A 72089-nucleotide genomic window follows, 5' to 3' on the forward strand; every position below is an offset into this window, starting at 1 on the left:
ATAGCAACGTGACAACAATCCTATTACAGAGGTCAATGGAAACCTGGGGACTGCCATGTACTCCTTCCTGCTTGTCTGCACTGTTTAAATACACTCTTCAGAAAATAAACTATGCCATTGCTGGCCAGCACACTCCCAAGTTCATGTTATTATTTGCCAATCCAGCACCCAAGACCAGAGGTGGAGCCCTTACTGCAGCTGGACTGCAGCAAATAGTGCCATGTCTTGGATCTGCTCTGAACATCTTGTCAGTATAATTCAAGGAGGGACACTCTTGCTGTAGAGCCCCAACCCAAGGTATCACTAACCGTTAGTTGGAAGATGGAATGGGGAACTCACTGAGTTCAGAACATAGGCATTTATCATAGCTACTGCACTGTTTGCTAAAAAGTAAGGATATACCTTACACCCATGGACAAACTGAAATTTTTATAAAGACAGTTGTCCAATTTAATCCTTGGTTTACTGAGCATGGAAATTTCAATCCTGATAGCTGGAAGCAGATAGGAGAAAATATAAAAAGAGCTCTCGAAAGAGGGGAAAATATTCCTATGCATTTTTTTGGCATGTGGTCCTCTATTCATTATTGCTTGGGACTTCTAGCAGACCCTTCTAAAGAGGCTCATAAAGTCTTCTGAAGTACAATAAGGAAGACAATAAGAAGGATAATAAAAAGGACAATAAGGAGGAGGACAAACCTCCCCTACAAAAACATGTAAAATTTCAGTTTTCCTCTATGGAGGATTCTACACCACCTTATACTGGCCTTTACCCATCATTGGCACCATCTCATGTTGATCCTCAGACCAGTGCCATACCTAAGGCAAGAATAAAACAGAGAGAAAAAAATGAATAAGTTTCTCTAGAAACAATTTTTAGGCAATTCTTATTAGAGGATGGGAATAATGACCCTTCTCTTCTGCCTTTGGCTCTTTTATCTTCAGAGGACCCTCTACCCCTTCCAGTCATCCTGCGGCCCCAAAGACAATGATGGCATGAGCCCATTTCTCTTGAGATACTTAGAAGATTTAGAGATTCAATCAGGAGAATGGGGCTAATAGTCCCTACCCTATTTCTTTATTGGAAAATCTGAGTTGAGAAATTTGTACACCATGGGGCTACAAGCAATTATCCAGAGCTTGTCTTAGCCCTGGTGATTTCCTTATATGGAAAGCAAAATATTATGATGAATGTGACAAACAGGCACAAAGATATAGGGATGTGTGGGTGCCTTTAACTGAGGACCAATTGCAGGAGGTTGGCCTATTAGCTGATGCCCTTCAACAGATGCAAGGCATGCTCCAGTGTTTTTATCAAATAAAACTTGTGCCCTATCAGCTGAATTGGAGAAACCCATGTATCTGATCACAGAATATCATCTTTGTTAGAAGCAGGAGTATGTTGTCAGTTGTTTCCCAGTGAAAACTGAGTTAGTATATGAAAGGAGTACTCCCTATCTGTCACCATTCTAGGGTGTGAGTAACATCCACTTTATGGAAAGTACCTGAATTAAATTGACTTAAGAAACACATATACCTCATGGAAGAATAACATCTATGTTAGAGACATGAATGTGTTGACATGTTTTCCCTATGAGAAGTGAGTTATATTGTGAAAGTGACACTCCTATCTTTGAGTGTTTGCAAGTGGGAGAAATATCCACTTCATGGAAAAGAGCCCAATTCTGCTAAACTTGAGAGACAAGTGTATCTCCTGGAAGGATAACACCTATGTTAGAAACAGGAGTGCCTCCCTTGCACATTGTTTCCTTCTGAAGATATATTTAGCATACAAAAGGAATACTGCATATCTCTCAGCTTTTTCTAGTGGTCAAAACATTCACTTCATGGAAAATAACCTTATTCGGTTGAATTGAAGAAACATGTGTATCTTCTGGAACAATATCATCTATGTTAGAAACAAGAGTGTTTTCCCCATTGTTTCCCCATGACAATTGTGTTAGCTTGTCAAAGGAATATTCCCTATCTTTCAGCTTTTTCAAGTGGGAGAAAATTTCATTTTATGAAAAGCCCTATTCATCTAAAATGGAGAAGCACCTGTACTCACTAGAAGATTGCCATCTATGATAGACGAAAGAATGTTTTGCCCATGTTTTCCATATGAGTACTGAGTTACATGTAACAAGAATACTTCCTATCTTTCAGTGTTTCAAATATCAAAAAAATTCACTTCATAGAAAATAACCCTATTCAGCTGAATTAGAGAATCACGTGTATCTCCTGAAAGCATACCATCCATTTTAGAATTGGGAATGTCTTGCCCATTGTTTCACTATGTGAACTGAGTTATCGTGTGAAGAAGTACTCCTTATCTGTCAGTGTTTTCATGTGGTAGAAACATTCAGTTCATGGAAAATAACCCAAATCAGCTGAATTGGGGAAACCCTTGTATCTCCTGAAAAATACGATGTATATTAGGAGCATGAGATTCTTTCCCATGTTTTATCAATGAGAATTGAGTGACCCCGTGATCCAAATATTCCCTGTCTCTCAGTGTTTTCAAATGGAAGAAATATTCCCTTTAAGGAAAATATACCTATTCCCTACATTGAAGAAACTCTAGTATCCACTGGATGAATATCATGCATGTTACAAGCTGGAGTGTCTTGCCCATTGCTTTGCTATAAGAAATAAATTACAATGTGAAAAGAGTACTCACTATCTCTCAGCATTTTCAAGTTGGAAAAACATTCACTGTACTTGGAATATTCCTGTTCAGCTGAATTGGAGTAACATGTGAATCTTGGGGAGAATATCATCTATGTTAGAAGCAAGACTGTCTGGTCCTTGATTCCCCTATGAGAATTTACATGGCATGTGAAAGAAATTCCCCATTTCTCTGAACATTTTCAAGTGGGAAAATCTTTTACTTAATTTGAAATAACCCTGTTCAGCTGAATTGGAGTAACACGTGTATCTTGGGAAGAATACCATCTATGTTAGAAGCAACAGTGCCTTGACCATGATTTCACTGTCAGAATTTAATTAGCATGTGACAGAAATTCTCCCTATCTCTGAGCATTTTCAAATGGCAGATATTTTCACTTCATGGAAAATTGCCCTACTGAGATGAATTGGAGAAACCCATATATCTGCTGGAAGAATACCATCTATGTTACAAGTAGCAGTTAGCTGCCCATTGTTTTACTATGAAAACTGAGGTAGACTATGAAAGGAGTACTCCCTATCTGTCAGCATTCTAAAGTGTAAGAAAGATTCACTCTATGGAAAATAGCCATATTCAGCTGAATTGGAGATACTGTATATGTCCTGGAACAATACCATCTATGTTAGAGGCAAGAGTCTCTAGACATGTTTTCCTTATGAGAAGTGGGTTAGCTTCTGAAAGAAATATGCCCTGTCAGACTTTTCTAGTGGGAGAAACATCCACTTCATGGATAATAGCCCTAATCATCTGAATTGCAGAAAGTAGTGTATCTCCTGGAGAATAAAACCTATGTTAGAAAGAGGAGTGCCTTACCCATTGTTTCCTTATGGGAATTGAGTAAACTTGTAAATGGAATACTCCCTATTTGTAAGCATTTTCAAATGGCAGAAACATTCACTTCATGGAAAATAGCCCTATTCAACTGAATTGGGCAAACATGTAACTACAGGAAGAATACCATATGTATTATAAGCAGGAGTGTCTTGCCCATTGCTTTGCTATGAGTACTGAGTTAGCTTGTGACAGGAATACTACCTATCTGTCAGGTTTTTCAAGAGGAAGAAACATTCACATTATGGAAAATAAGCCTATTTAGCTGAATTGAAGAAACACGTGTATTCCCTAGAATGACACCTTCTATGTTACAAGCAGAGTGTCTTGCCCATTGTATCCCTTTGAGAACTAGGTTTCTCCTGGAAGAAAATCATCTATTTTTTCCTGTGAGAATTGATTTAGCCTGTAACAGAAATAATCCCTATTTGTCAGTGTTTTCATGTGGAAGAAACATTCACTTCATGGAAAATAGGCCTATTCAGCTGAATTGAGGAAACGTGTATCTCCTAGAAGAATATTATCTATATTAGAAGTCAGAGTGTATTGCCCATTGTTTCACTATTTGAACTGAGTTAGCATGTAAAAGGGATACTCTCTATCTGTCAGTATTCTCAAGTGGGAGAAAATTTCACTTCATGTACAATAACACTATTTAACTGAATAAGGAAAATACATATATCTCTGGAAAGAGTACCATCTAAGTTAGAAGCAGGAGTGTCTTCCCCATTGTTTCACTATGAGAAGTATGTTAACATGTGAATGGAATACTCTGTATCTCTCAGGGTTTTCAAGTGGGAAACACATTCACTTTATTTAAAATAGCCCTGGACGTTTTAATTGGAATAACTCACGTACCTCAAGAAAAATGCCATCTATGTGAGAAGCAGCAGTGTTTTGCCCATGATTTCCCTATGAGAATTGAGTTAGCAAGTGACTCAATTCTCCTTATCTTTTAGCACGTTCCAGTGGTAGAAACATTCACTTGATGGAAAGCAGCCCTATTAAGCTGATTTGGAGAAACACGTGTACCTATGGGAGTAATACCATCTATGCTAGAAGCAGGAGTGTGATGCCCATTCTTTCCCTATGAGAACTGATTTAGCATATGAAAGAAATACTCCCTAATTGTCTGTATTTTCAAGTGGTAAAAATATCCACTTTGTGACATATAGCCCTATATAGTGAATATGGAAAACAAGTGTATCTCCTACAAGAATGCAATGTATGTTAGAAGAAGGGGTGTCTTGTCCATTGTTTCCCTAGGAGAACTGAGTTAGCAGGTGACAGAAATAATTCCTCTCCTTAGCATTTTCAATTAGGAGAAATACGCACTTCATAGGAAATAGCCTTATTCAACTGCATAGAAGAAACCCGTGTATCTACAGGTAGAATACAATCTATGTTAGAAACAGGAGTGTCTTGCCCATTGTTTCCCCATGACAATTGTGTTAGCTTGTGAAAGGAATTCTCCCTACTTTTCCACATTTTCATGTGGGAGACAATTTCACTTTATGTAGAAGGCCTATTCATTAAAAATGGAGAAACATGTGTATCCACTAGAATAATGCCATCTATGTTAGAAGAAGGTGTGCTTGTACCATGTTTTGCTATGAGAACTGAGTTACCATTGGAAGGAGTAATCCTTATCTGTCAATGTTTTCAGCTGGCAGAAAAATTCAATTCAAGGAAAATTAACCTACTCAGCTGAATCAGAGAAACCCATGTATTTCCTGGAAAAATACCATCTATGATAGAAGCAGGAGTGTCTTCCCATGTTTCCTCAAAGAGAATAAATTTACCCTGTGACTAGAATACTCCCCATTTTCCACCATTTGCAAGTCTGAGAAATATTTCCTTTATGGAAAATATACCTCTTCATCTACATTGAAGAAACGTGTATCTACTGTAAGAATACCATGCATGATAGAAGCAGAAGTGCCTTACTCATTGTTTTGCTATGAGAAGTACATTACCATGTGAAAGAATTACTCCCTATCTCTCAGATTTTTTTAAGTGGAAAAAACATTCATTTTATTTGAATTAGCCCTGATCATCTGAATTGGAGTAACACATGCATTGTGGGAAGAACACCATCTATGTTAGAAGCAGCAGTGTCTTGACCATGATTTCATTGTGAGAATTGAATTAGCATGTGACAGAAATTCTCTCTATCACTCATCATTTTCAAATGGCAGAAACATTCACTTCTTGGAAACTAGCCCTTTTCAGATGAATGGGAGAAACATTTATAACTCCTGGAAGAATAACATCTGTATTATAGGTAGGAGTGTCTGCCCATTGTTTTACTATGAAAACTAACTTACCATGTTACAAGTATACTCCCTCTTTCAGCGGTTGCAAATGGGAGAAACATCCACTTCTTGGAAAATAGCCCAATTCTGCTAAATTTGAGAAACAAGTATATCTTCTGAAAGGATACCAACAATGTTAGAAACAGGAGTGCCTCCCTTGAACATTGTTTCCTTTTGAGAAAATATTTAGCATATAAAAGGAATACTCCATATCTCTCAGCTTTTTCTTGTGGTCAAAATATTCACTTCATGGAAAATAGTCCTACTTGGCGAATTGGAGAAAAACGTATACTTCCTGGAATAATACCATCTATGTTAGAAACAGGAGTGTCTTCCCCATTAGTTCCCCATGACAATTGTGATAACTTGACAAAGAAATACTCCTTATCTTTCAGTGTTTTCAAGTGGGAGAAAATTTGGCTTTATGTAAAAGTCCTACTCATCCACTAGAAGAATGTCATCTATGTTAGAAGAGAAGAGTTTTGCCATTGTTCTCCATATGAGAACTGAGTTACATGCGACAAAAATACTTCCTGTCAGCATTTCAAATAGCAAAAAAATTCACTTCACAGAAAAGAACCCTATTCAGCTGAATTAGAGAATCATTTGTATCTCGTGGAAGCATACCATCCACTTTAGAATTAGGAATGTCTTGCCCATTGTTTCGCTATGAGAACTGCATTACCTTTTGAAGGAGTCCTTATCTGTCATGATTTTCATGAGATAGTAACCTTCAGTTCACGGAATACATCCCAAATCAGCTGAATTGGGGAAACCCGTGTATCTCTTGGAAGAATACCATCTTTGAAAGAAGCAGGCGTGTCTTGCTCATGTTTTCTCAATGAGAACTGATATACCCTGTTATCGGAACACTCACTATCTGTCAGCATTTTCAAGTGGGAAAAATATTCCCTTTATGGAAAATAGCCCTATTCATGTACATTGAAGAAACATGTGTATCTATTGGAAGAATACCATGCATGTTAGAAGCTGAAGTGTCTTGCTCATTGTTTTGCTATTAGAAGTGTGTGAGCATATGAAAGGAATACTGCCTATCTCTCAACATTTGCAAGTTGAAAAATCATTCACTTTATTTGAAATATTCCTAATCAGCTGAATTGGAGTAACATACGTATCTCGGGAAGAATACCTTCTCTGTTAGAAGCAACAGTGTCTTGATCATGATTTCACTGTGAGAATTTAGTTAGCATGTGACAGAAATTACCCTATCTCTCAGCATTTTCAAATGGCAGAAACATCCCATTCATGGAAAATAGCCCAATTCTGCTAAATTTGAGAAACAAGTGTATCTCTGGGAAGGATACCACCTATATTAGAAACAAGAATGCCTTGCACATTGTTTCCCTTTGAGGACATATTTAGCATATAAAAGAAATACTCTGTATCTCTCAGCTTTTTCTAGTGGTTGAAATATTCAGTTCATGTAAAATAACCTTATTCAGTTGAATTGGAGAAACACATATATCTCCTGGAAGAATACCATCTATATTAAAAACAGGAGGGTTTTCTCCATTGTCTCCCTTTGACAATTGTGTGAGCTTGTCAAAGGAATACTCCCTATCTTTCAGTGTTTTTAAGTGGGAGTAAATTTGACTATATGAAAAATCCCTAGTCATCTAAAATGAAGAAACACCTGTATCCACTAAAAGAATGCTATCTATTTTGGAAGAAGGAGTGTTTTTCCCATGTTTACCATATTTTAACTGAGTTATATTTGACAAGAATACTTCCTATCTGTCAGCATTTTAAAGAGCAAAAAAAAATCACTTCATGGAAAACAACCATATTCAGCTGAATTGGATAATCACATGTATCTCCTGGAAGCATACCATCCATTTTAGAATCAGGAATGTCTTGCTCATTGTTTTGCTGTGAGAACTGATGTACCTTGTGATAACAATACTCCCCTCTTGTCACCATTTTCAACTGAGAGAAATATTTCCTTTATGAAAATATCCCTCTTCATCTACGTTGAAAAAATACGTGTATCTACTGGAAAAATACCTTGTATGATACAAGCAGGAGAGTCTTACCCATTGTTTTACTATGAAAAGTACGGTAGCATGTGAAAGGAGTACTCCCTATCTCTCTGCATTTTCAAGTGGAAAAGACATTTATTTAACTTGAAATAGCCCTGATCAGCTGAATTGGAGTAACGTGTATCTTGGGGAAAATACCATCTATGTTAGAAGCAACAGTGTCTTGATCATGATTTCACTGTGAGAATTTAATCAGCATGTGACAGAAATTCTCCCTATCTCTCAGCATTTTCAAATGGCAGAATCATTCACTTCATGGAAAGGAACCTTATTGAGCTGAATTGGAGAAACACATGTATCTCCTGGAAGCATATGATCTACTTTACAGTCATGAGTGCCTTACCCATTGTTTTGCTATGAGAACTGAGTTACCATGTGAAGGAACTCTCCTTATCTGTCATGGTTTTCACTGATAGAGACAATCACTTCATGGAAAATATCAATATTCACCAGATTCAGAGAAACCCGTGTATACATTGGAAGAATACCACCTGTTAGGAGTGGGAGTGTCTTGCACATGTTTTCTCAATGAGAACTGAGAGATTCTGTGGACAGAATACTCCATAGCAGTCAGCATTTTCAAGTGTGAGAAATATGCCCTTTATTGAAAATAGCCCTATTCAGTTGAATTGCAGAAATATATATATATATATATTTCCTTTAAGAATACCATCTATATTAAGAGCAGATGTGCCTTGCACATTGTTTCCCTATAAGAACTTATTAGGATATGGAAGGAATACACCCTAAAAGTCAGCATTTTCAAATGGGGAAAATGTTCACTTCATAGAATATAACCCTATTGGAGAAACACGTGTATCCCATGGAAAGGCAGCATATATGTTACAGGCAGAGTGTCTTGTCCATTGTTTCCCTAGGAGAACTGGGTTTCTTCTGAAGGAGAACCATCAATTTTTAGCTATAAGAATTTAGTTAGCATGTGGCAAAAATACTACCTATTTGTCATTGTTTTCAAGTGATAGACACATTCACTTCATGGAAAATAGGCCTATTCAGCTGAACTGAAGAGGCACGTGTATCTCCCAGAAGTATAACTTCTATGTTAGAAGTCAGAGTGTATTACACATTGTTTCAATATTTGAACTGAGTTAGCATGTGAAAGGGATATGGCCTATCTGTCAGCATTCTCAAGTGGGAGAATAAATCACTTTATGGACAATAAACCTATTTAACTTCATAAGAGAAATGCATGTATCTCTGGGAAGAATACCTTCTCTGTTAGAAGCAGGAGTGTCTTCTCCATTGTTTCACTATGAGGAGTAAGTTAGCATGTGAAAGGAATTCTCCCTATCTCTCACCATTTTCAAGTGGGAAAAGCATTCACTTTATTTAACATAGCCTTGGTCACTTGAATTGGAATAACACGTGTATCTCAAGAATACCATCTATGTTAGAAGCAGGATTGTCTTGCCCATGATTCCTTATGGGAATTGAGTTAGCATGTGACAGAAATTCTCCCTATCTGTCAGCATTTTCCAGTGGGAGAAACATTCACTTGATGGAAAGTAGCCCTATTAAGCTTATTTGGAGAAACCCATGTATCTATGGGAGGCATACCATCTATGTTAGAGGTAGGAGTGTGATGCCCATTCTTTCCCTATGAGAACTGATTTAGCATATGAAAGAAATACTCGTTAATTGTCTGCATTTTCAAGTGGAAAAAATATCCACTTCATGGCGTATAGCCCTATTTACTGAAAATGGAAAACATGTGTATCTCCTACTAGAATGCTATGTATATTAGAAGCATGAGTGTCTGGCCCATTGTTTCCCTAGGAGAACTGAGTTAGCATGTGACAGAAGTAATCTCTCTGTGTTAGCATTTTCAAGTAGGAGAAACATTTAATTCATTTGAAATAGCTTCACAGAAGAAACTTATGTATTTGCAGGAAGAATACAATCTATGTTAGAAACAGGAGTGTCTTGCCCATTGTTTCCCCATGAAAATTGTGTTAGCTTCTGAAAGGGATACTCCCTATTTTTCAGCATTTTCAAGCAGGAGACAATTTCATTTGATGTCAAAGGCCTATTAATCTAAAGCAGAGAAACGCCTGTATCAACTAGAAGAATGCCATCTGTTTAGATGAAGGATTGTTTTGCCCATTGTTTCTATATAAGAACTGAGTTACCATTTGAATTAGTACTCCTTATCTGTCTTTAGGTCCCTGGAATTCTTGGGGTGGGTGGAAGGACCTGAGACTAACACCAAAACCAGACCCCCTGATTTATTACTGCTTGTTTCTTCCTGCCTGATTGTTTCTCAGCTTGCAAAACAACTCAGGATCTTCCAGTTACTCCACTAGCCAGGTATGTTGACCTGTTCCATCTGGTGATCACAGATAATTGGAGACCAGAGACTCTCTCTCTCCCTCCTATGGCTTGGCCCCTCCTATAAAGCTCACCACCCATTTTGAGCCAAGCCGCCTCACTCTGAACTCAAAAGAGTGATGGCCCTGCAGTCTGGTTCCACTAAACCTTTCCTTTCCACATGTGGCATGGTCTTTATTCGGTAGTACCTTACATCTGATGCTGAAACTCGGGAAGGGTTAACAGGATGCTCCAGCCTAGGTCTGTTCCCTTGGCCTTCATGTCCTGCCCTCTCCCAAACCCAGACTGCTGAATTGACCCCATGTACCTCTGGAATGTGGATTTTAGACTTTGCTGCCTTGCTGGCTTTCCCATCCATCATTAGCCTCTCTCTTCCACTGCTCTCCACCTGACCTACTCCTCAGGCTCAGTAAGTGTCACCCTCCTGCTGGGACTACCTGCTCTGCCTGGTCCTGAAGTCATAGATATGCCAAGTATGCCTCTCCTGCCCACTAGGGCACCCACAGCTTAGCACAGGGACATCTGGCTAACTGGTTGGAACATTTCATGCTGGACAGCAACCCAGGCCAGGGATGCCTGCCCTTGGGAACACATCTGGGTGACTCTCCCACTCTCACTTCCTCTCTCCTTCTATCTCTGTTTTCCTTTCCTCTGCCTAGGGTGAGAGCTCTACAGCCCCTCCAGCTTACTTTGACCAAATGGCAACTGGAGGATTCTGCTCTTCTTGCTTGAATCATGTAAGAGAGGCTAGATCTTAACCTAGATCTATATTGGCCTGAAGGGTAAACTCACCAAGGCACCTGCTTTGCTCTCACTCTCTCCCTCTCTTCTTTTTATTTCTATATTATGAGTACCTCCCACTCTCCATTAGACTCATCCACCAGTATGCCTTCTCTGCTCCCTCCCCCTTGGTCTCCAAGATGATATATAACCTAAGTGACTGTCACACATTCCTAGATCTTAACAATTTCTGCTTTTGAAATGGCAAGTGATCCAAAATTCCATTTGTCCAAGCTTTCCATTCTCTCTGCTTTTGACCTTCCCTGCTCCAATCTTGTAACACCGTTAAAATCCTTCTTGCCAGTGATAAACTCTCCTCAAATTCTGTGTCTCTCCCTCTCACTGAACTTTCTTACTTGTAACCTCACAGGTTCTGTCTGCACACCTGCCAACTCCTCCCACCAGTACTCTACTTAAATCTCTTCAATTAACCCATCTTCCCATGACTCAGACTCTCCTTCTTTGACCCCTGCTGGCTCTTCCAAACATTTGTCACCCTATTCCCCTTGTACGGTAGTCACTATTGACCCTGAGCCACCAACTCCTCAGAAACCAACACTGCCAGCCTTGCCCTCAGTTCCTGCTGCACCCTCATCTTTCTCCTCCCCACCTGCATCCCATACCCACTCCCATACCTCCTCCTATACACACCCAGCCCATCTCTACCCACTCAGGGAGGTGGCTGGAGCTGACAGCATTATCAGAGTTCATGTGCCCTTTTTCATGACTGATCCCTCTCTCTCAAATTGAAAAGAGACTAAACTCCTTCTCTAATGACTCAAACTCCTATGTTAAAATAATTTAAATACCTAACCCAAGTATATGATATGACTTAGGATGAGATCTATCAACCAAGGATGTAATAATTATTCTCTACTCTCATTTTATTGCCCAGTCCCTCCCTGATATTCAAAGAAAACTTAAACAGGCAGAGGATGGCCCTTAAAACCCCCAGGGAGATCTTGTGAAAACGTCATGTAAGGTATTTAATAACTGACATGACGTTTGAGACCAGTGAAAGGACCAGCTCTTGATGGCTGCCCTGAGGCTACCTCCTCCAACTTCGAGATGGGCTGGATAATGCACACCTCCAGGGGCATGCTTCAAGTGCAACCAGACAAGACATTGGGCAAAAAACTGCCCTTCACCTCACCAGCTGCCAGGACCCTGTCCACAATGTGGCCAGAATGGACACTGGAAGGGTGATTGCCCTCTTTCTCTCTGCAAGGTAAGTCAGTCTCCCACCCCCACTCTCAACAGAGTGAAGGCCTCACAGACCCTTTGGGCCTGGTGGCAGAAGACTTATGTGGCCCTGGGACCTCAGCCCCCTTCAAGATAACCTCAGAGGAGCCCAGAGTAACCATCCAAGTAGCAGGTAGGCCTCAATCACCTACTTGGTGCTACCTGACTTTTCAGATAAGCTTTATCCTTTGCAGAGCTCTGTGATGGGAGTGGATGGTCTCATCCACCAGCCAAAAAGGAAAGACAGTTTTATTTAAATTTAAAACTCTTATAAAAGTTAGTTTTAAAACACAAGTTACAAAGTAACCAACTGGGAAGGATATATATATATATATATATATATGTGCTGAATGTATTTTTGAGAAGTTGAAGGAAAAAGGAATGGTTTTTTGGATGAGAAAGGATTTTGTCCTAAAGATTGTTTCAAATATGAAGAGGAGGGATAAGAACAAACCATCAAAGGGTTTATTATGTTGTCTGAGTAAGTTTTAAAAGTGTGTAATAAAAGCTACACTGTGTGATAAAGTAAAAGTTGACTATCATCTAAGAGTTGCCTAAGAGATTTTTAAGGTCATGTCAAACTAAAATCTAATTATCTATGTCCATAAAATAATAAGGCTATATTAATATTATTCTGCACTGAGTAACATCTACAAAAAAACTCTTATAGGGCTTGTGTTTTCTGTTGATCCTGCTAAGCTTTAAGTACTACTAAATCAGAGTTCATTTAAACATCTGCTCATGTGTCTTAAATGACCACCTTATAACAGTGTGGTGTCTACTCATTACCTAAATATGGTACAAACATTTACCAAATTTAAAATGTAAATTTATATAAAATTATGAGCTAAATCTCTATTTCATCCAAAAATGCTACATTTAACCTGCATCCTGACAGTCAGCCTCTATTTGCCTTTAAAGTTCCCACAAATGCTTCATAGCAACTAACCTGGTCAGTTTTGCCCCAAAAGTTTAAAGACAGCCCTCATCCTCTTTGGACTGACCCCAACCAGAGACATATCAGATTGGCATTAGCCAGAGGCCATCCTTCTTCATTGTAGAGCCACAGTGCCCCTCATATGCAGGGCAACTCAGTGCTTTTTAAAACTTTCTGGCCTCCTGGGGATACAAAGTCTCTAAAGAAAATGTTCAATTATGTCTCCCTCAGGTCACCTACATAGGTGTGGTCTTAACGCGACAGACTCACTCCCTGAGTCATGAGTAAATCAACCCAATCCTCTGTTGCCCACTCCCCCATACTACAAAAGCAGCTTAGAGCTTTCTTGGGGTTACAGGATTTTACAAAATCTGGATCCCTAAATATGCAGCCTTTAATAGACACCTTTCTATGCTCCTCTTAATATTCCTAATTGGGTCTTAAATAATTTATTGCTGCCCGTTTCTCTTAAAAAAACTTGCCTCCAACAGACTCTGCTTCTCTAGCTGAGTATCTGCCTTATCTTAACCTCCTCTGGGGAACTTCTCAGAGAACATGCAGACCAAATCCTGTCTCACCCCATAACAATTTCTGTTAAACCAGGGGATCTTGTTCTCCTCAAGGATCTTTGACCCTCTCCATTGGGACCTCAGTGGACCTGCCTTCATCTAGTCATCCTTACAATGCACACTGCTGTCAAAGTTCAATGGGACGCCCCAATGGCAGCACCTTTTAAGGAGAAAAACATTGTCTACCAACTTCAGGCTCTTCCACTACAGCAAAGGATGAGTACTCTTGTGTACCACTGGGCCCCACTTGGCAATTTGCCTCTCCTGCAAATGCTATCCCTCTTCCACTCCTGCTTAAGCTCTTAGTCCTCATCTGGCTGTCGATCTGCTTTCCCTTCGTAGCCCAGAAACCCTCCTCCTGTGACCCATGCATGAGCATTGCATGGGCAGGACGTATTGTTACTAAGACTTTACTGTTCCACACTTACTATTCCTGTGCAGGCTCTGTTATTGGGTTGTGCCCTCACAATCACACTATCAAGTGTGCTTCCATGATAAACAATTTAGCTATTTCAACCCCACTTATCGCCCTGTGGAGCAATGGTTAAAACTCACAGGAGTGGCCAACTCACTTCACCTAAATACAGTCAAGGCAACTGTAACCCTGTAAATTTTACTGTACTTAAGCCATCTGATTGGACACAGGGACAGATAATTAGCATAAGGATACATGGCCTAGGCTTTAACCCCATGAGTCTACTAAACTTCAACTTAACAACTGTTACCCATGAGAGTTCCTCATACCAGGTCTTCCACTCCTTTTATGAGGAAATGCCAGAAAATTACCCATTTCTGTTACAACTAAAATCTTGTTCCTCACACTGGCCGAATCTACAGCCCAGACACTAAATGTCACTTCATGCAATGTGTGTGGGTGAGCCAACATGGGAGACCACTGGCCCTGGGAGGGAAGGGAGTTAGACCCACGAGTGCCTTTCAATAAATGTGCCTTCCCACCACACAGGACAGGTGCCTGGCTTCTTAAAACGTCCATTATTGGGAATTTCTGTATATCCTGCCATGGAAAATAATTCTCCACCCTAGTGGGGGATCTAACTTGTCTAGGACAAAAGATTTACAATAACACAGCCCAAGAGACTCAGTGGTGGGGTACCCCAAACTATACAGAACCCCAGCATCATCCACTGGCCAACTTTTCTAACCTAAAAATAGCATGCATAATACTTCCACACTTCCTTCCCTTGGTTATATGATCTATTAGGTCCATTATAGAAGCTACTATAGAAAGAAAAAGCTGCACATGTAATGATGCTATGGAAATACAGACCCTTAAACCAGGAAAATGCTCTTCAACCCTAAATGCCTCCAGGATCACCTAGGGGAACTCAGCAGACAGACTTCCCACCAGATGCTACTACAAACTTCTCCAAACAACTGGCCTTGTCTACAAATGAAGCCTGGGAAGACCATCAGCCACCACTCCAGGTGACCTCAGAAATTTCCAAATTAAGCCAAACCCCCAATAATTATGCCCCCACCCATCACAAGCATCTAGATCAATAGGTGTCCACAATATCAACAAAAGGCTGGAATGTTATCTCCCTGGCATTCTTGGGGTGTACAGAAGGACCTAAGACTAACACTGAAACCAGACCACCTCATTTATGACAGCTTGTTTCTCCCTTCCTGATTGTTTCTCAGCTTGCAAAACAACTCAGGATCTTCAAGTTACTCAACTAGCCAGACATGTTGACCTGTTCCATCTGGTGATCACAGATAATCAGATATCAGAGATCTCTCTCTATCCCCCATGGCTTGCCCCATCCTATAAACCCCTCTACCCATTTTCAGCCAAGCCACCTCACTCTGAACCCGAAAAGAGTGATGGCCCTGTGGTCTGGTTCCTCTAAACCTTTCCTTTCCACACGTGGTTTGGTCTTTATTCCTCAGTACCTTACAATGTCAATGTTTTCAACTGGCAGAAAAATTCACTTCAAGAAAAATAAACCTACTCAGCTGAATTGGACAAACCCATGCATCTCCTGGAAAATACCATCTATGATAGAAGCAGATGTGTCTTCACCATGTTTTCTCAATGAGAACTGACTGGCCCTGTGACCAGAATACTCCATATTTGTCACCGTTTTAAGTGGGAGAAATATTCTCTTTATGGAATATATCCCTCTTCATCTACATTGAAGAAACACGGGTATTTACTGGAAGAAAACCATGCATGATAGAAGTAGGAGTGTCTTACTCATTGTTTTGTTAGGAGATGTATGTTAGAATGTGAAAGGACTAATCCCTATATCTTGGAATTTTCAAGTGGAAAAAATATTCAGTTTATTTGAAATAGCCCTGATCAGCTGAATTGGAGTAGCACATGTACCTTGGGAAGAACACCATCTATGTTAGAGCAGCAGTGTCTTGACCATGATTTAACTGTGAAAATTTAGTTAGCATGTGACAGAAATTCTCTCTATATCTCAGCATTTTCAAATAACAGAAACATTCACTTCATGGAAAGCAGCTCTTTTCAACTGAACTGGAGAAGCATGTATATTTCCTGGAAGAGTACCATCAATAATAGGCAGGAATGTATGCAGATTGTTTCACTATGAAAAAATCAGTTAGCATGTTACAAGTATACTCCCTCTCTCTCAGCATTTGCAAGTGGGAGAAACATCCACTTCATGGAAAATAGCCCAATTCTGCTACACTTGAGAAACAAGTGTATCTACTGAAAGGATACCAGCTATGTTAAAAATAGGAGTGCCTTTCACATTGTTTCCCTTTGAGGACATATTTAGCATGTAAAAGGAATACTCCATATCTTGAACCATTCACTTCATGAAAAATAACCCTATTCAGTTTAATTTGAGAAACATGTATATCTACTGGAAGAATACCATCTATGTGAAAACCAGGAGTGTCTTCCCCATTGTTTTCCCATGACAATTGTGTTAGTGTGTCAAAGGAATGCTTCTAATCTTTCAGATTTTTCAAGGAGGAGAAAATTTGACTTTATGTAAAAGCCCTATTCATCTAAAATGCAGAATTACCTATATCCACTAGAAGAATGCCATCTATTTAGAAAAAGGAGTGTTTTGCCCATGTTTTCCATATGAGAACTGAGTTACATGTAACAAGAATACTTCCTATCTGTCAGAGTTTAAAATATCAAAACATTTCACTTCATGGAATATAACCCTATCCAGCTGAATTGGACAATCACATATATCTCCAAAAATCATATCATCCATTTTAGAATCAGGAATGTCTTGCCCATTGTTTTGTTATGAGAATTGAGTTACCATGTGAAGGACTAGTACATATCTGTCAGCATTTTCATGTGGTACAAACATTCACTTCATGGATAATAGGTGTATTCAGCTAAACTGAAGAAACATGTGTATCTCCTAGAAACATATGATCTATGTTAGAAGTCAGAGTGTATTGCCCATTGCTTCACTATTTGAACTGAGTTAGCATGTGAAGGGGATACTCCCTATCTGTCAGCATTCTCAATTAGGAGAAAATTTCACTTTATGTACAATGGCACTATTTAACTGAAAATGAGGAAATACGTGTATCTCTGTGAAGAATAAAACCTATGTTAGAAGGAGGAGGGTCTTCCCCATTATTTCACTATGAGAAGTAAGTTAGCATGTGGAAGCAATACTCCTTATCTTTCAGCATTTCAAGTGGGAAGGGCATTCACTTCATTTAAAATAACCCAGGGAGTCACTGCCTCCAGGCTCTGCTGCAGTGCTCTAGCTGTAACCTTTTCTTTCTCCCTTATAAAGCTTACTATATACTGGCTTTGGCTCATCATTCAATGCCTCACAAGCCAGTTCTCTGGTCTGTGAAGTCAAGGACCCTTGACGCCATCCTGCAACACTTCCACACCAGCACATAACATTTTCATGACCATGAAAGGACCTCATCTCTTGTGAACCAAGGTCAGTATAGGTTGTGCTAAACTGGGAATGGCTGGCTAGGAACATGACCATGATTTCTCCAGTACTCTGTTGGAATGTATTTTCCAAGAGAGCACCCCCACCACAACCTAGCTATGGTCAACCTCTCAGACTGACCCTCTCTTTCTCTCTCTCTCTCTCTCTCTCTCTCTCTCTCTCTCTCTCTGTCTGGTTAAGGAAGGGTTCTCCCTTGTGAAACTGAGTAAAAGCTCTGAGCCCATTACAGCTGTAAGACAGGCAATCTGAAAGAACTCAGATGCCAGCTGGGGGTTTATTCCAGACTGCCAATGCTGTGTGGGTTGAGCAAAACTTCAGTGCACTGAGGCTTTCTGTCCTCTCCTTAAATTCTCTATCTCTTTCAAGATCTGACCTGCTTAGGAGGAGGTCTGAAAACAGCTTGTAGAAAAGAAATTTTCTCCTCAAGGTTTAAAAGGTGCTCAGGCCCAGCCCTTGTAAGCTAGTGGTTATCTCAAGGTTATACTCCCAGAGACAGCAAAATGGGTATTACTATAGTCTCTAAGCCTCTCACTTAAAATTTCCTATACTTTTAGCCTCAGCATAAAAACTTTTTCCCTCCAAATATTAACACTAGTTGTCCCTTATGGTACTGTGATTGCTCTGGGACACCATCTTAATGCTAAATGTCCTTCTCTAACTTTAGAGAGGATTTATTCCTTTGTTTAAAAGATAGGCTTTATTAGAGAGGCTGCTTGCTGTTAGCTAGAAGGCAGCATCTTAGAGCTTTTCTCACTGTATTGGTCAGGTGACCTAACCAAACCAGTTTACTCTCCTCAATCCTGGTCATGGATGTGGGGAATGTCACGAGAGAGGGACAACTGGTTTTATTAACAAAGTCATTCCCAGTCAAGAAGCTGACAAAAAAGGGAATTGACACAGTTCCTTGCTGTTGTTGTCTTTCTAGATGGGACCCGCCCCTTCCAGTCTTCCAACCTCAGTATCCAAGCTATTTTCATTGCCTGTCTGCTGAAACATTGGAAGGATGTTGACCCTAACCTCAAAAAAAGAACTGTCATCTTTCTTTGTACTGAGCCTTGTTCTTATTATCCCTTAGAAGGTGAGAAGTGGCCTTCACAGGGTTCCTTAAATTACAATAACACACTCCAATTAGACCTTTTCTGTAAATGGGAAAAAAAAGTGAATTGAGGTACCCTACATACAACTCTTCCTTCATCTCTGAGACCACCCAGAATGGCTCCATAATTGCTATCTAGATACTCAAATGCTGGCAATTCTTTGTACATCACAAGATAAACATGGGGAAGGAGAACCAAAAAAGCTCCTTACTAATGACAAGTCCCCCTCTCCTACAGCTGCACCTTCTGCCCTACCTCCAAAGCCCTCCCAATATTCCGAACCTCCTACCAGGTGCCTTGTCATTCAACAGGCAATGGCAGGGAGAGGGCAAGTATATGTCCCCTTGCAGGTATCAGATATAAGGGGAATTTAAAAAGATATGGATATGTATACTGATGCACCAGATTACTACATCTAAGCATTTATCTCTGTGATCCAAATTTTTTAATTGCCATGGAAGGATATTATGTTTCTACTAGACCAAATTCTTTCCTCATTAGAAAAAGAACAGGTTCTGGCCCAGGCCACTCAGGTTGGAAATGATTACCATTTACAATGGGACCCAATACCTGTGGTCCTGGAAATGAGGAGATAAATGTGCCCATACCCAAAGGGGCACAAGCAGTACCCTTGGCAGATCCACATTGGAATCAAAATGATGACAAAGATGAATGACATCAATGCCACTTCATCCATCTTATAGTGGAAGGGCTAAAAAAAGCCAAAGTCAAACCAATAAATTATTCCCAGGTGATGGTAGTACAACAAGGCCCTGAAGAAAAGCCCCTTACCTTTCTACAGCATTTTAAAGATGCTAACAGAAAGCATACCACAGTGTACCCAGAATCACAGGTGGGAGAGGTTCTCCTAAAAGATAAATTTCTAACACAGTCAGCCCCAGATATTCATAGAAAACTCCAAAAATCTGTGGCTGAAGGACAACCACAGATTGTTGGACCAATTAATGGAGCTACCCATGTCTGTGTACTATAACCAGGATGTTACTAAAAGAAGAGAAAAAGACAAAAGCACTATGACCTCATTGTAGCTCTCAAAGAGGGCCCCACCCAACTGGAGCCTACATCTTGAATTTGCTGCCATTATGGACAGGAGGGACACTTCTGCAGAGAATGCAAGAAAGGGGAAAAGTCCGGGAGACAGCCCCACTACCCTCCACAACCCTGCCCTCTCTGCAAGGGTAACCACTGGAGGTCTAAGTGCCCCCATCTCCAGATGAAAGGCAGGGTGCCACCTTCTATGGATGGATGGGTCCCAGGGCCTACTGTCCAGGCTCCACTTCTTAACATGGATATTGAGGAGCCTTGAGTAACCATAATGGCAGAGAAGCAAAAGGTCATTTTCCTGCTAGAAAGTGGAGCCTGTTTCTCTGTCTTACCTTTCTCTCCTGGTCCCCAGTCCAATAACAAGGCTATCATTTGAGGTATATCTAGAAGGCCCCTAGAACGCTATTTTATCTGATTTCTGGTCTGCTCTTGGGGAGACCTCCCCTTCTGTCATTTTTTTTTCATAATTCATGAAATTTCCAATGCTTCTGCTGGAACAAGATTTACTTTCTCAACTAAAAGCTCAAATTTTTCTCCTCCAACGTGACAATATCTACTGCTCCCTCCTTCAAGAACAAATAGATCCCACAATGTGGACTGATGGGATGACTGTAAGACTACCTAAAATGGCCCTCCTTATTTAAATAAAACTCAAAGATCCCTCATGGTTTCCACACCAGAAACAATATCCCTTCAAGTCTGAGGGAAGACAAGGCCTCTTACCTATCATAAACTCCTTAAAAAACAAGGGCTGCTAATTAGTTGCTCCAGTCTCTATAATACTCCTCTTCTTGCTGTCCACAAGGGGCCAAACGAATGGAGATTTGTTCAAGACCTCTGGCTCCTTAATGAAGTAGTCATTCCCCTTCATCTAGTTATTCCCAATCCCTATACTCTATAGGCTCAAATAGCCTCAAAAGTCCAACATTACTCTGTACTAGATTTAAAGGATGCTTTCTTTTGCATTCCTCTGCATCCTGACAGTCAGCCTCTGTTTGCTTTCTAAGATACCACAAACACTTCACATCAACTGACTTGGACAGTTTTGACACAGGGTTTAGGGAAAGCCCCCATTCCTTTGGATAGGCCCTAACCAGAGACTTATTAGCTTGGCAGTACCCAGAGGCCACCCTTCTTCAATATGTTGATGACCTACTTCTGTGCAGAGTCACAGAGACCCTCATCTGCAGTGCAACTGAGTCCCTTTTCAACATTCTGGCCTCCTAGGGATAAAAAGTGCCTAAAGAAAAGGCTCAGTTATGCCTCCCACAGGTCACTTACCTAGGTGTCCTCTTAAAGGGACAGACTCACTCCCTGTATTGTGAGCAAATTGACCCAATCCTCCATTTTCCACTTCCCTGGACAATAAAACAGATTAGCACCTTCTTGGGAGTTACAGGATTTTGCAGGATCTGGATCCCTAAATATGCAGCCCTTGCCAGGCCCCCATACCAGCTCCTAAAACATGCTCAGAGAGGCTCTCAATTCCTCTTAAAATGGGACCCTGAAATCACAAATGCTTTTCAGGTCCTTAAACTGTCACTGCAAACTGTCCTGGCATTGAACTTTCTTACCAGAGAACATTTTCAACTATGTGTCTATGAAAAAGGGGGGACAGCCCTAGGAGTACTGACCCAACTCTGAGGGCTAACTCCACAGCCAGTGGGATAGCTAAGCAAAGAACTATACAGTGTGTAGTTAGGCTTGGGTGCCTAAGGGCCTAGTAGCAACCTGCCTCTTGATTCCAGAGCCCCCCAAATTAATTCTTGGATGGCCGTTAACCATATATACTCTACATGATCTAGGAGGATTCTAACAGCTAAAGGAGGACTATGGTTTTCAGACAACAAGTTACTTAAGTATAAGACCCAATTGTTAGAAAGTCCAGATGTGAGCCTTCAGGTGTACTCTGCCCTAAATCTGGTATCACTCCTCCCAACTGAGGGGGAGCCACTCATGCATTCCTTTGAGGAAGTCCTAGCTGAATGTTATTCAGCTAGGTCTGACCTCCTTGACCAGCCACTACAGGATGCAGACTTCCTTCTTTTCATGGATGGAAGCTTATTCATTCAGAAGGAAATTAGACAAGCAGGGGTGGCTGTGGTCTCTCTCACTGAACCTCTGCCTCCTTCCACTAGTGCCCAACTGGCTGAGGTGATTGCTCTCACTAAGGCATTACAATTACCTGAAGTAAAAACTGCCAGTATCTATACAGACTCTAAATGTACTTTCCTGGTCCTGCATGCCCATGTGGCCCTTTGGAAAAAGTAAGGATTGTTAACTACTGAATTATCTCCTATCAAACTTCCAAGGAAATCTTAAACCCCTTAAAAGCAGTTTTACTTCCAAAACAAATAGCAGTAACTCACCACCCCAGACAGCAAAGGTCAAAGGATCAGTTTGCTAAGGGAAACCAGAGAGCTGATATGGCAACAAAGGAGGCTGCGATAAAACCTTATGTTCAGGACCTGATCTTGTGGGAACAATCCCTCCTCCCTTTGGGTTGCCCCCTCTATTCACCTACTAAGTACTTACAGGCTTCAGAGAGAGGTTATTGTTTATATCATAGAGTATGGTGGATAACTGCTGAGGGAAAATTATTCCTCTCACAGAGTAGCCAATGGAGGGTCCTGAAGACCTACATCAGACCTACCACTTAGGGGTCCATAAGACACTCGCTTTGGCAGGGTGACTATTTGAGGGGATAAAACAACCTCCACAACACTGTCCTGCCCATCGCTGGAACTCAGAGGTGGGGAACATGTCCAGGGGAGGACTGGCAGCTTGACTTTACCCAACTACCAGGGGGCCCAATTTCAGGATTGCTCCTGGTTCTGGTAGGTACCTTTACTGGATAGGTTGAAGCGTACCCCTGCTCCTCTGAAAAGGCCTAAGAAGTAATTAAGGTGCTAATTAACAAGATTATCCCCAGATTAGGACTCCCTCAGACTCTCCAAAATGACAATGGGCTGGCCTTTTGAGCTGAAGTCACTCAGGGAGTCTCTAAGTCTTTGGGAATAAAATATCATCTCCACTGTGCCTGGAGGCCCCAATACTAAGGCAAGGTTGAGTGAGCCAATGGATTACTCAAGAGACACCTGTCTAAATTGGTTCAGGAAACTCACTTCCCCTGGGAAAAATTACTACCTCTAGCCTTAATCGAACTCAGAAACATCCCACATAAAATAAGCCTTACTCCATTTGAAGCCTTGTATGGGAGACCCTTTCTCTAAAAATACTTAATTTTGGATGTTGAAGTAACAAACCTGATCTCTCATATCACACAATTAGCCAAGTTTCAACAGGTCCTCTATGAAGTAGGGAGGGAGGAGTCCCAAGGTCTTTCTCCAGTTGCCTTTTGTCCTGGAGATTTAGTCCTTATCAAACTCCTCCATAACTCCCAAGGTCTCTCTGAACCCCCTGGGGAATGGCCATACCCAATCTTGTTATCTACCACCACAGGAATTAAGGTTTCTTGGATTAACTCCAGGATTCACATCTCCCGAGCCAAACGGTGGATACCAGAACCTGACACACCCACCCTGGAGCCACATCTTGCTCCATCAGCCTACTCCTGTGAGCCAGTGGAAGACCTCAAATATCTTTTCAAAAGGAACACCTCTAACATGTAACCTATGCCTTCACTTCATTCCTTTTTGTGGGCTGTTTTTGATCTCACCTCCTTTCTTGTAAGTGTTGACTTCTGGGCAATTTCTCCCCCTGAGTGGGAATGGCCCCAACAAGTAGACTTGAGTGGTGGGTTCTCATGCAGTGTACCCTGCTCTTTGAGCTGTCCTTCCTCTTATAGTCTGTGCTCTGGCTGCAGGTTCCCTTCCCTGCCCTGTAGTAATTGATTCCAGTTACTACAATGCTGCACCTTGTTGTTCCTACACCAAACTTTGCTGTTTAAAAGATGGACAACTATATGGCAAGGCATTAGGCGTAGGCTTTTTTGGCATGTATGGTCCCTCCCAATGTCTAGGAAGAGAAGGCCAATGGATCTGTTGACCACAAGAGGGAAACAAAACTCAAAATACTTACTGACATGTCACAAGAGAATCATGTAAACTATGTATGGCAGCAACTCCCACTTCCCACTCCCCTCCTGGTAAAAAATTACAGCTCCCACAGTCTCAGCCACCCATGGATCTAAATACCCATCTGTTCAAGTTACTAAACTCTGCCCATCACCATTTAAACTCTACACACCCCACTTTGGCTTGGGATTGCTGGCTTTGTCTCTCTTCAAACCTTCCACAGGTATTGGCAACCCCCATGGACTCACTTGAGTTCTCACCAGATAATAAATTAAACTCTCCCTTAAAAAAACCTAATATTGACAATATAAAACTAACCTATCCTGCTCCCCAATGTCTCCAAAGCTTACAGGGGTCAATTCCACAGGGGGAAATTTCCAAAAACATTTGCATCGCTATCAAACAGTCAACAAATAATGCTCAGTGTTTATTTTCTCCTGGAACTTATTTTGTTTGTGGAGCTGCTGCCTACACTTGCCTACCTCCTTGCTGGAAGACAACCTGTACTAAGATTGATATTGTCCCTGGTAATCAATCCCTTCCTATTCCTCTAGAGTCATGCATTTGGTCAAAAAGAGAGATCCAAATCATTCCCCTACTGATAACTATGGGGATCATGACTGGAATAGGTACTGGAATTGGGGGCATTTCTTCAACAATTTATACTTATCAAAAGCTTTCAGCAGAATTTAATAATGACATAAAACAGGTCACTCAGTCCATAGAGGCTTTACAAGACCAGGTAGATTCACTCGCATCAGTAGTGCTCCAAAATAGGTGTGCACTTGACCTATTAATTACTGAAAAGGCTGGAACATGCCTTTTCCTAAATGAAGAATGTTGGTTTTATGCTAATAAATCTGGGGTGATCAGAGACATGGCCCAACAGTTAAAAGAAAGTGTTACAAAAAGGAGGCAAGAACTAGCAAATTCGTGGTCCTTCTGGGACAACTTATGGGGCTAGGGTCCTTGGGTGCTACCTCTGGCTAACCCACTATTTATACTCCTTCTTATACTCCTATTTGGGCCTTGTATAATCAACATCCTCTCCAGATTCATATCTCAACAGGTCCAGCAGATCAAACTCCAGCCTTTAGTCAAGGAATACTCCCCTCTGCCTAAGCATGAGCCCTCCACCCCATTCTATCTGTGGCCCCTAGAGACTACACAGGTCAACCCCTAAGACAACTATGACCATCCCTACCCCCTGTCATCTCATTGTCAGCAGGAATAATTTACATGAGTCATCACCCCTCTCCCCAACAACAGTTGGGTACTTGAGTCAGAAGGGAGAATTTGGGGCTGGTTACCTAAGGCGGATGAATAAGTAGCCCATCCCCCATGGAAAGCTCCATGAGCCCTGCACCCTGAGAAATAGTTATAAATCTACATCCCTGCATCCTGAGAGGGAGTTGTAAACCTGCATTCTGTACCCTGAGGAAGAGTTATAGGGTCTCACAAATCTGCCAAGAGATACAGAGTCCCAGAAATCTGCCACATAACTGATAAAATTCTCTCAGTGTTGTTTTTCCCCCCAATAAGGAGCAAACAGACCAATTCATTTAAATGGGCCCACATGCAAATACATGCCCAATAAGAGAAACCCACCTAACTGATACCCTAATCCAGAGTTAAAGCATCCTTAAAAAGCCCAAGACTTCACCTGAGCAGGGAGTCACTGGCTTCCGGGCTCCACTGCAATGCTCTAGCAATATCCTTTCATTTCTCTCTAATAAATCTACTTTATGTACTGGCTTTGGCTCATCAATCAGCTGCTTCACAAGCCAGTTACCTGGCCTGTGAAGTCAAGGACACTTGACACCATCCTGCAACACCTTAACACCAGCATGTAACAGTTTCAAGTGGGAGAAATGTTCACTTATAAAAATTTCCCCTGTTCAGCTGATTTGGGGAAGCCCATGTATCTCTTGGAAGAATACCATCTATGTTAGAAGCAGGAGTGTCTTGCCCATTGTTTCATTAGCAGAAATGAGTTTGCCTGTGACAGGAATACTAACTGTCTATCAGTGTTTTCCAGTGGGCGAAACATTCACTTTATGAAAAATAGCTCTATTAGGGTGAATTGGCTGAAAACGTGTATCTCTTAGAAGAAAACCATCTATATAAGAAGCAGGAGTGTCTTTCACACTACTTTCCTATAGGATCTGAGTTAGTTTGTGACAGGAATCCTCTCAATCTGTCAGCATTTTCAAGTGGGAGCAAGATTCACTTCATGAAAAATAGCCATTTTCAGCTGAATTGAAGAAACACATGTATCTCTGGGAACAATATCATCTGTGTTAGAAGCATGAATGCCTTTCACATTGTTTCTCTATGAGAATTAAGTTAGTTCATGAGAGGAATACTCCTTCTAAGTCTGCATTTTAAAGTGGGAGAAACACTTACTTTAAGGAAATAGCCCTACTCAACTGAATTGAAGATACACGTATAACTCTTGGAAAAATTCCGTCTGTTAGAAGCAAGAGTGTCTTGCACATTTTTCCCTATGAGAATTGAGTTAGCTTGTGAAAGGAGTGATCCCTATCTGTCAGCATTTTTGAGTGGGAGAAACATTCATTTTTTAAAAAATAGCCCTATTCAGCAGAATTGGAGAAACATCTCTATCACCTGGAAGAAAACAATCAATATAATAAGGAATATTGTCTTACCAATGTTTTCCCTATGAGAACTGGGTTAGCATGTGAAAGGAATATTCCATATCTCTCTACATTTTCATTTGGGAAAAACATTCACTTTTTAAAAAATACCCATATTCATCTGAGTTAGAGAAACACTTGTGTCTCTTGGAAGAACACAATCTATGTGAGAAGTAGTATTTTCTTAACAATGTTTTCCCCATGGATGAGTTAACATGGGAAAGGATACTCCATATCTGTAAGCATTTCTAAGTGTAAGAAACAATCACTTTATGGAAAATAGCCCTATTCAGAAGAATTAGAGGAATATCTGTATCTCTTGGAACAATACCTTCTGTGTTAGAAGCAGGAGTGTATTCCACATTGTTTTCCTATGAGAACTGAGTTAGCTTGTGAAAAGAATGCTCCCTATATGTCAGTGTTTTCAAGTAGGAGACACATTCACTTTATGAAAAATAGCCCTATTCAAGTGAATTAGAGAAACATGTGTATCTCTTTGAAGAAAACCATCCATGTTAGAAGCAGGAGTGCATGCCACATAGCATCCTTACAAGAATTGAGTTAGCTTGTGACAGGAATACTCCCTATCTGTCAGTGTTTTGAAATGGGAGAAAAATTCGTTTTTGATAACAGACCTTTTCAACGAAATTGAAAAAAACACATGTATCTCCAGGAAAAGTACCATCTATGTTAGAAACAGTAGTAACTTACCAATTGTTTCCTTATGAGAACTGAGTTTGCTGATGAAAGGAACAGTACCTGACAGCATTATCAACTGTGAGAACATTTACTTTTATAAAAATTGCCCTATTCAGCTGTATTGGAGATATACTTGCATCTTGGAAGAAAACAATCTATATGAGAGACAGTACTGTATTAACAATGAATTCCTTATGAGAATTGACTTAGCATGTGAAGGGGATAATACCTATCTGTAAACATTTTCAAATGGGAGAAAATTTTTGCTTTGTGCAAAATAGCCTATTCAGGTAAATTGAAGAAAATGTGGATCTTTTGGAAAATACTATCTGTGTTAGAAGCAGGGGTGTTTTCACAATGCTTCCCTATGCAAATTGAGATAAGTTTTGAAAGGTATACTGCCTACCTCTCAGGGTTTTCAAGTGGGAGACACATACACTTTCTTAAAAATAGCACTATTCACCTGAATTGAAGAAACACGTGAATATCATGGAAGAAAAAGCTCTATGTAACAGCAGGAGTGTCCACCATACTATTTCCCAGGGAGACTTGTGTTAGCTTGTGAAAGGAATACTTGCTATCTGTCAGCATTTTCAACTGGGAGAAAGATTCACTTTAAGAAAACTACCCTCTTCAGATAAAATGGGGAACATATGAAGATTTTGGAACTTATAATCTGTTTTAGAGGCAGGAGTGTCTTGCACATTGCTTCACTATGAAAATTAGACTTAACTTTTGAAAGGAATAATACCTACATCTCAGGGTTCTCAGTGGGAGAAACATTCACTTTCTGGTGAATTGAAGAAACACTGCAGCTCTTGGAAGAAAACCATCTATGTTGGAAGCAGTAGTGCCTAGTATATTATTTCCCTATGAGAAGTGAGTTAGCTTCTGAAATGAATAACTACTGTCAGTGTTTTCAAGTGGCAGAATCTTTCACTTTATGACAATACCCTCTACAGATGAAATGGAGAAACACATATCTTTCAGAACAATAAAATCTCTGTTAAAGGCAGTATTGTCTTGCACATTATTTCCCCATGAGAAATGAGTTAATTTTTGAAAGGAATACTGCCTACCCCTCAGGGTTCTCAAGTGGGAGAATCATTGACTTTATGCAAAATAGCACTCTTCATATGAATTGAAGAAACACTATATCTCTTGGACAAAACCATCTATGTTAGAAGCAGGAGTGGTAGCACATTGTTTCCCTGTTGGAAAAGAATTAACCTGGGAAAGTATACTTGCTATCTGTCAGCATTTACAATTTGGAAAATTATTCACTTTATGAAAAATACCCTGTTCAGATGAAATGGAGAAATACATGTATCATGTGGAAGAACACAATCTGTATTTGAGGCAGGAGTGTCTAACACATTGTTTCTCTATGAGAATTGAGTTAGGTTTTGAAAGGAATACTGCCTAGCACTTAGCATTTCCAGTGGGTGTATCATTCACTTTGTTCAAAATAGCAGAGTTCACTTGAATTGAAGAAACACAAGTATATCTTGGAAAAAAACATCTATGTTAGAAGCAGGAGTGTCTAGCACATTGTTTCCCTTTGAGATTTGAGTTAGCCTGTGAAATGTATAATTGCTGTCTGTCAGCATTTTCAAGTGGGAGACCCATTCACTTAATGAAACATATCCTATTTGGATGTAATGGAGAAACACTTGTAGGTTTTGGAACATACAATCTGTGTTAAAGGCAGGAGTGTCTAGCACATTGTTTCCCAATGAGAACTCAGTTAATTTTTGAAAGGAATACTGCCTAGCTCTTCACATTAAAGAGGGAGAAACATTCAGTTTGTTCAAAATACAACTGTTCTGCTGAATTGAAGATACACATATATCTCTTGGAAGAAAACCATCTATGTTAGAAGCAGGCGTGCCTAGCAAATTGTTTCCCTGTGAGCATTGAATTAACATGTGAGAGGAATAGTTGTTATCTGGGAGAGTTTTCAAGAGAGAGAAATTTTCACTTTATGAAAAATACCCTCTTCAGATGAAATGGAGAAACACATGTATCTTTTAGAAGAATACAATGTCTGTTAGAGCCAGTAGTGTCTTGCAAATTATTTTCCAATGAGAAGTGAGTTAACTTTTGAAAGGAATTCTGCCTGCCTCTCAGGGTTTTCAAGTGGGAGAATCATTCAATTTGTGCAAAATGGCACTCTTCAGGTTAATTTAAGAAACATTGCATCTCTTGGAAGAAAATCCTCTATGTTAGAAGCAGGAATGACTAGCACATTGTTTCCCTATGAGAATTGAGTTAGCGTGTGAAAGGAAAAATTGTAATATGTCAGTATTTTCAAGTGGGAGAAACATTCTCCTTATGAAAAATACACTGTTTTGAAGAAATGGAGTAACACATGTACCTTTTGGAACAGTAAAATCTGTGTTATGGCAGGGAGTCTTGAACATTGTTTCACTATGAGAATTGAGGCAGCTTTTAAAAGGTATACTACTCCCTCTCAAGGTTTTCAAGTGGGAGACATATTCACTTTGTTCAAAATACCACTACTCACCTGAATTGAAGAAAAACATGTATCTCTTGGAAGAAAACCATCTATGTTACAAGCACCAGTGTCTAGCACATTGTTTCCCTGTGAGAATTGTGTTAGAATGTGAAAGGAATACTTGCTATCTGTCAGTGGTTTCAAGTAGGAGAATCATTCACTTTATGAAAAATACCCTCTTCTGATGAAATTGTGAAACACATGTATCTTTTGGAAGAATACAATCTCTGTTAGAGGCAGTAGTGTCTGGCACATTATTTCTCTATTATAACTGAATTAATTTTTAAAGTGAATGCTGCCTGCCTCTCAGTCTTTTCAGTAGGGAAACATTCATTTTGTGCAAAAATCACATTTTTCAGGTGAATTGAAGGAACACTGAATCTCCAGGAATAAACCATCTATGTTAGATGCAGGAATGTCTATCACATTGTTTTGCTGTGAGATTTCAGTTAGCTTGTAAACAGAATACTTGTAATGTGTCACCATTTACAAGTAGGAAAATCATTCACTTTATGATAAATATGCTGTTCAGACAATATGGAGAAACACATGTATCTTTTGGAACAATACAATCTGTGTTAGAGTCAGGTGTGTCTCGCAAATTGCTTCCCTATGAGAATTGAGTTAACTTTTGAAAGGAATACTGCCTACTTCACAAGATTTTCAGTGGGATAAATATTCATTTTCAGGTGCATTGAAGAAACACTGCATCTCTTGGAAGAAAACCATCTATTTTAGAAGCAGTAGTGTCTACCAGTATGTTTCCCTATGATAATAGTTATCTTATGAAAGGAATACTTGCTCTCAATGTTTTCAAGGACCAGAATCATTCACTTTATGAAAATGCCCTCTTCAGATGAAATGGAGAACTAGATGTTTCTTTTGGATCAGTACAATCTGTGTTAGAGGCAGGAGTGTCTAACACATTACTTCCCTATGAGAATTGAGATAACTTTAGAAAGGAATACTGACTACTTCTCAGGGTTTTCAAGTGGGAGAAACATTAATTTTGATCAAAATAGCACTATTCAGTTGAATTGAAGAAACATATATATATCTCATGCAAGGAAACCATCCTTGTTAGAAGCAGGAGTGTCTAGCATGTTGTTTCCCTGTGAGAATTGAGTTAACATGTGAAATGTATACTTCCTGTCTGGGAGTGTTTTCAAATGGGAGAAACATTCACTTTATGAAAAATAACCTCTTAAGATGAAATGGAGAAACACATGTATCTTTTGGAACAGTACAATCTGTGTTAGATGCAGGAGTGCTATGTACATTGTTGCCCTATGTCAATTGAGTTATCTTTTGAAAGGACTACTGCCTGCATCTCAGGGTTTTCAAGTTGGGAAAACATTCTTTCTGCAAAAAAGCACTATTCAAGTGAATTGAAAAAACACTGTATCTCCTGGAAAAAAACCCATCTATGTTACAAGCAGAACTGTGCAGCACATTGTTTCCCTTGAGAATTAAGTTAGTTTGTTAAAGAAGTACTTGTGATTTATAAGCCTTTTGAGGAGGGGAATCAGTCACTTTATGAAAAACACACTCTTCAGGTGAAATGGAGAAACCCATGTATCTTATGGAACAATACAATTTGTGTTAGAGGCAGGAAAGTCATGCACATTTTATCCCTATAAGAATTGAGTTAACCTTTCAAAGGAATACTGGCTACCTCTTATGGTTTTCAATGTGAGAAACATCACCATTGTGCAAAATAGTGCCTTTCAAGTGAATGGAAGAAGCACTGTATTTTTTGGAAGAAAACCATCTAAGTTAGAAACAGGAAGGTGTAGCACATTGTTTCCCAATGAGAATTGAGTTATCTTTTGAAAGGAGCACTGCCTACATCTTAGGTTTTCAAGTGTAAGGAATATCACCTTTGCACAAAGTAGCCCCATTCAAGTGAATGCAAGAAGCAATGTATGTCTTGTAAGAACCAGTTCATGTTAGAAGCAGGAGGGTCTTGCACATTGTTTCCTTGTGAGAATTGAGTTAGCTTCTGAAAGGAATACTTGTGATCAAAACCATTCTGAAGTAGGATAATCATTCACTTAATGAAAAAATCACTCTTCAGTATAACCAAGAAACACATGTATCTTATGGAACAATGCATTCTGTGTTAGAGGCAGGAATGTTCTGCACATTGTTAACCTATGTGAGTTGAGTTACCTTTTGAAAGGAACACTGCTTATCTCTCAGGGTTTTCAAGTGTGAGGAACATCACCCTTGTGCAAAATATCTGCACTTAAGTGAATGGAAAAAGCATGGAATCTCTCTGAAGAAAACCATCTATGTTAAAAGCAGGAGGGTTTTGCACATTATTTCCCTATGAGAATTGAGTTACCTTTTGAAAGGAATACTACCTACTTCTCAGTGTTTTCAAGTGTGAGGATCATCACCTTTTTGCAAAATACCTGCACTGAAGTGAATGGAAGAAGCAATGTTTCTCTTGGAAGAAAACCAAGACACTACTCCTAGAAGTAGGAGTGTCTATCACACTGTTTCTCTTAGAGCATTGAGTTAATTTGTGAAAATAAGACTTAGAACTGAAAGCGTTTTCATGGGAGAATCATTCACCTTATGAAAAATACCCTATTCAGACAAAATGGAGAAGCACATTTATCTTATGGAACAATAAAATTTGTGTTAGAGGCAGGAGTGTACAGCATATTGTTTCCCTATGAAAATTGAGTAAGCTTGTGAAAGGAATACTTGCAATCTGAAAGCATTTGAAGTGGGAGATTCATTTAATTTATGAAAAATACCCTCTTCAAAAGAAATGGAGAAAAACATACATCTTATGGAAAAATACATTCTTTGTAGAGGCAGGAGTTTTTTGCACATTGTTTCCTTATGACAATTGAGTTACCTTTTTTAAGAAATACTGCCTGCCACTCAGGGTTTTCAAGTGTGAGGAACATTACCTTTATGCAAAGTACCTCCATTCAAGTGAATAGAAGAAGCACTGTATCTCTAGGAAGAAAACCATCTATGTTAGAAACAGGAGGGTCTAGCACATTGTTTCCCTGTGACAATAGATTTATCATGCAAAAGAAATATTTGCATCTGAACGAAGTTTGAAATTAGAGAATCACTCATTTATGAAAAATACCCTGTTCAGAAGAAATGGAAAAAGACATGCATCTTATGGAACAATACAATCTGTGTTAGAGGCAGGAGTGTATTGCACTTTGTTTCCCTATGAAAGGAATACTTCCTACCACTCAGAGTTTTCAAGTGTAAAGAACATCAACTTAGCCTAAAATAACTCCATTCAAGTGAAAGGAAGAAGCACTGTATCTCTTGAAAGAAAACCATGTGTGTTAGAAGCAAGAAGGTCTACCACATTGCTGTCCTGTGAGAAATGAGTTAGCTTGAGAAAGGAAAACTTGCAATCTATAAGCATTTTAAAGTGGAAGAATCATTCACTTTATGAAAAATACCCTCTTCAGACAAACAGGAGAAACACATGTATCTTATGGAAGAATTCAATGTTAGAGGCAGGAGAATCTTGCACATTGTTTCCCTATCAGAACTGAGTTACCTTTTGAAAGGAATACTGCCTACCTTTCAGTGTTTTCAACTGTGAGGAACATCAGCTTAGTGCAAAATTGCTCTATTCACGTTAAGGAAAGAAGCACTGTATCTCCTGGAAGAAAATCTACTATGTTAGAAGCAGTATTTTCTAGCACATTGTTTCCCTATGAGAATTTTGTTACCTTTTGAAAGTAATACTGCCTACCACTTAGGGTTTCCAAGTGTGAGGAACATCACCTTTATGCAAAATAGCTCCTTTAGAGTCAATGGAAGAAACACTGTATCTCTTGGAAAAAACCATTTATGTTAGAAGTAGGAGGGTCTACCAGATTGTTTCATTGTGAGAATTGAGTTACCTTATGAAAGGAATACTTGGGAACTGACAGTGTATTGAAGTGGGAGAAGCATTCACTTTATGAAAATTAGCCTCTTCAAATGAAATGAAAAAACACATGTATCGTATGTAACCATGCAATCTGTGTTAAAAGCAGAAGTATCCTGCACATTGTTTCCTTATGAGAATTGACTTACCTTTTGAAGAGAATATTCCCTATGTTTCAGGGTTTTCAAGTGTGAGGAACATCACCTTTGTGCAAATGAGCCCATTCAAATAAAGGGAGGAAGCACTGCATCTCTTGGAAGAAAACCATCTATATCAGAAGCAGGAGCATTTAGCACATTGTTTTCATGTAAGAATTCAGTAAGCTTGTCCAAGGAATACTTGGGATTCGAAAGCATTTTGAAGTGGGAGAAAAATTCACTTTATGATAAATGCCCTCTTCTGATGAAATGGAGAAACACATGAATCTTATGGAAAAATACAATCTGTGTTAAAGGCAAGAGTGTATTGTACATTGTTTCCCTATGAGAATTGAGCAACCTTTTGATAGGAATACTACCTACCTCTCACAGTTTTCAAGTGTGAGGAATGTCACCTTTCTGCAAAAAGCTCAATTCAAGTGAATGGAGGAACAAATGTTTTTCTTGTAAGAAAACCATCAATGTTTGAATCAAGAGGGTCTAGCACTACGTTTCCCAGTGAGAACTGAATTAATATGTGAAAGGAATACTTGTGATATGAAAACATTTTGAATTGAAAGAATCATTCACTTTATGAAAAATACCTTCTTCAGATGAAATGGAGAAACACATGCATATTATGGGAAAGTACAATGTGTTAGAGGCAAGAATGTCTTGCATATTGGTTCCCTGTAAGAATTGAGTTACATTTTAAAATGAATACTGCCTACCTCTCAGGTTTTTCAAGTTCTGAGAACATCAACATTGTGCAACATAGCTTCATTCAAGTGATAGGAAGCAGCAGTGTTTCCATTGTAAGAAAACGTTCAATGTTAGATGCAGGAGAATCTAGCTTATTGTTCCGTGTGAGAATTGAGTTAACTTTTGAAATGAATAATGCCTACCTCTCAGGGTTTTAAACTGTGAGGAACATCAACCTTGAGCAAAAAAGCTTCATTCAAGTGAATGGAAGAACCATTGTACCCCTTGTAAGAACACCATCAATGTTAGAAGCATAAGGGTCCTCCAGATTGTTTCCCTGTTAGAACTGAGTCTTTTTGAATGGAATTTGGCCTACTTTTCATGGTTTTAAAATGTGAGGACCATGAACATTATGCAAAATAGATCCATTCAAGTGCAAGGAAGAAGCACTGTGTCTCTTGTAAGAAAACAATCAATGTTATAAGCAGGAGGATCTAGCACATTGTTTACCTGTGAGAATTGAGTTAGCTTGTGGGAGGAATACATATGATCTGAAAGCATTTTAAAGTGTGAAAATCATTCACTATAGGAAAAATACCATCTTTAGATGAAATGGAGAAACACATGTATCTTATGGAAAAGTACAATGTGAGAGGCAGTAATGTCTTGCACATTGTATCCTTATGAGAACTGAGGTACTTTTTGAAAGAAATACTGACTACCTCACAGGATTTTTATGTGCGAGCAACATCACTTTTGTGCAAAATAGTTTCATACAAGTGAATGGAAGATGGATTTTTGTCTTGGAGTTTTTCCACATTGTTTCCCTAGGAGAATTGAGTTACCTATTGATAAGAATACTGCCTACCTCTCAAGGTTCCCAAGTGTGAGGAACATAAACTTTGTAAAATGTAGCTCCTTTCAAGTGCATAGAAGATGCACGGTTTCTAATCAATGTAAGAAGCAGGAGGGTCTAACATATTGTTTCCATGTGACAATTGGGTTAACTTTTGAAAGGAATACTGCCAATCTCACAGAGTTTTTAACTGTGAGAAAAATCACCTTTGTGCAAAATAACTCCTTTCAAGTGGATGAAAGAAACACTATTTCTCTTGTAAGAAATCCATCAATGTTCAAAGCAGAAGGGTCCATCACATTTTTTCCCTGTGAGAATTGAGCTACATTTTGAAGGTAATACTATCTACCTCTCAGGGTTTTCAAGTGTAAGGAACATCAACACTGTTCAAAATAGATCCATTCAAGTGAATGGAAGAAGCACTGTTTTTCTTGAATGAAAATGATAAATATTAGAAACAGGATCCATTCAAGTGAATGGAAGAAGCATTGTTTCTCTTGAATGGAATGATAAATATTAGAAGCAGGAGAGTCTAGGACATTGTTTCCATGTGAAAATTGAGTAAAATTTTGAAAGGAATACTGCTTACCTCACAGGGTTTTCAAGTGTGAGGAACATCACATTTGTACAAAACATCTTCTTTCCAGTGAATAGAAGAAGCACTATATCTCTTGTAAGAAAACCATCAATGTTAGAAGCAAGAACGTCTAGCACATTGTTTATCTGTGAGAATTGAGTTAACTTGTGAAAGGAATATTTGCCATCTGAAATCGTTTTGAAGTGGGAGAATTATTCATTTAGGGAAAATACACTACAGACAATATAGAGAAACACACGTATCTTTTCTTTATTCATGTGTTCACACAATGTTTGGGTCATTTCTCCCAAACATTCTCCCAAACATGAGGGGAGAATGCCCCTCTGCCCCCTCCTTCTCCACCCATCCCCTCGCTATCTGGCAGAAACTATTTTGCCCTTATCTCTAATTTTGTTGAAGAGAGAGTATAAGAAATAATAGGAAGGACAAAAGGTTTTTGCTAGTTGAGATATAAGGATAGTTATACAGGGAGTTGACTTGCATTGATTTCCTGTGCATCTGTGCTACTTTCTAGGTTGATTCTTCTTGAACTAACCTTTTCTCTAGTTCCTAGTCCCCTTCTCCTATTGGCCTCTGTTGCTTTAAAGTATCTGTTTTAGTTTCTCTGCATTGAGGGCAAAAAGTGCTATCTAGTTTTTTAGGTATCTTACCTATCCTCATACCTCCCTTGTGTGCTCTTGCTTTATCATGTGATCCAAGTCCAATCCCCTTGTTGTGTTTGCCTTTAATCTAATGTCCACATATGAAGGAGAACATACAATTTTTGTCTTTTGGGTCATGCTAACCTCACTCAGAATGATGTTCTCCAATTCCATCCATTTACTAGTGAATGATAACATTTCATTCTTCTTCATGGCTGTATAAAATTCCATTGTGTATAAATACCATATTTTCCTAATCCATTCATTAGTAGTGGGGCATCATGGGTGTTTCCATAACTTGGCTATTGTGAATAGTGCTGCAATAAACATGGGGAAACACACATATCTTATGGAAAAATACAGTCTGCGTTTGAGGCAGGATTGTCTTGCACATTGTTTCCCTATAAGAATTGATTTACCTTTCAAAAGGAATACTGCATACCTCTCAGGGTTTTAAAGTGTGAGGAACATCACTTTTGTGCAAAGTCACTCCATTGAAGTGAATGGAAGAAGCACTGTTACTCTTCCAAGACAACCATTAATTTTAGAAGCAGGAGGGTCTAGCACATTATTTCCCTGTGAGAATTGAGTTAACTAATGAAAAGAATACTGCTTACCTCTCTGGGTTTTCAAGTATGAGGAACATCACCTTGGTACAAAATAGCTCCATTAAAGGGAATGGAAAAAACACTGTATCTTTTGTAAGAAAACCATCAATGTTATAAGCAGGAGGATCTAGCACATTGTTTACCTGTGAGAATTGAGTTAGCTTGTGGGAGGAATACATACAATCTGAAAGCATTTTAAAGTGGGAAAATCATTCAGTATAGGAAAAATACCCTCTTCAGATGCAGTGGAGAAACACATGAATCTTATGGAACAAAACAATATGTATTACTGGTAGGAATTTCTTGCACGTTGTTTCCCTCTGAGAATTGAGTTACCTTTTGATAGGAATACTGCCTACTTCTGAGGGTTTTCAAGTGTGAGAAACATTACCTCTGTGAAAAATAGGTCAATTCAAGTGAAAGGAAGAAGCTCTGTTTCTCTTGTTAGAAAAACCATCAATGTTAGAAACAGGAGGGTCTAGCACCATTTTACCAGTGAGAATTGAGTTACCTTTTGCAAGGAATACTGCCTACCTCTCAGGTTTTTCAAGTTCTGGGAACATCAACATTGTGCAGCATAGCTCCATTCAAGTGATGGGAAGAAGCAGTGTTTCTCTTGTAAGAAAACGTTCAATGTTAGACACAGGAGAATGTACCTTATTGTTCCATGTGAGAATTGAGTTAACTTTTGAAATGAATAATGCTTACTTCTCAGGGTTTTAAAATGTGAGGAACATCAACTTTGTGCAAAATAGCTCCATTCAAGTGAATGGAAGAACCACTGTACCCCTTGTAAGAATACCATTAATGTTAGAAGCAGGAGGGTCCTGCACATTGTTTCCTGTTAGAATTGAGTTACTTTTTGAATGAAATTCGGCCTACCTTTCACGGTTTTAAAATGTGACGACCATAAAAATTATGCAAACACGATCCACTCAAGTGAAGGGAAGAAGCACTGTGTCTCTTGTAGGAAAATGATCAATGTTATAAGCAGGAGGATCTAGCACATTGTTTACCTGAGAGAATTGAGTCAACTTGTGAAAGGAATACTTGCAATCTGAAAGAGTTTTGAAGTCGGATAATCATTCACTTTAGGAAAAATACCCTCTTCAGATGAAATGGAGAAACACATGTATCTTATGGAAAAGTTTTGAAGTGGGAGAATAATCCAGTTTAGGAAAAATATTCTCTTCAGAAGAAATGTAGAAATACATACATCTGATGGAACAGTAGAATGTGTTAGAAGCAGGAATGTCTAGCAATTTCTTTCCCTCTGACAACTAAGTTACATTTTGAAAGGAATACTGCCTACCTCTCAGGATTTTCCAGTGTAAGGAATATCAATATTGTGAAAAATAGCTCCATTCAAATGAGGGATAGAAATACTGTTTCTCTTGTAAGGAAATGATTAACGTTAGAAGCAGGAGAGTCTAGCATATTGTTTACCTAGGAAAATTGAGTTAATTTTTGAAAGAAATACTGCCTACCTCTGAAGATTTTAAGATATGAGGAAGATCATGTTTATGCAAAGTAGCTCCATTCAGGTGCAAGGAAGAAGCATTTTATCAATTGAAGAAAGCCATCAATTTTAGAAGCAGGAGTTCTAGCACATTGTTTCCCTGTGAGAATTGAGTTAGGATGTGAAAGGAATACTTGCGATCTGAAAGCGTGTTGAAGTGGGAAAATCATTCACTACAGAAAAAGTACCCACATCAGATGAAATGGAAAAACACATGTATCTTATGCAACAATACAATCTGTTTTTTAGGCATGAGTGTCCTGCACATTGTTTCCACTATGAGTATTAAGTTACCTTTTCAAAGGAATATGGCCTACCTCTCTGGGTTTTAAGATGTCAGGAACATAACTTTGTGCAAAGTAGCTCCATTCAATTGAGTGGAAGAAGCACTGTTTCTCTTGCAAGAAAACCATCAAATTTAGAGGAAAGGGGGTCTAGGACATTGTTTTTCCTGTGAGAATTGAGTTAATGTATGAAAGGAATACTGCCCAACTCTCTGGGGTTTCTCCTGTGAGGAACATCAGCTTTTGCAAAATAGCAACTTTGAAGTGAATGGAAGAAGCACTCTATCTCTTGTAAGCAATGCGTCATTGTTTGAATCAGGACGGTCTAGCACTTTTTTATCTGTGAGAATTTTGTCACCTTGTGAAATGAATTTTTGTAACTGAAAGACTTTTGAAGTTGGAGAGTTATTCTGTTTAGGAAAAATACCCTCTGCTGACCAATTGTAGAAATACATACATCTGAAGGAACAGTAAAAGATGTTAGAAGCAGGAATGTCTTGCACATTTTTTCCTGTGAAAACTGAGTTACCTTTTGATAGGAATACTCCCTACCACTCATGGTTTTCAAATGGGAGAAACCTCACCTTTGCGAAAGTAGCTTCTATTCAAATGAATGCATGATACACTATTTCTCTTGTAAGAAAACCGTCAATGTTAAAAGCAGGAAAGTCTAGCATCATGTTTCCCTTTGAGAATTGAGTTAACATTTGAAAGGAATACTGCCTACCTCTCAGGGTTTTCAAGTGTAAGGAACATCAACATTGTGAAAAATAGTTCCATTCATGTGAGGCAAAGAAGTACTGTTTCTCTTGTAAGAAAATGATCAATGTAGAAACAGGAGAGTCTAGTATATATCTTCCCTAAGAGAACTGAGTTAATTTTTGAAAAGTATACGGCCTACCTCTCAAGGTTTTTACATGTGAGGAAGATCAACTTTGTACATACTAGTTACTTTCAAGTGAAAGGAAGCAGCCCTGTTTCTCTTGTAAGAAAACCATCAATGTGAGAAGCAGAAGAGTCTAACACAATATTTCTCTGTCAAAATTGAGTTATGTTTTGAAGGAATTTCTGCCTACCTGTCAGGTTTTTCAAGTGTGAGGATATTCATTTTGTGCAACTAGGTCCATTCAAGTGAAAGGAAGAAGCATCATATCAATTGAAGAAAGCCATCGTTAGAGAAGCAGGAGTGTCTAGCACATTGCTTCCCTGGGAAAATTGAGTTAGGTTGTGAAAGGCATACTTGCAATCTGAATGCGAGAATCATTCACTATAGGATAAGTACCCTCTTCAGATGAAATGGAGAAACACATGAATCTTATGGAACAATGCAATCTTTGTTTGAGACAGGAGTGTCTTTCACATTGCTTCCACTATGAGAATTGAGTTACCTATTCAAAGGAATACTGCCTACCTGTTCAGGTTTTAAGTTGTGAGGAACATAAATTTTGTGCAAAGTAGCTCCATTCAATTGAATGGAAGAAACACTGTTTCTCTTGTAAGAAAACAATCAATTTTAGAAGAAGGATCATCTAGGACATGGTTATCCTATGATAATTGACTTAATTAATGAATAGAATACTGCCTACCTATGTGGGATTTCTGCCTGTGAGGAACATCACCTTTGTGCAAAATAGCGTATTTGAAGTGAAAGGAAGAAACACTGTATCTGTTGTAAGCAAACCATCAATGTTACAAGCAGGAAGGTCTAGCATATTTTTACCTCTGTGAATATTGTCAGCTTGTGAAAATAATACTTGCAATCTGAAAGTGTTTTGAAGTGGGAGAGCAATTCAGTTTAGGAAAAATACCCTCTTCAGAAGAAATGTAGAAAAACATACATCTGACTCAACAATAGAATGTGTAAGAAACAGGAATGTCTTGCACACATTTTTTCCCTATGACAACAGAGTTACATTTTGATATGAATACTGCCTAATTCTCAGGGTTTTCAAGTTTGAGAAACATCACCTGTGCGCAAAGTAACTCCATTGAAGTAAATGGAGGAAGCACTATTTCTCTTATAAGAAACCATCATTGTTTGAAGCAGGAAGATTAGCACCACGTTTCCCTTTGAGAATTGAGTTACCTTTTGAAAGGAATACTACCTACCTCTCAAGGTTTTCAAGAGTAAGGAATATAAACATTGTGAAAAATGGCTCCATTCAAGTGAGACAAAGACGTACTGTTTCTCTTGTAAGAAAATAATGAATGTTAAAAGCAGGAGAGTCTAGATATTGTTTTCCTATGAGAATTGAGTTACCTTTTGAAAGGAATACTGTCTACAACTGAGGGTTGTCAAATGTGAGGAAAATCACCTTTACAAAATAGCACATTGAAGTGAATGGAAGAAGCTCTGTTTGTCTTGTAAGGAAACCATCAGTGGTGTAGCTAGGAGTGTCTTGCACACTGATTCCTTATGAAAATAGAGGTACATTTTGATAGGAATACTGCCTACCTCTCAGGGTTTTCAAGTGTGAGAAACCTCACCTTTTGGAAAATAGCTCAATTCAAGTGAATGGAAGAAGCACTATTTCTCTTGTGAGATTTCCATCAATTTTAGAAACAGGTGGTATAGCACATTGTTTCTTTTTGAGAATTGAGTTTATTTATGAAATGAATATTGGTAACATCTCAGGGTTTTAGTGTATGGAGCATTAATTTTGTGCAAAATACTCCCATTCACTTCAAAAGAAGAAGCATGCTATGTTTTGTAAGAAAAGCATGAATGTCAGAAACTGGAGGGTCCTTCACATTTTTTTCCTGTGAGAATTAAGTTACATTTTGAAAACTGTGCTTCATACGTCTCATTGCAAACTGCTGGAACATCACGTTTGTGCAAAATAACTTCATATTAGTGAAGGGAAGAAGCACAGGATCTCTTGTAAGAAAGTCATGAATGTAATAGTAGGAAGGTCTAGCACATTGTTTATTGTGAGAAATAAGTTAGCGTGTGAATGGAATAATTGGGATCTGAAAGCGTCCTGAAGTGGGATAATCCTTCATATTAGGAAAAATATCCACATCAGATGAAATGGAGAAACACATGTATCTTATGAACAATACAACCTTTGTTGGAATCAGGAGTGTATTGCACATTGCTTCCACTATGAGAATTGAGTTACCTTTTCAAAGGAATACTGCCTACCTCTCTGGGTTTTAAGTTGTGAGGAACATAACTTTTGTACAAAGTAGCTCCATTCAATTGAATAAAGAAGCACTGTTTCTCTTGCAAGAAAATCATCATTGGCAGTAGCCAATCATTTTTCTTCTATCCATAACTCATCTATCTCATCTTAAGCTGAGCTCAAAAGCTTTTACCTTTTGCCATTTACTTGCAATAGCAATGTTTTTCAACATTTTTTTCAGTTTGCCAGATCATAGGCATAATTCTTATTCTAAAGCACTATCATTAGTGTAAAGGAAGAACAAAACATTCAGTGACACCCCCCCCGCAGTCACAGTACTACCTACAGTAAATCTAGAACATCAAGTTTTCTTTTCCCTGAAAAAAGGCAAAAAAGACTTCACATTGCATGATACAGCAGATATCCTAAAGCAGTCAAACAATCAGAGGGAAATGTTGCTGTATAGCCTTACAAACAACTTACCTTATTAAAATTTCCCCAGTCAGAAAATGTGTTTCACACAAAACATTTTCCCCCTTCTTGCATTTCACTACCTTACACATCAAATGAAAAATCATTAAAAACATCTGCCACATATTTTAAAAAGTCAAAATTTCAACAACTTTTATTGACTAGCTTTTAAAAGCCCTATGCTTCTGTTTTACAAGGCATAATAGATCAACTCATTTGGTGAAAGCATCCTACAATAGTTTGAACTAACTTTTTACATCTCCCATCAGGTGGGGTCCTCTCCCACCTGATGGGAGATGTAGTTCGGAGAAGGAAGTTGTCCCATCCAAGGTGTAGGGAGTGTTCCTGGCTGATTTAACTGCAAAGGGCTTGAGGTTTTTTTGGACTCACCACTTGAAAGCCTTCCTCTCCTCCAAATTGTGGGTTCCAGGTTGGGAGTCCTTTGGAACATGAGAGGAATGTCATGCCACTTGAACCTTGAATGAGCTGAGGAGGGAACATGGAGCAGAAAAGCAATCCCCAATTCAGAAGCTCTTGTCAGGAGTCTGCCACACAAGTGCCTGGAGACTGGAGGGGGAGGGGCCATAGAGGCAGTGCTTAAGTGGTCTGACCAATCATGAAAGACTTGGCTGTGAGGTCACAGTGGGATCCTAGCCCCTGGAACATAGAGAGTGCTGAGGCAGCTCCTGCCTGGCCTGTTGCTATGGCAGCCCGGCCAGCCAAGCAGGAAGAAACTGGAGGGAGGTGGCCCTGTCTTGGTTGGAAGATGTGTCTTTTAGTTGTGTCCTAGGGACCCAGGGCACGTATGGCAGGGGCCCACGGGTGACCTGAGCACATCAGGGTTGGGTGGATCCGTCCTTCACAGCTAGCCTAAGCTACCATGGCACAGAGCTTTTAGTGTGCACAGGCCTCTGTGTCATTTGGGCATGGAACTCACCAAGCAGAACAGGCTGCCTGGACCTCGCTGTGGTGAGTAGGCAGCCTTGGTTTCTGCCTCTAATCCTGACCATGTGATGCCAGGGTGTGGTTCCAGTGGCCTGGCTAGAGAGGAAAACATTTCCTGGAGGCTCGGCACAGGTACCTGTTGATCTGATGTAATTTCTTCTCTTGTCTGCAGGGCCCACTAAACCATGGGCAGTGAAGGTTTGAAGAAATTAACTTCATTCACCAGTGTTTCCGGGGATTCCTAAGTACGGGTTCTGCTGAAAGGTACTTTTCACAAATGAAAGCCAAGAAATTCGCTTACCCGAAAACAGTTAATATTCATTTATCACAGCCACCCTGTGGGTGTGTTTATGAGTGGGGGCGCATGTGTTTTAACATATTTCCTGGAGCAGTGTCCTTTAGATACTCTGCTCCAAAGAATGCCAGTCAGGCATTCATCATGAAAGTCAGTAACTTTGGGTTGTTCTCCACAATGCTATTTCTAGATCAAATGTAATCAATTGTTGAGGAGGAAATAGTCAGCGTTCATTGAATATGGCCCGTGTATATCAGGCTATCATGATGCATGTGTGTCCGTGCATCATCGGCCCAACAAGATTGATTGGAATTCAAGTGATGGATTGAGGCCTTGTTTCTAGATTAGGCTTTAGTTGTTCATTGGTCTGAAGGTGGTAGTATGTCTTCTGTCCACAAACTTTGGTGTCACTTCACGTGTTTTTCTAAGCTTGATCCTTTCTTGAGAGCTGAAAGTGTCCCCTCTTTAGCTTAAGGCCGGGATTTCAGCTAAGCAAGTTAGATTCATCATGCCTTGAATACAGGCAGGGTTCCTGGGTTTTTGTGTGCGTGCCCGTGTGTGTGGGTGTGTGTGTGTTTGTGTGTTTGTGTGGGTTTGTTTGTGTGTGTTCCTGTGTGTGTTTGTGTGGGTTTGTTTGTGTGTGTTCATGTGTGTGCTTGTGTTCCTGTCTGTCTGTCTTTGTTTGTGTGTGTGTCTGCTTTTGTCTTTGCGTTTAATATTTGTTGTATCTTCATGTTTAGTTTCTTGGCTTTTTCTCATACCTTCTCATACTCCCAAATTTCTCAAACTCATTGAGTGTATCTGCTGCGTAAGCCAGTAGAAGTCTCCTTGAATCAAAATCTATCATTAATACTGTGGCAATATATGCAATGAAAAAAGCTATGTGATGTTCAATGACTTCTTCTCTTGCTCACCATTGTAATTAACTTGATAGAATGGAAGCAGTTCACACCCAAGATAACAATTAGTGCATCCCTAATTTCAGTGTTTTGCGAATGTGTGTGGGATATCTGTATGAGACAATATCAGAAAAACAACATAAAGCTTAAAGGGCTTGAGGCATGTGTCCAGTGATAAAGATCATGCTTAGCAAGCATAAGGCCCTAAGTTTAAAGCCCTGTACCACAAAAATAATTAGTTAAAAAGAGCCAAAGCAACCATTCCCAAGCCCCTCAATCCCCACCCATGCTTATGCACTGCCTATGTAACTGTGGTGAATAATTTATTGTACATTTTCTCAGACCTCTGTAATGTACAATTATGCATAGCTACCTACTCATCCATATCTATGTACATAATCATGTATGTTTATATTCCTACAAACTATTCATGCACATGTGAATGTGTTAAGGAGGAAATACTGAGCCTAACTTTAGAATTAGCCTGTACTACTTCTTAAGCCTAATTTCTTTGTTCCTAATTTTTTTTAATTATGAAAGTTACATATGCACAAAGTAAAGCTTCTGACAGTATAGAATGAAAATCTACATTGCTTACCTAGAACTTGTTGTTACTGAGCTGAAATTTCAAAAACATATTGACTTACATCTTTTTAGTATCTGCCCTGTATTTTATTGGTTGTTGTGATGATTTCGATCTTATCCTTTTTCTGTTTCCCTGTGGTGTTTTCAACAGATAACTTAAAGATAAAGAAAATACTGGTGCCAAGCATAGTGACCCACACCTCTAATCCCAACTATTTAAGAGGCAGACATGAGAAGATGATGGTTTGAAGTCAGCCTGGGCATAAAGCTAGTGTGTAGCCATCTCAAAGAACAGTGAGTTATGGTAGTTCACACTTGTAATACCAGTTAGGTGGGAGGTGTAGATAGAAGGCTTGCAGTATGAGGTCAGTATGGGAAAAAAGCATGAGACCATATAGAAAAATGATTAAAACTAAAAAGGATGGAAGTATGGCTCAAGTGGTAAAATGACTGCCTAACAAATGTGAAATCCTGAGTTCAAACCCCAGTTCCAAAATTAAATAGTCAATTATTTCTCTCTTTTCTACTGCTTTTTTCAGAAAATAAAATTCCATCCATATCATTTATCATCGTTCTGCTCCATACAAACAAATGTTTTGCAGAACCCACATATGAAGCCATCAGAAACACATACTGAGTCAAATCTTAGTACATACTCAAATTTCAGCACTTAATGCTAAATTATCCATTAAGTCTAACTAGCAAATATTTTCACTTCCTAAAAAGAATAATCTCATTTAGTAATCAAAAATACATAACTGTGATAAATGTCCTTGCTCTTGGATGTCAACTAAAATATTTTTATTCTATTTAGCTTTAAAGTATTGTCATTGTTGAAGATACTTGCTATTTATGATTTAAACTGACATATTTTTGTTCAGAAATGAGATTTTTGTAATACCTCTGCTAATTTTTGAAAAATGTTCTTCTAGATATAGTAAAAGAAAGATTTTATAGTGCAAAACCCCCCAAAAGTATTAAAATAAAAGTAACTAAATATATAACTACTCTATCCACATCCTCAGATTTTAAGCACTTTATAGTGTTGACCAAGTTGGCAAAAGCAAACTTACAGAACTCAAGGGTTGCAATATGGAGTCAGTCCCTGAAAGGTGGGACCTCTCTTCACAGTTCAATGCCTGGTCAGTTCCCCCATCCAGATCTTGTAGCAGTGCAAGTCTACTTGGCTTGGCCAGACATCGTTGCTTCCCTTTTGGACTATCATCTCCAAGGTTTGCCAGAGTTTGAAGGCACCTCCACATAGGGGAAATATGGATAGAATCCATCTTAGCATCCCTAGTGCTGAAAATCCAGGGAGGACACTGTGGATGCACCCTTTGAATGTTATGAAAGGAAATACACTTTTGCCTGTTTTACAGGGCCTATCCAAGGTTTGAACTCTGCTGCTTGAATTTGAGACAGGGAACTGATTATGCATAGTGACTATCAGTCACTCTTCAATGCAATGAGCTATATCTAGCCACACAAGCCTGATGTGTAGCTTTCTCTGAGGTTTACATCTGTTGTAGATATCAGTTCTCCAAATATTACTAACATCTGACCATTTGACATTGACTGCAATGCAAACATCTTCAATTGGTTGCCATAAGTAAGGAGGGATCCCCTTTTGTGCAAGCCCAATGCCCTTCAACTTGGCCAATTACATTGTATCTTTAGCCTCCAGCTGTGACATAAGATCCATACACTTCTTTCCCCATAATAAAAATATCTTGTGTACTACTCACACAAAGCTCTGTGAAGTGAGGTCCATCACGATGTTGCCACCATCTTGCTCAGCAACTCTGTGTATCATGTGCTCCATAAGTACTTTTTTTTTGATTGAAGGAAGGAAATAAAATCCTGGACTGAGTCTAGCATATTGTTTCCCTATGAGAATTTATTTACCTTTAGATAGGAATACTGTGTACAACTGTGGTTTGTCAAACGTGAGGAACATCACCTTGTGTAAAATACCAACATTCAAGTAAATGGAAGAAGCGTTGTTTCTCTTGTAAGAAAACCATCAATGTCATAGGTAGGAGTGCCTTGCATATCAGAATCAAAGTACCTTTTGATAGGAATAGTGCCTATGTCTCAGGATTTTCAAGTGTTTGGAACATCACCTTTGGGAAAATAGCTCCGTTCAAGTGAATGGGAGAAGCACTATTTCCTTTGTAAGATACTAATCAATGATAGAATCAGGAGGCCTAGCACACTGTTTCTTTTTCAGAAATGAGTTTATTTATGAAGTGAATTCTGTCAACCTCTCAGGGTTTTAGTGTATGGTGCATCAATTTTGTGCAAAATAGTACTATTCACATGAATAAGGAAGCATTGTAACTCCTATAAGAAAACCAGGAATGTCAGAAACTGGAGGGTCCTGCACATTATATCCCAGTAAAAATTAAGTTACATTTTGAAAATTTTACTTCCTACATCTCAGCATTGTAAACTGATGGAACATCATGTTTGTACAAAACAGCTCCTTTCTAGTGAAAGTAGAAGCACAGTATATCTTGTAAGAAAACCATCAATGTTAGAAGCAGGAGGGTTTGTATATTATTTACTGTGAGAACTGGGTTACTGTGTGAATGGAATACTGTGATCTGAACACCTTTTGAAGTGGGAGAATGATTTCCATTAGGAAAAATAAGCACTTCAGATGAAATGGAGAAGCACATGTATCTTATGGAACAGTAAAATCTGTATTTGAGACAGGAGTGTCTTGCATAATGCTACCACTATGAGAATGGACTTACCTTTTCAAAGGAATTCTTCCTACCTCTCATGGTTTTAAATTATGAGGAATATAACCTTTGTGCAAAGCAGCTCTTTTCAATTGAATGGAAGAAGCACTGTTTCTCTTGGAAGAAAACCATCAATTTTAGAAGAAGGAGGGTCTCAGACATTGTTTTCCTGTGAGAATTGAGTGAATTTATGAATGGAATACTCCCTACCACTTCACATTATCTCATGTGAGGAACATCACCTTTGTGCAAAACAGCAACTTTGAAGAGATGGAAGAAACACACTACCTCTTGTAAGCAAAACATCAATTTTAGAAGCAGGAATGTCTAGCACACTGTTCCCTCTGAGAACTCAGTGATATTGTGAAAGGAATACTTGCAATCTGAAAGTATTTTGAAGTGGGACAATCATTCACGATAGGAAAAGTACCCTCTTCAGAGGAAATGGAGAATCACATGCAACTTATGGAAAAATACAATCTGTGTTTGAGGCACTGGGGTCTCACACATTGCTTTCACTATGAGAATTGAGTTACCTTTTCAAAGAAATACTACCTTCCTTTCCGGGTTTAAATTGTGAGGAACATAACTTTCTTGCAAACTAGCTCCATTCAATTGAATGGAAGAAACCCTGTTTCTCTTGTAAGAAAACCATCAATTTTAGAAGAAGGAGCGTGGAGGACACTGTTTTCCTATGAGAATTGACTTAATTTATGAATGGAATACTGCCTACCTCTCTGGGATTTCCTCCTGTGAGGAACATCACCTTTGTGCAAAATTGCAAATATGAAGTGAAAGGAAGAAAAACTGTACGTGTTGTAAGCAAACCTTCAAAGTTAGAAGCACGAGGGTTTTGCACATTTTTACCTCTGAGAACTCTGTCAACTTTTGAAAAGAATACTTTCAATCAGAAAGCATTGTGAACTAGGAGAGCATTCAGCATAAGAAAAATTCATTCTTCAGACGAAATGCAGAAAAACATACATCTGATGGAATAGTACAATGTGTTAAAAGCAGGAATGTCTTCAAAATTTTTCCCCATGACAACTGAGTTACATTTGCATAGGAATACTGCCTACCTCTCAGGGTTTTCAAATGTGAGAAACATCACCTTTGTGCAAAGTAGCTTCATTGAAGTGAATGGAGGAAGCACTATTTCTCTGATAAGAAAATCATCAGTGTTCAAAGCAGGAAAGTCTAGTACCATGTTTCCCTTTGAGAATTGAGTTACCTTTTGAAATAAATACTGCCTAACTCTCAGGGTTTTCAAGAGTGAGAATCATCAACATTGTGAAAAATAGCTCCACACAGGTGACAAAAAGTACTGTTCTCTTGTAAGAAAATGATCAATGTTAGAAGCAGGAGAGTCTATATATTCTATCCCTATGAAAATTGAGTTACCTTTTGATAGAAACATTGTCTACAACTGAGGCTTGTCAAACATGAGGCACATTACCTTTGTACAAAATAGCACCATTCAAGTGGATGGAAAAAGTACTGTTTGTCTTGTAAGAAAACCATCAAAAGTATTGGTAGGAGTGTCTTGCAGACTGTTTCCCTATGAGAATGGACGTACCATTTGAAAGGAATACTGCCAACCTCTCAGGGTTTTCAAGAGAGAGAAACATCACCTTTTGGAAAATAGCTCTGTTCAAGTGAATGGAAGAAGCACTATTTTTCTTGTGAGATATCCATCAATGTTAGAAACAGGAGGCCTAGCACATTGTTTATTTTACAGAATTGAGTTTATTAATGAAATGAACACTAGGAAGCTCTCAGGGTTTTAGTGTATGTAGCATCAATTTTATGCAAAATACTCCCATTCACGTGAATAGAAGAGCATTGAATCTCTTGTAAGAAAGCATGAATGTCAGAACTGGAGGGTCCTGCACAGTGTTTCCCAGTGAGAATTAAGTTACTTTTTGAAAGTTATACTTCCTACGTCTCAGCCTTGTAAACTGTTGGAACATCATGTATGTGCAAAATAGCTCCATTCTAGAGAAGAGAAGAAGCACAGTATCTCTTCTAAGAAAGCCATCAATGTTAGAAGGAGGAAAGTCTAGTGCATTGTGTACTGTGAGAACTGACTTAGCGTGTGAATGGAATAATTGGGATCTGAAAGTTTTGAAGTGGGATAATCATTAATATTAGGAAAAATACCCACTTCAGAAGAAATGGAGAAACACATGTATCTTACAGAACAACCCAATCTGTGTTTAAGACAGTAATGTCTTGCACAGGCTTCCACTATGAGCATTGAGTTACATTTTCAAATGAATTCAGCCTACCTCTCAGGGTTTTACATTGTCAGGGACATAACTTTTGTTGAAAGTAGCTCTATTCAAAAGTGTGGAACAATGTCTATGACATTGTTTCGTATGAGAACTGAGTTACCTTTATAAAGGAACATGGCCTACCTCTCAGTGTTTTCAAGTGTAAGGAACATCAACATTGTGAAAAATACACCACTGAAGTGAGGCAAAGAAGAATTCTTTCTCTGGTAAGAAATTGATCAATGTTAGAAGCAGGAGAGTCTAGTATATTCTTTCCCTAGGAGAACTGAGTTTATTTTTGAAAGGAATACTGCCTACCTCTCAAGGTTTTTAGATGTGAGGAAGATCAACTTTGTGCAAACTACTTCCTTTCAAGTGAAAGGAAGAAGCACTGTTCCTCTTGTAAGAAAATCATCAATGTGAGAAGCAAAAGAGTCTAGCACAATATTTCCCTGTCAAAATTGAGTAAGGTTTTGAAGGAATTATTTCTCACCTCTGAGGTTTTCAAGTGTGAGGATATTCAGTTTTGTGCAAATATGTCCATTCAAGTGAAAGGAAGAAGAATTGTATTAATTGAAGAAAGCCATCATTTTAGAAGCAGCAGTGTCTAGCACATTCTCTCCCTGCCATTCACATGAAGAAGGAAGCATTGTATCTCCTTTAAGAAAACCATGAATGTCAGAAACTGGAGGATCCTGCACATTATATCCCTGTGAAAATTAAGTAATATTTTGGTATAATGGTAAACTGTTGGAAAATCACATTTGTGCAAAATATCTCCTTTCTAGTGAAGGGAGAAGCACAGTATCTCTTGTATTAACCATCAATGCTAGAAGCAGGAGCATTTGTATATTGTTTACTGTGAGAACTGAGTTAGTGTGTGAATGGAATACTGTGATCTGAAAGCGATTTGAAGTGGGAAAATGATTTCCATTAGGAAAAATAACTACTTCAAATGAAATGGAGAAATACATGTATCTTATGGAACAGTACAATCTGTGTTTGCAACAGGAGTGTCTTGTATATTGCTTCCACTATGAGAATTGACTTACCTTTTCAAAGGAATTCTGCTTACCTCTCAGGGTCTTAAATTGTGACGAACATAGCCTTTGTGCAAAGTAGCTCTTTTCAGTTGAATGGAAGAAGCACTGTTTCTCTCGTAAGAAAGCCATCAATTTTAGAAGAAGGAGGGTCTCTGACATTGTTTTCCTGTGAGAATTGAGTTAATTTATGAATGAAATAATGCTTTCAACTTCGCATTTACTCATGTGAAGAGCATCACCTTTGTGCAAAACAACAACTTTGAAGAGAATGGAAGAATCACAGTATCTCTTGTAAGCAAAACATGAATGTTAGAAGCAGGAGGGTCCACCACATTTTTACCTGTGAGAATTTTGTCACTTTGTGAAAGAAATACTTGCCATCTGAAAGCGTTTTGAAGTGTGAGAAAAATTTGGTTTAGGAAAAATGCTCTCTTCAGATGAAATGTAAAAATACATACATGAGATTGAATGGTACAATGTGTTAGAAGCAGGAATGTCTAGCACATTTTTTCCCTGTGACAACTAAGGTACCTTTTGATAGGATTACTGCCTACCACTCAGTGTTTTAAGTGGGAGAAACATCACCTCTGTGTAAAGTAGCTCCATTTAAGTGAAGGGAGGTAGAACTATTTCTCTCGTAAGAAAACCATCAATGTCCAAAGTGGAAGGTCTAGCACCATGATTCCCTTTGAGAATTGCATTAACTTTTGAAAGGAAGTTGGCCTACCTCTCAGCTTATTCAAGAGTAAGTAACATCAGCATTGTAAAAAATAGCTCCATCCAAGTGAGGCAAAGAAGTACATTTTTTCTTGTAAGAAAGTGATCAATGTTAGGAGCAGGAAAGTCCAACATTTTGTTGCCCTATGAGAATTGAGTTATTTTTAATATGAATACCATCTACCAGGGAGGGTTGTCAAATCGGAGGAACATCTACTTTGTGCAAAATGGCAACATTTAAGTGAATGGAAGAAGCACTGTTCTTCATATGAGAAAACCATCAACATTAGAAGCAGAAGAGTCTAGAACAATATTTCCCACTAAGAATTGGTTATGTTTGGAAGGATTTATTGACTGTCAGGTTTTTCAAGTGAGAGGTTATTCACATTTGTTCAAAATAGTCCCATACAAGTGAAAGGAGGAAGCATTGTATCATTGAAGATAACCATGAATTTTAGAAGCAGGAATGTCAAGCACACTGTTCCCTCTGAGAACTGAGTTATGTTGTGAAAGGAATACTTGCAATCTGAAAGCATTTTGAAGTGGGACAATCATTCATGATAGGAAAAGTACCCTCTTCAGAAGAAAAGGAAAAACACATGCACCTTATGGAAAAATACAATCTGTGTTTGAGGCAGTGGTGTCTTGCACATTTCTTCCACTATGAGAATTGAGTTACCTTTTCAAAGGAATATTGCCTACCTTTCCGGGTTTAAATTGTGAGCAACATAACTTTCTTGCAAACTATCTCCATTCAATTGAATTGAAGAAACACTCTTTCTCTTGTAAGAAAACCATCAATGTTAAAAACAGGAGCATGTAGGACATTGTTTCCCTATGAGAATTTACTTAATTTATGAATGGAATACTGCCTACCTCTCTGGGATTTCCTCCTGTGAGGAACATCACCTTTCTGCAAAATAGCAAATATGAAGTGAAAGAAAGAAACACTGTATCTGTTGTAAGCAAACCATCAATGTTAGAAGCAGGAGGGTCTAGCACATTTTTACCTGTGAGAATTTTGTCACATTGTGAAAGAAATTCTTGCAACTGAAAGTGTTTTGTAGTGGGAGAGTAATTCTATTTAGGAAAAATACTCACTGCAGACCAATTGTAGATACATACATCTGATGGAACAGTACAAAGTGTTAGAAGCAGGAATGTCTTGCACATTTTTCCCTGTAAAAACTGAGTTACCTTTTGATAGGTATACTACCTACATCTCAGGCTTTTCAAGAGTGAGAAACCTCACCTTGGTTCAAAGTAGCTCCTATTCAAATGAATGGCTGTAGCACTATTTCTCTGGTAAGAAAACCATCAGTATTCAAAGGAGAAAGGTCTAATTCCTTGTTTCCCTTTGAGAATTGAGTTACCTTTAGAAACAAGTACAGCCTACCTCTTAGGGTTTTCAAGAGTAAGTTCATCACCATTGTGAAAAATAGTTCTGTTCAAGTAAGGCAAAGAAGTACTGTTTCTCTTGTAAAAAAATGAGCAGGAGAGTCTAGCATATTGTTTCACTATGAGAATTTAGTTACCTTTTTGTAGGAATATTGTGTACAACTGAGGGTTGACAAACATGAGGAACATCACCTTATGTAAAATAGAAACATTCAAGTGAATAGAAGAAGTGTTGTTTGTCTTGTAAGAAAACGATCAATGTTATAGGTAGGAGTGCCTTTTGTATTTTTTCCCTATGAGAATCGAGCTACATCTTGACAGGAATACTGCCTATGTTTCAGGATTTTCGAATGTGAGGAACATCACCTTTCAGAATATAGCTCTATTCAAGTGAATGGTAGAAGAACTATTTATTTTGTAAGATATCCATCAATGTTAGAATCAGGAGGTCTAGCACATTATTTCTTTTAGAGAATTGAGCTTATTTATGAAGTGAATAATGGCAACCTCTAATGGTTTTAGTGTACATTGCATCATTTTTGTGCAAAAGTGCCATTCACTTTAATAAGGAAGCTTTGTATCTCCTGTAAGAAAACAATGAATGTCAGAAAGTGGAGGGTCTTGCACATTATATCCCTGTGAAAATTAAGTTACATTACATTTGCATTTGTGCAAAATAGGTCCTCTCTAGTGAAGAGTGAAGCTCAGTATCTCTTGTAAGAAAACCATCATTGTTAGATGGAGGAGGGTTTGTATATTGTTTACTGTGAGAACTGAGTTAATGTGTGAATAGAATATTGTGATCTGAAAGCCTTTTGAAGTGGGATAATGATTTCCATTAGGAAAATTACCACTTCAGATGAAATGGAGAAACACATGTATCTTATGGAACAGTAAAATCTGTGTTTGCAACAGGAGTGTCTTGCATATTGCTTCCACTATGAGAATGGACTTACCTTTTCAAAGGAATTCTGCCTACCTCTCAGGGTTTTAAATTGTGAGGAACATAACCTTTGTACAAAGTAGCTCTTTTCAATTAAATGGAAGAAGCACTGTTTCTCTCGTAAGAAAACCATCAATTTTAGAAGAAGGAGGGTCTCGGACATTGTTTTCCTGCGAGAATTGATTTACTTTATGAATTGAACACTGCCTACCTCTTTGCGATTTCTCATGTGAGGAAATCACCTTTGTGCAAAACAGCATCTTTTAAGAGAATGGAAGAAACACAGTAACTCTTGTAAGCAAAACATCAATTTTAGAAGCAGAAGAGTCTACCACATTATTATCTGTGAGAATTTTGTCACCTTGTGAAAGAAATACTTGCAATCTGAAAGCGTTTTGAAGTGCAAGAATAATTCAGTTTAGGAAAAATGCTCTCTTCAGACGAAATGTAAAAATAGGTACATCTGATTGAATGGTACAATGTGTTAGAAGCAGGTATGTCTTACACATTTTTTCCTTAGGACAACTAAGATACCTTTTGATAGGATTACTGCCTACCACCCAGTGTTTTTAGTGTGAGAAACAACAACTTTGTGTAAAGTAGCTCCATTCAAGTGAAGGGAGGAAGAATTATTTCTCTTGTAAGAAAACCATCAATGACCGAAGCGGAAGATCTAGCACCATGATTCCCTTTGAGAATTGCGTTAATTTTTGAAAGGAAGTTGGCCTACGTCTCAGCGTTTTCAAGAGTAATAGCATCAACATTGTAAAAAATAGCTCCATTCAAGTGAGGAAAAGAAGTACTGTTTCTCAGGTAAGAAAGTAATCAATGTTAGAAGCAGGAAAGTCCTGCATATTGTTGCCCTATGAGAATTCGTTTACTTTTGATATGAGTTCCATCTAAAACTGAGGATTGTCAAGTGGAAGGAACATCTCCTTTGTGCAAAATGGCAACATTTAAGTGAATGGAAGAAGCACTGTCCCTCTCATGTGAAAACCATCAATGTTAGAAGCAGAAGAGTCTAGCACAATATTTCCCTGTGAAAATTGGTTATGTTTTGAAGGAATTACTGCCTAAATCTCAGATTTTCCAAGTGAAAAGATATTCACAATTGTGCAAAAATAGGTCCATGCAAGTGAAAGGAAGAAGCATTGTATCATTAAGAAAACCATCAATTTTAGAAGCAGGAGTGTCTACCACACTGTTCCCCCTGAGAATTGAGTTATGTTGTGAAAGGCATACTTGTAATCTGAAAGCATTTTGAAGTGGTATAATCATTCACGGTAGGAAAAGTACCCTCTTCAGTTGAAATGGAGAAACACATGCACATTGTGGAACAATACAATTAGTGTTTGAGGCAGTGGTGTCTTGCACATTGATTCCACTATGAGAAGTGAGTTACGTTTTCAAAGGAATACTGCCTACCTTTCCGGGTTTAAATTATGAGGAACATAACTTTCTTGCAAACTAGCTCCATTCAATTGAATTGAAGAAACACTGTTTCTCTTGTAAGAAAACCATCAATTTTAGAAGAAGGAGGATCTAGGACATAGTTTTTCCTGGGAGAATTGAGTTAATGTATGAATGGATACTGACCACCTCTCAGGGTTTTCTTCTGTTAGGAACATCACCTTTCTGCAAAATAGGAACACTGAAGTGAATGGAACAAACACTGTATGTATTGTAAGCATACCATCATTGTTAGAATCAGGAGGGTCTAGCACATTTTTGCCTGCGACAATTTTGTCACATTATGAAAGGAATACTTTCAACTGAAAGTGTTTTGTAGTGGGAGATTAATTCTGTTTAGGAAAAATACTCCCTGCAAACCAAATGAAGATACATGCATCTGATGGGACGGTACAATGTATTAGAAGCAGGAATGTCTTGCACATTTTTCCTTGTAAAAACTGAGTTACCTTTTGATAGGAATACTGCCTACCTCTCAGGGTTTTCAAGTGTGAGAAACCTCACCTTTGTGCAAAGCAGCTCTTGTTCAAATGAATGGATATAGCACAATTTCTCTTGTAAGAAAACCATCAGTTTTCATAGCAGGAAGGTCTAGCTCCTTGTTTCCCTTTCAGAACTGAGTTACCTTTTGAAATGAATACTGCCTACCTGTCAGGGTTTTCAAGATAAAGGAACATCTACATTGTAAAAAATAGTTCCATTCAAGTGAGGCAAAGAAGTACTGTTTCTCTTGCAAGAAAATGAATAATGTTAGAAGCAGGAGAGTCTAGCATATTGTTTTCCTATGAGAATTTAGTTACCTTTTGATAGGAATACTGTGTAAAACTGAGGGTTGTCAAACATGAGGAACATCACCTTGTGTAAAATAGCAACATTCAAGTGAACAGAAGAAGCGTAGTTTGTCTTGTAAGAAAACCATCCATGTTATAGGTAGGAGTGCCTTGCATATTTTTTCCCTATTAGAATTGAGGTACCTTTTGATAAGAATACTGCCTACATCTCAGGATTTTCTAGTGTGAGGAACATCACCTGTTGGAATGTAGTTCAATTCATGTGAATGGAAGAAGCACTATTTCTTTTGTAAGACATCCATCAATATTATGATCAGGAGGTCTAGCACTTTGTTTCTTTTTGAGTATTGAGTTTATTTGTGAAGTGAATACTGGCATAATTTCTAGGTTTTAGTGTATGGAACATCAACTATGTGCAAAATAGCCCCATTCATGTGAATAGAAGAACCATGTGTCTCATGAAAGAAAACCATGAATGTCAGAAACTGGAGGGTCCTGCACATTGTTTCCCTGTGAGAAATAAGTTAGCTTTTGAAAGTTATACTTCCTATGTCTCAGTGTTGTAAACTGGTGGAACATCACAGTTTTGCAAAATAGCTCCATTCTAGTGAAGGGAAGAAGGACAGTATCTCTTGTAAAAAAAACCATCAATGTTAGAAGCAGGAGAGTGTAGTACAATGTTTACAGTGAGAACTGCTTTAGCTTGTGAATGGAATACTTGCACTCTGAAAACGTTTTGTAGGGGAAGAATCATTCACATTAGCAAAAATACCCAGTTGAGATGAAATAGAGAAACACATGCATCTTATGGAACAATACAATCTGTGTTTGAGGCAGGAGTGTCTTGTACAATGCTTGTACTTGAGAATTGTGTTAGCTTTTCAAAGGCATACAGCCTACCTGTCAGGATTTTAAATTGTGAGGAACATAACTTTTGTGCAAAATAGCTTTATATAATTGAAAGGAAGATCCACTGTTTCTCTTGTAGAAAAGCATCAATTTTAGAAGAAGGAGGGTCTAGAACATTGTTTTCCTATGAGAATTGAGTCAATGCTGCCTACCTCTCTAGGTTTTCTATTGTGAGAAACATCACCTTTGTGTGAAATAGCAACTTTGAATTGAATGGAAGAAACACGATATCTCTTGTAAGAAAACCATCAATGTTAGAAGCAGGAGGTTCCAGCACATTTCCCTTTGAGAATTGAGTTACCTTTTGAAAGCAATGCCACCTACCTCTCAGGGTTTTAAAGTGTGATGAACAAAAACTTTGTGCATAACTGCTCCATTCCTTTGAATGGAAGAAACATTGTTTTTGTTATAAGAAATCCATCAATGTTCTAAGCAGGAAAATCTAGCACATTGTTTACCTGTGAGAATTGAGTTAGCTTCTGGGAGGAATACCTGAAATCAGAAAATGTTTTAAAGTGTGAGAATATTTTCACTTTAAGGAAAATACCCTCTTCAGATGAAATGGAGAAAAACATGTATCTTATGGAACAACACAAGCTGTGTTAGAGGCAAGAGTATGTTGCACATTGCTTCCCTGTGGGATGTGAGTAATCTTCTGAAAGGAACACTGCCTACCTCAGTTTGCCCAGTGTGAGGAACATCACCTTTATGCAAAACAGCTCCTTTCAAGTGACTGGAAGAAGCACTGTTTTTCTTGTAAGAAACACATCATGTTAGAGGCAGGAGTGTCTTGCACATTGTTTCCCTATGAGAATTGAAATACATTTGATGGGCATACTGCCTACATCTCAGAGTTTTCAAGTGGGAGGAATATCACCTTTGTGCAAAAGAGCTCCGTTCAAGAGAATGGAAGAAGCACAGTATCTTAGGTAAGAAAACCATCCATACTAGAAGTATGATGATTAGCACATTGTTTTCCTGTGAAAATTGAGTTAACTTCTGATAGGAATACTGCCTACCTCTCAAGGCTTTAAAATGTGCGTGATGTCAACATTGTGGAAAATAGCTCCATTCAAGTGAATGAAAGAAACCCTGCATCTTTTGTAAGAAAACTATCAATGTTAGAAGCTGGTGGATCTCACAAATTTGTCACATGTGTGAGTTGAGTTAGCTTCTGAAGGGAATACTTGCAATCTGAAAACTTTTTGAAGTGGGAGAATCATTCATTTTATTAAAAGTACTCTCTACTGACAAAATGGAGAAATAGGTACATCTAATGGAACAGTACAATGTGTTAGAAGCAGCAAAGTCTTGTACATTGTTTCCTGTGAGAACTGAGTTACCTTTTGAAAACAATACTGCCTACCTCTCAGGGTATTCATGTTTGAGGAGCATTACTTTTGTGCAAAATAGCTCCATTCAAGTGAATAGAAGAAGGACTATTTCTCTTGTAAGAAAACTATCAGTGTTAGAAGCAGGAGGGTCTAGCACAATATTTCCCTGTGAGAATTGAGTTAACTTATGAAAGGAATACTGCCTAGCTTCCATAGTTTTGAAGTGTGAGGAGCACCAACTTAGTGCAAAATAGCTCCCTACGATTGAATTGAAGAATATCTGTATCACATGTAAGAAAAGAATCAATGTTAAAAGCAGGAGGGTGTACCAAATTGTTTCCATGTGAGAATCAAGTTAGGTTGTGAAAGGAATTATTGTGATCTAAAAACGTTTTCACGTGGGAGAATCATTCACTTTAGGAAAAGTACCCTTTCAGATGAAATACAGAAACACATGTATCTTATGGAACAATACAATTTGTGTTACAGGCAGGAGGGTCTACACATTCTTTCCCTATGAGAATTCAGTTACCTTATGAAAAGAATAATGCCAAACTCTCATGGATTTAAAATGTGAGGAAGATCAACCTTGTGCAAAATAGCTCCATTCAAGTGAATGGAAGAATCACTGTACCCCCTGGAAGAACACCATCAATGTTAGAAGCAGAAGCATCCTGCACTTTGTTTCCCTGTAAGAATTGAGTTACTTTTTGAATGAAATTAGGCCTACCTTTCACGGTTTTAAAATATGAGGATCATAAACATTATGCAAAATAGATCCATTCAAGTGAAGGGTAGAAGCACTGTCTCTTGTAAGAAAACAATCAATGTTATAAGCAAGAGGGTCTAGCACATTGTGTCCTTGAGAGAATTGAGTTAACTTGTGAAGGAAATACTTATGAGCTTAAAAAGCTTTGAAGTGGTACAATCATTCACTTTAGGAAAAATACCATCTTCAGATGAAATGGAGAAGTACATGTATCTTATAAAAAAGTACAATGTCAGAGGGAGTAATGTCTTGCACATTGTATCCCTATGAGAACTGAGGTACCGTTTGAAAGGAACACTGCCTACCTCTCAAGGTTTTTATGTGTGATAAACATCTCCTTTGTGCAAAATAGCACCAATAAGTGATTGAAAGAAGGACTTTTTGTCTTGCAAGAGAACCATCAATCTTAGAGGCAGGAGTGTGTTGCACATTGTTTCACTATGAAAATTGAGTTACCTATTAATAGGAATACTACATACTTCTCAAGGTTTCCAAGTGTGAGGAAAATAAGCTTTGTGCAAAATAGCTCCTTTCAACTGCATGGAAGTAGCATGGTTTCTTTTGTAAGGAAAAAATCAATTTTAGAAGTAGGAATATCTAACACATTGTTTCCCCTTGAGAATTGAGCAACTTTTGAATCCTGTCTACCTCTCAGGATTTTCAAGTGTGAGGAGCATCAACTTTGTGCAAAATAGCTACTTTCAAGTGCATGGAAGGAACACAATTCCTCTTGTATGAAAATCATTAGTGTGAGAAGCTGGATGGACAATCACTTTTTTCCCTATGAGAATTGAGCTACCTTTTGAAGGCAATACTGTCTATGTCTCAGGGTTTTCAAGTGTAAGGAACATCAACACTGTGCAAAAAAGCTCTGTTCAAATGTATGGAAAAACCAATATTTCTCTTGTAAGATATCCATCAATGTTAGAATCAGGAGGTCTAGCACATTGTTTCTTTTGAGAATTGAGTTTATTCATGAAGTGAATACTGGCAACCTCTCAGGGTTTTAGTTTATGGAGCATCAGTTTTGACCAAAATAGCCCAATTCATGTGAATAGAAGAAGCATTCTATCTCTTGCAAGAAAACGAAGATGTCAGAAACTAGAGGGTCATGCACATTGTTTCCCTTTGACAATTAAGTTACCTTTTGAAAGTTAATCTTCCTATTTCAAAGCATTGTAAACTGATGGAACATAAAGTTTGTGCAAAATATCTCCACTCTAGTGAAGACAAGAAGCAAAGAATCTCCTGTAATAAAACCATCAATGTTAGAAGAAGGATGATCTAGTACATTGTACACCCTGTGAACTGAGTTAGCCTGTGAATGAAATACTTGTGATTTAAGAGCATTTTGAAATGGGAGAATCATTCACATTAGGAAAAATATCCACTTCAAATGAAATGGAAAAACACATGTGTCTTATGGAACAATACAATCTGTGTTTGAGGAAGTAGTGTTTTGCATATTGTATACCTGTGAGAATTGAATTACATTTTGATGGATGTACTGCCTACATATCAGGGTTCTGTGCAATTATAGAGTCAGTTAGTGAAAGGAATATTTGACCACTGAAAATGTTTTGAAGTGAGAGAATCTTACACATTAAGAAACAGACTCTCTTCAGACAAAATGGAGAAACACATATATTTTAGGAACAATAAAATCTGTGGTACAGGTAGGAGTTTCCTACACATTGTTATCCTATGAGAATTGAGTTAGCTTTGGAAAGTGATGCAGTTAATCTTTCAGAGATGTCAAACATAAGGAACATCACTTTTGTGCAAAAGAGCTCCATTCAAGTGAAGGGAAGAAGCACTCTTTGTCTTGTACAAAATCCATCAATGTTGAAGTAGGAATGTCTTGCACATTTTTTCCTTTGATAATTCAGGCACCTTTTGATAGGGATATTGACGAACTCTCAGACGTTTCAAGATTGATGAACATCAACTTTCGTCAAAATAGCTCCACTAAAGGAAAGGGAAGAAGGACGTTTTGTCTAGTAAGAAAACAATCAAATTTAGAGGCAGGGGTGTGTTGCAAAATGTTCCCTATGAGATTTGAGTTATGTATTCAAAGGAATACGGCCTACCTCTCAAGGTTTTGAAGTGTGAGAAACTTAAAATTTCTACAAAATAGAAACATATACTGAACTTTATTACCTTGAGAATGTTGTCAGCTTGTGAAAGGAATACTTGTAATCTGAAAGTGTTTTGAAGTGTTAGAATAATTCAGTTTAGGAAAAACACTCTCTTCAGTTGTAATGTAGAAATACACATCTGATTTAACAGTAGCATGTGGTAGGAACAGGAATGTCTTGCACATCGTTTCTGTATGACAACTGAGTTACATTTTGATAGGAACACTGGCCACCTCTCAGCGTTTTCAACTGTGAGAAACATCACCTTCGAGCAAAACAGCTCCATTGAAGTGAAAGAAGGTATTACAATTTTTTTGTAAGAAAACCATCAATGTTCAAAACAAGAAGGTCTAGCACCATGTTTCCCATTGCGAACTGAGTCACCTCTTGAAAGGAATACTACCTACCTCTCAGCGTATTCAAGTGTAAGGAACATCAACATTGTGAAAAAGAGCTCCATTCAAGTGAGGCAAAGAAGTAGGTTTTCTCTTGTAAGAAAATCATCAATGTTAGAAGCAGGAGAGTCTAGCATATTGTTTCCCATGGAGAATTGAGTTAATTTATGAAGAGAATAGTGCCTACCTCTCAAGGTTTAAAGAGGTGAGTAAGATCAATTTTGTGCCAAAGAGCTCCTTTCAAGTGAAGGGAAGGATGACTGTTTCTCTGTGAGAAAACCATCAATATTAGAAGCAGAAGAGCTCAGCACAATATTTCCCTGTGAGAACTGAATATATTTTGAAGGAATTACTGCCTACTTCTCCTGTTGTTCACGTGTGCGAATATACACTTTTGCGCCAAATAGTTCCATTCAAGGGAAAGGAAGAAGCATTGTATCGCTTGAAGAACACCATCAATTTTAGAAGCAGGAGTGTCTAGCAAATTTTTTGTCTGTGAAAATGGAGTTAGGATGTGAAAGGATTTCTTGCTATCTGAAAGCTTCTTGAAGCGGGCAAATCATCCTCTGTATTAAAAATACCCACTTGAGACAGAATGTAGAAACAGAGGTATCTTATGAAACAGTACAATGTTAGAGACAGGTGTGTCTTCCACATTGTTTCCCTTTGTGAATTGAGTGAATTCAGGAAAAGAATACTTGCACTCCACAGGGTTTTCAAGTGTGAGAGACTTCCACTTTCTTTAAACTAACTCCCTTCCGGTGAATAGAAGAAGCTGTGTTTCTCTTGTAAGACACCAATCAATGTTTAAAGCACAAAGGTCTAGCACCTTTTTTCCCTGTGAGAATTGAGGTAACTTAGGAGAGGAATACTGCCTACATCTCAGAGTTTAAAAGTGTGAGGTACATCATCTTTAGTCGAATTATTTCCATTCAAGTGAATGGAAGAAGCACTGATCCTCTAGTAGAAAACTGTCACTGCTGGAAACAGGAAGGTCTAGCACATTGTTTCCCAAAGAGAACTGAGTTACCTTTGATAGATATACTGTCTACTTCTCACATTTTCTAATCTGAGGAGCATCAACTTTATGCATAATAGCTCCATTCAGGTGAAAGGAAGAAGCACTGTATCTCTTGTAAGAATACCAGCAATTTTAGGATCAGCAGGGCCTAGCACATTGTTTCCTTGGGTGAATTGAGTTCACTTGTCAAAGGAATACTTGTGATCTGAAAGAGCTTTCAAGTGGGATAAACAACCTCTTTAGGAAAAATACCCTCTTCAGACGAAATGGAAAAGCACATGTATCTTATAGAAAAGTACAATGTAAGAGGCAGTAATGTCTTGCTCTTTGTATCCCTATGAGAACTGAGGTACCGTTCGAAAGGTACCTACCTGTGATGGTTTTTATGTGCGATGAACATTCCCTTTGCTGCAAATAGCTCCAATAAGTGTTTGAAGGAATGACTTTTTGTCTTGTAAGAAAACCATCAATCTTAGATGCAGGAGTGTGTTGCGCATTGTTTCCCTATGAGAATTGAGTTACCTATTAAAAGGAATACTACCAACCTCTCATGGTTTCCAAGTGTGAGGAACATAAACTTTCTGCAAAATAGCTCCTTTCAAGTGCATGGAAGGAGCACTGTTTCTCTTGTAAAAATCCGTGAATGTGGAAGATAGAGGGTCAATCACTTTTTTTTTCTTGTGAGCATTGAGCTACCTCTTGAAGGCAATACTGTCTACCTCTCAGGGTTTTCAAGTGTGAGGAACATCAACACTGGGCAAAATAGCTGCATTCAAGTGAATGGATGAAGCTCTATATGTCTTGTAAGGTATCCATCAATGTTAGAAGCAGGAGGCCTAGCACATTGTTTCTATTGAGAATTGAGTTTATTTATGAAGTGAATACTGGCAATCTCTCAGGGTTTTCGTTTACAAAGCATCATTTTTGTGCAAAATAGCCCCAATCTTGTGAATAGAAGAAGCATTCTGTCTCTTGGAAGTAAACCATGATGTCAGAAACTGGAGGGTCCTGCACATTGTTTCCCTGTGAGAATTTAGGTACCTTTTGAAAGTTAATCTTCCTATGTCTCTGCATTGTAAACTGTTGGAACATAACGTTTGTGCAAAATAGCTCCATTCTAGTGAAGGGAAGAAGCACAGTATCACTTGTAATAAAACCATCAATGTTAGAAGCCATATGGTCTAGTACATTGTTTACTGTGTGAACTGAGTTAGCTTGTGAATGAAATACTCACGATCTGAGAGCATTTTGAAGTGGGAGAATCATTCACGTTAGGAAAAATATACACTTCAAAAGAAATGGAAACACATGTATCTTATGGAACAATACAATCTGTGTTTGAGGAAGTAGTGTCTTGCACATTGTTTCCCTATGAGAACTGAATTACATTTTGATAGATGTACTGCCTATATCTCAGGGTTTACAAGTGGGAGGAATATCACCTTTGTGCATAAGAGCTCCATTCAAGTGAATGGAAGAAGCACAGTAGCTTTTGGATGAAAAGCATCCATGTTAGAAGCACAATGGTATAGCACACTGTTTTCCTGTGAGAATTGAATATTCATGTGGAAGGATTATTGCCTACATGTCAGGGTTTTAAAATGTTAGAAACATCAACTTTGTGCAAAATAGTTTCTTCAAGTGAATTGTAGAAGCACTGCTTCTCTTGTATGAAAATGATACCTATTAGAAGCAGCAGAGTCTCACAGTGTTTCTGTGCTAGTATAGAGTTAGTTTGTGAAAGGAATACTTGACCTCTGAAAGTGTTTTGAAGTGAGAGAATCTTCCACTTTAAGAAACATACTCTCTTCGGACAAAATGGAGAAACACATATGTTTGAAGGAACAATACAATCTCTGGTACAGGTAGGAGTTTCCTGCACATTGTTATCCTCTGGGAATTGAGTTACCTTTTGAAAGTAATGCAGTTAACCTCTCAGGGATGTCAAACGTGAGGAACATCACTTTTGCGCAAAAGAGCTCCATTCCAGTGAATGGAAGAAGCACTGTTTGTCTTCTACAAAATCCATCAATGTTAAAGTAGGAGTGTCTTGCCCTTTGTTTCCCTTTGAGAATTCAGGTACCTTTTGATAGGAATACTGACTAACTCTCAGACGTTTCAAGCTTGATGAACATCACCTTTCTTCAAAATTGCTCCATTAAAGTGAGTGGGAAAAGGACGTTTTGCCTGGTAAGAAAACAATCAATTTTAGACGTAGGAGTGTGTTGCAAATTGTTCCCCATGAGATTTGAGTTACCTATTCATAGGAATACTGCCTACCTCTCAAGGTTTTGAAGTGTGAGAAACGTAAATTTTCTACAAAATAGAAACATATACTGAACGGGAGAAACACTGTATCTCATGTAAGAAAGCCATCAATGTTAGAAGCAGGAGCGTCTAGCACTTTATTACCTTGAGAATGTTGTCAACTTGTGAAAGGAATACTTGTAATCTGAAAGTGTTTTGAAGTGTTAGAATAATTCAGTTTAGGAAAAACACTCTCTTCAGTTGAAATGTAGAAATACACATCTGATGGAACAGTAGCATGTGGTAGGAACAGGAATGTCTTGCACATCGTTTCTGTATGACAACTGAGTTACATTTTGATAGGAACACTGGCCACCTCTCAGCGTTTTCAACTGTGAGAAACATCACCATCGAGCAAAACAGCTCCATTGAAGTGAAAGAAGGTATTACAATTTTTTTGTAAGAAAACCATCAATGTTCAAAACAAGAAGGTCTAGCACCATGTTTCCCATTGCGAACTGAGTCACCTCTTGAAAGGAATACTACCTACCTCTCAGCGTATTCAAGTGTAAGGAACATCAACATTGTGAAAAAGAGCTCCATTCAAGTGAGGCAAAGAAGTAGGTTTTCTCTTGTAAGAAAATCATCAATGTTAGAAGCAGGAGAGTCTAGCATATTGTTTCCCATGGAGAATTGAGTTAATTTATGAAAAGAATAGTGCCTACCTCTCAAGGTTTAAAGAGGTGAGTAAGATCAATTTTGTGCCAAAGAGCTCCTTTCAAGTGAAGGGAAGGACGACTGTTTCTCTGTGAGAAAACCATCAATATTAGAAGCAGAAGAGCTCAGCACAATATTTCCCTGTGAGAACTGAATATATTTTGAAGGAATTACTGCCTACTTCTCCTGTTGTTCACGTGTGAGAATATACACTTTTGCGCCAAATAGTTCCATTCAAGGGAAAGGAAGAAGCATTGTATCGCTTGAAGAACACCATCAATTTTAGAAGCAGGAGTGTCTAGCAAATTTTTTGTCTGTGAAAATGGAGTTAGGATGTGAAAGGATTTCTTGCTATCTGAAAGCTTCTTGAAGCGGGCAAATCATCCTCTGTATTAAAAATACCCACTTGAGACAGAATGTAGAAACAGAGGTATCTTATGAAACAGTACAATGTTAGAGACAGGTGTGTCTTCCACATTGTTTCCCTTTGTGAATTGAGTGAATTCAGGAAAAGAATACTTGCACTCCACAGGGTTTTCAAGTGTGAGAGACTTCCACTTTCTTTAAACTAACTCCCTTCCGGTGAATAGAAGAAGCTGTGTTTCTCTTGTAAGACACCAATCAATGTTTAAAGCACAAAGGTCTAGCACCTTTTTTCCCTGTGAGAATTGAGGTAACTTAGGAGAGGAATACTGCTTACATCTCAGAGTTTAAAAGTGTGAGGTACATCATCTTTAGTCGAATTATTTCCATTCAAGTGAATGGAAGAAGCACTGATCCTCTAGTAGAAAACTGTCACTGCTGGAAACAGGAAGGTCTAGCACATTGTTTCCCAATGAGAACTGAGTTAACTTTGATAGATATACTGTCTACTTCTCACATTTTCTAATCTGAGGAGCATCAACTTTATGCATAATAGCTCCATTCAGGTGAAAGGAAGAAGCACTGTATCTCTTGTAAGAATACCAGCAATTTTAGGATCAGCAGGGCCTAGCACATTGTTTCCTTGGGTGAATTGAGTTCACTTGTCAAAGGAATACTTGTGATCTGAAAGAGCTTTCAAGTGGGATAAACAACCTCTTTAGGAAAAATACCCTCTTCAGACGAAATGGAAAAGCACATGTATCTTATAGAAAAGTACAATGTAAGAGGCAGTAATGTCTTGCTCTTTGTATCCCTATGAGAACTGAGGTACCGTTCGAAAGGTACCTACCTGTGATGGTTTTTATGTGCGATGAACATTCCCTTTGCTGCAAATAGCTCCAATAAGTGTTTGAAGGAATGACTTTTTGTCTTGTAAGAAAACCATCAATCTTAGATGCAGGAGTGTGTTGCGCATTGTTTCCCTATGAGAATTGAGTTACCTAGTAAAAGGAATACTACCAACCTCTCATGGTTTCCAAGTGTGAGGAACATAAACTTTCTGCAAAATAGCTCCTTTCAAGTGCATGGAAGGAGCACTGTTTCTCTTGTAAAAATCCGTGAATGTGGAAGATAGAGGGTCAATCACTTTTTTTTTTCTTGTGAGCATTGAGCTACCTCTTGAAGGCAATACTGTCTACCTCTCAGGGTTTTCAAGTGTGAGGAACATCAACACTGGGCAAAATAGCTGCATTCAAGTGAATGGATGAAGCTCTATATGTCTTGTAAGGTATCCATCAATGTTAGAAGCAGGAGGCCTAGCACATTGTTTCTATTGAGAATTGAGTTTATTTATGAAGTGAATACTGGCAATCTCTCAGGGTTTTCGTTTACAAAGCATCATTTTTGTGCAAAATAGCCCCAATCTTGTGAATAGAAGAAGCATTCTGTCTCTTGGAAGTAAACCATGATGTCAGAAACTGGAGGGTCCTGCACATTGTTTCCCTGTGAGAATTTAGGTACCTTTTGAAAGTTAATCTTCCTATGTCTCTGCATTGTAAACTGTTGGAACATAACGTTTGTGCAAAATAGCTCCATTCTAGTGAAGGGAAGAAGCACAGTATCACTTGTAATAAAACCATCAATGTTAGAAGCCATATGGTCTAGTACATTGTTTACTGTGTGAACTGAGTTAGCTTGTGAATGAAATACTCACGATCTGAGAGCATTTTGAAGTGGGAGAATCATTCACGTTAGGAAAAATATACACTTCAAAAGAAATGGAAACACATGTATCTTATGGAACAATACAATCTGTGTTTGAGGAAGTAGTGTCTTGCACATTGTTTCCCTATGAGAACTGAATTACATTTTGATAGATGTACTGCCTATATCTCAGGGTTTACAAGTGGGAGGAATATCACCTTTGTGCATAAGAGCTCCATTCAAGTGAATGGAAGAAGCACAGTAGCTTTTGGATGAAAAGCATCCATGTTAGAAGCACAATGGTATAGCACACTGTTTTCCTGTGAGAATTGAATATTCATGTGGAAGGATTATTGCCTACATGTCAGGGTTTTAAAATGTTAGAAACATCAACTTTGTGCAAAATAGTTTCTTCAAGTGAATTGTAGAAGCACTGCTTCTCTTGTATGAAAATGATACCTATTAGAAGCAGCAGAGTCTCACAGTGTTTCTGTGCTAGTATAGAGTTAGTTTGTGAAAGGAATACTTGACCTCTGAAAGTGTTTTGAAGTGAGAGAATCTTCCACTTTAAGAAACATACTCTCTTCGGACAAAATGGAGAAACACATATGTTTGAAGGAACAATACAATCTCTGGTACAGGTAGGAGTTTCCTGCACATTGTTATCCTCTGGGAATTGAGTTACCTTTTGAAAGTAATGCAGTTAACCTCTCAGGGATGTCAAACGTGAGGAACATCACTTTTGCGCAAAAGAGCTCCATTCCAGTGAATGGAAGAAGCACTGTTTGTCTTCTACAAAATCCATCAATGTTAAAGTAGGAGTGTCTTGCCCTTTGTTTCCCTTTGAGAATTCAGGTACCTTTTGATAGGAATACTGACTAACTCTCAGACGTTTCAAGCTTGATGAACATCACCTTTCTTCAAAATTGCTCCATTAAAGTGAGTGGGAAAAGGACGTTTTGCCTGGTAAGAAAACAATCAATTTTAGACGTAGGAGTGTGTTGCAAATTGTTCCCCATGAGATTTGAGTTACCTATTCATAGGAATACTGCCTACCTCTCAAGGTTTTGAAGTGTGAGAAACGTAAATTTTCTACAAAATAGAAACATATACTGAACGGGAGAAACACTGTATCTCATGTAAGAAAGCCATCAATGTTAGAAGCAGGAGCGTCTAGCACTTTATTACCTTGAGAATGTTGTCAACTTGTGAAAGGAATACTTGTAATCTGAAAGTGTTTTGAAGTGTTAGAATAATTCAGTTTAGGAAAAACACTCTCTTCAGTTGAAATGTAGAAATACACATCTGATGGAACAGTAGCATGTGGTAGGAACAGGAATGTCTTGCACATCGTTTCTGTATGACAACTGAGTTACATTTTGATAGGAACACTGGCCACCTCTCAGCGTTTTCAACTGTGAGAAACATCACCATCGAGCAAAACAGCTCCATTGAAGTGAAAGAAGGTATTACAATTTTTTTGTAAGAAAACCATCAATGTTCAAAACAAGAAGGTCTAGCACCATGTTTCCCATTGCGAACTGAGTCACCTCTTGAAAGGAATACTACCTACCTCTCAGCGTATTCAAGTGTAAGGAACATCAACATTGTGAAAAAGAGCTCCATTCAAGTGAGGCAAAGAAGTAGGTTTTCTCTTGTAAGAAAATCATCAATGTTAGAAGCAGGAGAGTCTAGCATATTGTTTCCCATGGAGAATTGAGTTAATTTATGAAAAGAATAGTGCCTACCTCTCAAGGTTTAAAGAGGTGAGTAAGATCAATTTTGTGCCAAAGAGCTCCTTTCAAGTGAAGGGAAGGACGACTGTTTCTCTGTGAGAAAACCATCAATATTAGAAGCAGAAGAGCTCAGCACAATATTTCCCTGTGAGAACTGAATATATTTTGAAGGAATTACTGCCTACTTCTCCTGTTGTTCACGTGTGAGAATATACACTTTTGCGCCAAATAGTTCCATTCAAGGGAAAGGAAGAAGCATTGTATCGCTTGAAGAACACCATCAATTTTAGAAGCAGGAGTGTCTAGCAAATTTTTTGTCTGTGAAAATGGAGTTAGGATGTGAAAGGATTTCTTGCTATCTGAAAGCTTCTTGAAGCGGGCAAATCATCCTCTGTATTAAAAATACCCACTTGAGACAGAATGTAGAAACAGAGGTATCTTATGAAACAGTACAATGTTAGAGACAGGTGTGTCTTCCACATTGTTTCCCTTTGTGAATTGAGTGAATTCAGGAAAAGAATACTTGCACTCCACAGGGTTTTCAAGTGTGAGAGACTTCCACTTTCTTTAAACTAACTCCCTTCCGGTGAATAGAAGAAGCTGTGTTTCTCTTGTAAGACACCAATCAATGTTTAAAGCACAAAGGTCTAGCACCTTTTTTCCCTGTGAGAATTGAGGTAACTTAGGAGAGGAATACTGCTTACATCTCAGAGTTTAAAAGTGTGAGGTACATCATCTTTAGTCGAATTATTTCCATTCAAGTGAATGGAAGAAGCACTGATCCTCTAGTAGAAAACTGTCACTGCTGGAAACAGGAAGGTCTAGCACATTGTTTCCCAATGAGAACTGAGTTAACTTTGATAGATATACTGTCTACTTCTCACATTTTCTAATCTGAGGAGCATCAACTTTATGCATAATAGCTCCATTCAGGTGAAAGGAAGAAGCACTGTATCTCTTGTAAGAATACCAGCAATTTTAGGATCAGCAGGGCCTAGCACATTGTTTCCTTGAGTGAATTGAGTTCACTTGTCAAAGGAATACTTGTGATCTGAAAGAGCTTTCAAGTGGGATAAACAACCTCTTTAGGAAAAATACCCTCTTCAGACGAAATGGAAAAGCACATGTATCTTATAGAAAAGTACAATGTAAGAGGCAGTAATGTCTTGCTCTTTGTATCCCTATGAGAACTGAGGTACCGTTCGAAAGGTACCTACCTGTGATGGTTTTTATGTGCGATGAACATTCCCTTTGCTGCAAATAGCTCCAATAAGTGTTTGAAGGAATGACTTTTTGTCTTGTAAGAAAACCATCAATCTTAGATGCAGGAGTGTGTTGCGCATTGTTTCCCTATGAGAATTGAGTTACCTATTAAAAGGAATACTACCAACCTCTCATGGTTTCCAAGTGTGAGGAACATAAACTTTCTGCAAAATAGCTCCTTTCAAGTGCATGGAAGGAGCACTGTTTCTCTTGTAAAAATCCGTGAATGTGGAAGATAGAGGGTCAATCACTTTTTTTTTCTTGTGAGCATTGAGCTACCTTTTGAAGGCAATACTGTCTACCTCTCAGGGTTTTCAAGTGTGAGGAACATCAACACTGTGCAAAATAGCTCCATTCAAGTGAATGGATGAAGCACTATATGTCTTGTAAGGTATCCATCAATGTTAGAAGCAGGAGGCCTAGCACATTGTTTCTATTGAGAATTGAGTTTATTTATGAAGTCAATACTGGCAATCTCTCAGGGTCTTCGTTTACAAAGCATCATTTTTGTGCAAAATAGCCCCAATCTTGTGAATAGAAGAAGCATTCTGTCTCTTGGAAGTAAACCATGATGTCAGAAACTGGAGGGTCCTGCACATTGTTTCCCTGTGAGAATTTAGGTACCTTTTGAAAGTTAATCTTCCTATGTCTCTGCATTGTAAACTGTTGGAACATAACGTTTGTGCAAAATAGCTCCATTCTAGTGAAGGGAAGAAGCACAGTATCACTTGTAATAAAACCA

This window comes from Castor canadensis, chromosome 1, assembly GCF_047511655.1.
Source record: "Castor canadensis chromosome 1, mCasCan1.hap1v2, whole genome shotgun sequence".
In the NCBI taxonomy this organism is placed as follows: Eukaryota; Metazoa; Chordata; class Mammalia; order Rodentia; family Castoridae; genus Castor; species Castor canadensis.